Genomic DNA, 71,325 nt, shown 5'->3' on the forward strand with positions numbered 1-71,325 from the left:
CTTGTTGGAAGACAAATCTCCGTCCCAGTCTCAGGTCTTTTGCAGACTCCATCAGGTTTTCTTCCAGAATGGTCCTGTATTTGGCTCCATCCATCTTCCCATCAATTTTAACCACCTTCCCTGTCCCTGCTGAAGAAAAGCAGGCCCAAACCATGATGCTGCCACCACCATGTTTGACAGTGGGGATGGTGTGTTCAGGGTGATGAGCTGTGTTGCTTTTACGCCAAACATAACGTTTTGCATTGTTGCCAAAAGTTCAATTTTGGTTTCATCTGACCAGAGCACCTTCTTCCACATGTTTGGTGTGTCTCCCAGGTGGCTTGTGGCAAACTTTAAACAACACTTTTTATGGATATCTTTAAGAAATGGCTTTCTTCTTGCCACTCTTCCATAAAGGCCAGATTTGTGCAATATACGACTGATTGTTGTCCTATGGACAGAGTCTCCCACCTCAGCTGTAGATCTCTGCAGTTCATCCAGAGTGATCATGGGCCTCTTGGCTGCATCTCTGATCAGTCTTCTCCTTGTATGAGCTGAAAGTTTAGAGGGACGGCCAGGTCTTGGTAGATTTGCAGTGGTCTGATACTCCTTCCATTTCAATATTATCGCTTGCACAGTGCTCCTTGGGATGTTTAAAGCTTGGGAAATCTTTTTGTATCCAAATCCAGCTTTAAACTTCTTCACAACAGTATCTCGGACCTGCCTGGTGTGTTCCTTGTTCTTCATGATGCTCTCTGCGCTTTTAACGGACCTCTGAGACTATCACAGTGCAGGTGCATTTATACGGAGACTTGATTACACACAGGTGGATTGTATTTATCATCATTAGTCATTTAGGTCAACATTGGATCATTCAGAGATCCTCACTGAACTTCTGGAGAGAGTTTGCTGCACTGAAAGTAAAGGGGCTGAATAATTTTGCACGCCCAATTTTTCAGTTTTTGATAAAAAAGTTTGAAATATCCAATAAATGTCGTTCCACTTCATGATTGTGTCCCACTTGTTGTTGATTCTTCACAAAAAAATACAGTTTTATATCTTTATGTTTGAAGCCTGAAATGTGGCAAAAGGTCGCAAAGTTCAAGGGGGCCGAATACTTTCGCAAGGCACTGTAGTTCAGTTGCCAACTTTACATGAGCTTGTAGCCTTTTTTGAGGTGAAGTATAGTGTCCATTTATCAAGTTGTTTAGCTAGCTTCATTCAGCACCAAATTATGTAGACATGCTGAATTGTACAGAGCTTACCCCAGGCTTACCTCCACAACATGTTAAGGCAATGCACATACACAAAATATGAAATTGTCTCAATGCAACGAATGAAGCTAGGCAAAGCAGCAAGGCCTATGTTGACCCTATCCATCAACAGCCAATTTCTGTACTGAATGAAATATTACCACTACCTTTTTAAAACCATGTCTATTTATATTTCCATAATAAAAAGCATGAGCTTGATTTAGTGTAGAGAAAATGATTTAGTGTAGAGGTGCTGACTAACGGCGAACAAACTGTAACCTATAATAATATATACTGTATATATATATAAACTTCTATATATATAAACTTCCAGTAATTTATTGGGTAAAACACCAACTCTTTTATTTATATATATTTTTGTTGTTGTTGTATTTTACCCCCAATGGACTCAGGCGTCCTCTGAAACATGACCCGCCAAACTGCTCTTCTTAACACCCACCCACTTAACCCGGAAGCCAGCCAAAACACCATTCAACTGATGACCAAGGTCAGGCGTCCGGCCGTCCCAAGGAGTCACTAGAGCGCAATGAGCCAAGTAAAACCCCCCCGGCCAAACCCTCCCTTAACACAGATGACGCTGGGCCAATTATGTGCCGCCCTATGGGACTCCCGATCACAGCCGCATGGATCGAACCCAGGTCTGTAGTAGCACCTCTAGCACTGCGATGCAGTGCCTTAGACCGCTACGCCACTCGAGAGGTCCTTATCTTTATTTCCCAAACACATTTCAACCCAATCACAATCACTTTTTGGTATTTGAATAATTTTAGGCACATTTTAACAGGCTCAACACCTAACAAACACTTGCCATTGGCTCAACAATTGGCTCAACTTACCCCAAGGCAAACACTTTGACTGTATTAGCCGACACAGGACACAGCTACAACGATGCCCTTTCATTCTAGGTTTAGGACCTCATATTGATGCTTATAGAGACCCAAACTGATGTATAGAACCATCTTAAAATGATCTACTTTGGTTTAGATACAAGCACCATGAAACCTCTAACACAATAAATTCATTTCATTTGGTAAAAATCTATTTTTTGGACCCAACTTGATTACCACTTTTTCCATGTTGTTTCTTCCTTCACAAACTCCATGAAATGATGACCTCTTTCTAAGTATTTGGTCAAATGGTACATTTTCTGTATGGTTTCCTAGAAACAAGGGTGGCTTAACTTGCCCATTTTTCCACCCCTTACCCCTTACCCCTCTCTCCCCTATATAGTAGTAGTCTTCAGATCTCATTTCTACAGCAGCATACACAGTACAGTTTAAGAGTGCACAGTACATCCTGTACTTGAAAGTGAACAACTAAAATATATGCAACCTCTTAACAGCGCTACTGCACTGTGCCTCTTAATGCAAACCTTTGCTACACTGCCACCAAACAACAGACATATACAGTATATCACAAAAGTGATTGCACCCCTCAAATTTTTGTAAATATTTGAGTATATCTGAGCTGCAGCACGGTGGCCAAGACCATATAGCGGTTTAACTGGACAGGTTCCACTCAGAACAGGCCTCGCCATGGTCGACCAAAGAAGTTGAGTGCACATGCTCAGCGTCATATCCAGAGGTTGTCTTTGGGAAATAGACGTATGAGTGCTGCCATCATTGCTGCAGAGGTTGAAGGGGTGGGTGGTCAGCCTGTCAGTGCTCAGACCATATGCCATACACTGCATCAAATTGGTCTGCATGGCTGTCGTCCCAGAAGGAAGCCTCTTCTAAAGATGATGCACAAGAAAGCCCGCAAACAGTTTGCTGAAGACAAGCAGACTAAAGACATGGATTACTGGAACCATGTCCTGTGGTCTGATGAGACCAAGATAAACTTATTTGGTTCAGATGGTGTCAAGCGTGTGTGGCGGCAACCAGGTGAGGAGTACAAAGACAAGTGTGTCTTGCCTACAGTCAAGCATGGTGGTGGAAGTGGCATGGTCGGGCTGCATGAGTGCTGCCGGCACTGGGGAGCTACAGTTCATTGAGGGAACCATGAATGCCAACATGTACTGTGACATACTGAAGCAGAGCATGATCCCCCTCCCTTCGGAGACTGGGCTGCAGGGAAGTATTCCAACATGATAACAACCCCAAACACACCTCCAAGACGATCAGTGCCTTGCTAAAGAAGCTGAGGGTAAAGGTGATGGACTGGCCAAGCATGTCTCCAGACCTAAACCCTATTGAGCATCAAACGGAAGGTGGAGGAGTGCAAGGTCTCTAACATCCACCAGCTCCGTGATTTCGTCATGGAGGAGTGGAAGAGGACTCCAGTGGCAACCTGTGATGCTCTGGTGAACTCCATGCCCAATAAGTTTAAGGCAGTGCTAGAAAATGATGGTGGCCACACAAAATATTGACACTTTGGGCACAATTTGGACATTTTCACTTAGGGGTGTACTCACTTCTGTTGCCAGCGGTTTAGACATTAATGGCTGTGTATTGAGTTATTTTGAGGGGACAGCAAATTTGAAGTGTTATACAAGCTGTACACTCACTACTTTACATTGTAGCAAAGTGTCATTTCTTCAGTGTTGTCACATGAAAAGATATACTCAAATATTTACAAAAATGTGAGGGGTGTACTCACTTTTGTGATATACTGTACATAACATGCTGACAGATTGATCACATCAAAGGAAGTCTAGCTGCACTGGTTCTTCAAGACATGTCACATTATGTTACTGGGTAACAGGCTTCAGCTCAAGGTGTGCTAATGTGGATCTGGTGGAAATAGATACACAGAGGTTACACAGAGGTTACATAGAGGTGACACGGTTCTGACCTACTGTAATGCCAATCCTGGTGTGTTTGATTGATTGTTGAGGACAGGTTGCTGTTGGTTCCAGGTTGATAGGGTTCTTCTGTCAGATGGCCAGTAGAACGCAGAGGTGTGGCTGTGCTTGTCTTCAATCTGTCACTACAGTCATAGCTTCTCTGGCCTGGTGGTGTTAAAGTACATATGCATGGATTGGAAATAGTTATTATACTTTACTTTACATTTTATTGTAATGAGAAGCTACATGTTTAGGATAAATTAACTTGGGTGTCTACTTAGTATGTAGTTTTGCTGATGTGTTTTAGTTTTGCTGATTTAATTTGTTCCTACTTAATCAACTACATTCAAAATAATTTTTTTAGCACTTACCCTCCATAGCAAAACGATAGATGCAGTCCTCCTCAGAGGGCTTCAGAACCTGCACCGAAACCATCCCACTATGCTGGCTGCTCACATCGTTGCTGGCACTGCAGTAGTACTGGCTGTCTTCTTCCACAATGCCACAGTGTAGGTGCAGGTCTGCTGAGCTCTGAAACTGGATGTCCTGGGGTTGGGTGGATTGGTACCAGGTGTACTGGACACTTGTGCCCTTTGCACTAGCACAGTGCACTGTCACAGGCTGGCCCCAGCAAGTGTCTCCCATTGAACTCAGGGGCCATACCATGGGTTTGGACACTGCCACTGGGAGAGAGAGATGTTATTTGGATAATGCAAAAGAAAAGGGGAAGGGGAAACTGCCAGTAAAAGTAAAGAGCAAAAATAATCTTACCAAATGTCACAATTAGATTGATGGAAGTCATGATATCAGCATGGATTTTATCAATCCCAACCCAGTACACTCCAGTATCCTCTAACTTGAGATCTGTCATGATGATGAACAACCCCCTTCGCTGTGCATCTATGATCTGAGACCTGTGTCTGAGCTCTCTGTTGGTGAGGTGATCCGAGTCCATTAGAATAACACAGGTCGACCTAGACTCCCCACGACACCAGTACTTCTTACTGAAGAGGTACCGGTTTGTTTGGTACTGGCAGAGCAGACTGAATCCACTCCCAACATTGGCCTGGATTACTGTTTTGTCACACTGAAGCTGGACACTTGCTGGGAAAAGAAACACAACAAATAGTTAGATAAATCATCATTGTTGGTCAACAGCCCTTTCAGACCTACAGAATGTCTTTTTAAATATGTTCTGCAGGTTGAAAATAGCATTTCCTGTGTGCTGATGTACCCTGAATAGTATTCTGTATGCAGTAAATGGTCCTCATCAGTGGTGTAAGAAAATATACTGTGCAGGTACATATCTACTTCATATACAGTATATACAGTACCAGTCAAAAGTTTGGACACAACTCCTCATTCAACGGGTTTTCTTTATGTTAGGAATTATATGAATAATGACTAAACAATATCTACATTTGAAACAACTAATGAAACTTACTCTGTTTTAGTATATCTGATTAACAATATTAATTCATGAGGAAGGGATTGTGGAGCATGTAACAGGGGGTAATTAAATAAAATAAATACCATTTCAGCCAGGTTGGAGAAGACTGGAAGTGTGGGTTTTTAAGTAAGCAGAAAGGGTCGTTAACCTATGGTTGAACCGACTCAACTTAGCTCTGGAATGTTTAGATAAGGCAGAGTGTGTTTTCTCAGGTTTTCCATTAGCTGGAACTGTCTGCTGAATGGTGACGTCATATTTTGCATATAAACTGTTGTTCGTGGTTACATGGCAACGCGCTCCGAGAATAAATACTATTATCTAATTTTGATAAGACTGGTCTCTGTCTATTTTATGCAAATAGGAATCATACAAATTCTTATAAAATAGACTGTATAATTAATAGGAATTATGAAATTCCAGTGACACTTTATTTTTACTATTTTTATTTTCAAATATATTTTAGATTTTAGATTTTAGATTCTTCAAAGTAGCCACCATTTGCCTTGATGACAGCTTGGCACACTCTTGGCATTCTCTCAACCAGCTTCACCTGGAATGCTTTTCCAACAGTCTTGAAGGAGTTCCCACATATGCTGAGCACTTGTTGGCTGCTTTTCTTTCACTCTGCAGTCCAACTCATCACAAACCATCTCAATTGGGTTGAGGTCGGGGGGATTGTGGAGGCCAGGTCATCTGATGCAGCACTTCATCACTATCCTTCTTAGCCCTTACACAGTCTGGAGGTGTATTGGGTCATTGTCCTGTTGAAAAACAAATGATAGTCCCACTAAGCGCAAACCAGATGGGATGACGTATCATTGCTGTGGCAGCCATGCTGGTTAAGTGTGCCTTGAATTGTAAATAAATCACTGACAGTGTCACCAGCAAAGCACCCCCACACCATCACACCTCATCCATGCTTCACGGTGGGAACTACACATGCGGAGATCATTTGTCCACCTACTCAGCGTCTCACAAAGACACAGCAGTTGGAACCACAAATCTCAATTTGGACTCATCAGATCAAAGCACAGATTTCCACCGGTCTAATGTCCATTGCTTGTCCTTCTTTGCCCAAGCAAGTCTCCTCTTATTATTGGTGTCCTTTAGTAGTGTTTTTTTTGCAGTAATTCGATCATGAAGGCCTGATTCACGCAGTGTCCTCTGAACAGTTGATGTTGAGATGTCTGTTACTTGAACTATGTGAAGCATTTATTTGGGCTGCAATTTCTGAGGCTGGTAACTCTAATGAACTTATCCTCTGCAGCAGAGGTAACTCTGGGTCTTCCATTCCTGTGGCGGTCCTCATGAGAGCCAGTATCATCATAGCGCTTGATGGTTTTTGCGACTGCACTTGAAGAAACGTTCAAAATTCTTAAAATGTTCCATATTGACTGACCTTCATGTCTTAAAGTAATGATGGACTTGGTCTTTTCTCTTTGCTTATTTGAGCTGTTCTTGCCATAATATGGACTTGGTCTTTTACCATATAGGGCTATCTTCTGTATACCTCCCCTTCCTTGTCACAACACAACTGATGGGCTCAAACGCATTAAGAAGGAAATTAATTCCACAAATTAACTATTAACAAGGCACACCTGTTATTTGAAATGCATTCCAGGCGACTATCTCATGAAACTGGTTGAAAGAATTCCAAGAGTGTGCAAAGCTGTCGTCAAGGCAAAGGGTGGCTACTTTGAAGAATCTCAACTATAAAATATATTTGAATTTTTGTAATACTTTTTTGGTTACTAAATGATTCCATATATGTTATTTCCTAGTTCTGATGTCTTCACTAGTATTCTACAATGTAGAAAATATTACAAATAAAGAAAAACCCTTGAATGAGTAAGTCAAATCAAATCAAATGTATTTATATAGCCCTTCGTACATCAGCTGATATCTCAAAGTGCTGTACAGAAACCCAGCCAAGAACCCAAAACAGCAAGCAATGCAGGTGTTGAAGCAAGTGTGTCCAAACTTTTGACTGGTACTGTATATAATGGCAACCCTGTTGATAATGATAATGTATATGATTGGAAAAAAGGGTGTGAGCGTTAATCAGACCGAGAAAAAAATCAACACAGTTGTGGTTTGATATCATTATGTAGTCACAGACAGGCGTAAGTACGACAAGCTATGCTGAATACAGTTTCAGAGGAATTCTACTGTTACTGTATACATGTTCATCCCTGTAAGGCAGGGGTGTCAAAGTCAAATGGACGGAGGGCCAAATAAAAAAATCAGCTACAAGACGAGGGCCGGACTGTTCGAATGTTCATTGAAAAATTTTTAAATGACGCATATAGTCTAGTGAACCTAATTGAACCTACTGAAAACCTAACAAATATATTACAATATGATCAGATAAATAAAGCAATATTTTCTTATGGCTCTGTCAGTAATCTTTAATTTTCAACAGACACAAAAGACAAATTTCCTTTATATAAATATCCCCATAACATGAACATTAAATGAAAGAAACCGGTATTCAAGGCACCATCAGTAGACTATATTTTCTATTTTAGCAAAAGTGGGCTAAATTTACTTCAAAGAAAAAACAATAATAGCAATTTTCTATCATCCACTCAACTGAAATATTTTTAAAATATAATTGGATTGAAATACAAAAAAATAAAGTGCAAAAATCTATTAATCAAAAACAACACTTTGTTTAAGGAGAAGTAACATGCAGTGAAAACAAATATTAAATTTTAACTTTTAAACTTGAACTGAGTAAAAACTCTAAATATGTGATTGCACAGTAATGTTCACTTGTTTGAGGTTGAGGGTGATACTTGGTGGTGTCCCATCTTTTCCACAAGTTCATCAATGTTCGGGGTAAGGCTCTGAGCTGAAGAAATCCTCAGAATTGAGTGGAGGTGTTCAGCAGTAAGTCGACTTCTGTGTGATGTTTTGTTCAGGTTCATCAAAGAAAACAGTTGTTCACACAGGTATGTGCTGCCAAACATAGACAACGTTTGAGCAGCCTGGATGCGCAGCTGGGGCATTGTGCCGGGGAGGAACTCCGCAGCACCCACTGCCGCATATTTTGCCCTCAGTGCATCATTGCATTGGAGGTCAATCAACTCCATTTGGAGGTTTGGTGGTGAGCTTTCCACGTCAACAGCAAATGGGTTACCGAGCAGTTCCAACCTGCTTTTTTGTGCTTCAAAGTCAGCAAATCGGCGTCGAAAGTCAGCGGCAAGCATACCTATTTTATCAGCCAACTGTGTGCTCGGGAACGCACTGGTAGAGAGCTTCTCTTTCATGGTCTGGCAGCTGGGAAAGTGGCTCAAATTTTCTTTCCGCATCTGCGTCTCCCACAGAGTCAGTTTGGTTTTAAATGCCTTCACTGTACTGTACATATCAGAGATGACACGATCCCGACCCTGCAGCTGCAAGTTTATTGCATTCAGATGACTCGTAATGTCACACAGAAAAGCCATTTCACACAGAAACATTTCGTCTCGGAGTTGTGTTGTGTCTTTCCCTTTGCTGTCCAAGAACAGACAAATCTCCTCACGAAGCTCGAAACATCTTTGAAGCACCTTTCCCTGGCTTAGCCATCGCACCTCTGTGTGATAAGGCAAATCACCATGCTCCGTTTCTAACTCCGTCAGAAATGCCTTGAACTGGCGGTGATTCAAACCTTTGGCTCTGATAAAGTTAACTGTGCGCGTGATGATGCTCATTACATGCTCCATTTTCAAGGCTTTACCGCACAACGCTTCCTGGTGTATGATACAATGATAAGCTGTCAGCTCACCTGTCGCGTTTTCCTCTTGCATCTTTTCCCGTATCTTCGCCACCAGTCCGCTCCTGTGTCCACACATCGCAGGTGCTCCGTCGGTTGTCAAACCCACGAGTTTTTCCCAAGGCAGCTCCATCTCATTTACACATCTTGACACCTCTTCATACAAATCATGCCCCGTAGTTGTGCCATGCATAGGACGTAAAGCCAAAAACTCCTCTGTCACGCTTAGGTTGGAGTCCACTCCGCGGATGAAAATTGACAACTGGGCAATGTCAGAAATGTCGGTGCTCTCATCCACAGCCAAGGAATATGCAATAAAATCTTTTCCCTTTTTCACAAGCTGCTCTTTTAGATTGATGGACAACTGGTCTACTCTCTCGGCAATGGTGTTTCTGCTCAGACTCACATTTAAAAAGAGTTGCCTTTTTTCTGGGCAAACTTCGTCACAAACTTTAATCATGCAGTTTTTGATGAAATCCCCCTCCGTAAATGGCCGGGCTGATTTAGCGATCTCTTCTGCCAAAATAAAACTGGCCTTGACAGTTGCGTCCGCGTGTGTGTCCGCGTGTTTCGTTTCATAATGTCGTCTCAGATTATACTCTTTCAGTACCGCCACACTTTCTCCACACAGAAGACACACAGGTTTTCCAGCTACCTTCGTGAACATATACTCCGACTCCCACCTTGTTTGAAACCCCCGGTTCTCAGTATCCACCTTCCGTTTTGCCATTTTTGATGGGTATCTGAAAGTTAATTTTACTGTGATGCTGACGACTGCTGTGCCAATAAATATTGAAATGAAGCAGCCTACTGCTCGGTGCGTCACCTTTGCATTGTGGGAAATGTAGTATTGGTGCGTGTAAAAGATCTGCGGGCTGCCGGCTTGCTGCGGGCCGGTTCTAATAATAAATCAAGATCATCCCAGGGGCCGTAAAAAACCTTCTTGCGGGCCGGATGTGGCCCGCGGGCCTTGACTCTGACATATGTGCTGTAAGGGTTGTCGTTGGTGGAAGAAGGATCGGACCAAGGTGCAGCGTTGTAAGTGTTCATGATGATTTTTAATTCAAACTCAGAACACTAAACAGAAAATAACAACGTGAATTTACAAAACCGAAACAGTACCGTGTGGCCAAAACACTCACACGGAAACAAACACCCACCAACCAAAAGTATGATTCTCAATCAGATACAACTAACGACACCTGCCTCTGATTGAGAACCACACTAGGCTGAACACAAAAAACAACATAGAAAAACAAACATAGACTGCCCACCCCAACTCACGCCCTGACCATACTAAAACAAAGAATAAAATAAGAGAACTATGGTCAGAACGTGACAATTCCTTTGATATCAAGAAATGTTATGTACAATTGTGAGAGCATGAAAACAGGAAATTTCTTTCAAACAAACTGGTTGAAAAGGAACTATAACCACGTTGTAATTACTACATTTAAAAGTTGATTAAAATATACTTACTTTCACAGAGCAACAGGAGATAAAGGACCCTCATCATGGTAAGACTAATGTCCTCCACCAGCCGTCTCTATCTCTGAACCTATACAATAGCAATTAAACCTGTGAACGAGGTTATTGTAAGATGAAGTGTCGTTTTGATGATGAGACAGGATGTCACTGAAATGGACTGTGGTTAGTGCGGCATCCTCCTCTGTTAAGAGAGCTTCAGAGGTGTGCAGAGGATGTGAATAGACCCTCTATAACGAGATCCAATTGGCATTATTCACCCTGTTCAATTTCACTGATATACAGTATTAGGCTCAGATGAATTTGGTTTTGGTTTAATCATCCATAATACATAATCTTATATAATACAACGTTAAAATGTATAGGCATATGCTGCTTCAAATAGTTATTTGTCGGGGGTGGAGAGTACGACTACTTTGAACCATTCTGCTCCAGGACCATTCAATTATGCAATTTTATAGACCTTCCACTATGTGTCACCCTAGTACATAAAGAAAAGGGGAACCTGTTGATTGGTGATCACTGCCAACATGTGATTCTTTGGTTTTGAATTTTACTTTATTGAGAAAGTAAAATCCAGATGCTGAAAATTAAACCAAATTAATCTGACTTTGGTGATACTTGTGTACTGACTCTCCAGCCTAAATTTCCTCCAAATGACTGTAGTGTAATCATGGCAGCTTCCTCACCGTGTTTCTGTAATGCTGGACAATCAGCTGTCTCAGTAGAGTTGAGATAACTGTACCTGTCAGTAGGTAGTTAAACCTCTTCTGTCAGTTGTATCTCCATCAGGTGGCAACACACACAGAGATTACCCACACATATATTACACACTCAGAGATTTCCCACATAGAGATCACACACCCAGAGATTACACACACAGAGATCACACACATAGAGATGGCATACACAGAGATGACACAAACAGAGATTACACACAGAGACATTGCACACACAGAGATTACACACACAGAGATTACACACAGAGAAATCACACACACACAGCGATTACACAACACAGGTATTACACACACAAGCAACAACACAGGAGTTGGTCTGACAATAGTCACTACAAGCAGAAGAGGGAAAGTGAATGTACCAAGTAAGTACTTGTACTAATATATTGTTTATAGAAGACATGACACTGTCAATATGAGTACAACTGGTACTGGAACTTTGATTCTCTCTCTCTCTCTCTCTCTCTCTCTCTCTCTCTCTCTCTCTCTCTCTCTCTCTCTCTCTCTCTCTCTCTCTCTCTCTCTCGCAGTAGATCCAATAGGAACTGTTTAGACAGCTTTAGCACCATAGCATCTCTGCAATTCTACCAGATAGATTAACATGGATCTTTCCAGCTGGACTGTGGGGGAAGATGCCAGACAGAAAGAGAGAGGGAGTCTGTCTTACAGGATCTAGCCAGCCTTCACCTTGACTCCACACCACCCCTCCCTCCTGGCCTCTCCCTCCTGGCCCCTCCCTCCTGGCCCCTCCCTCCTGGCCTCTCCCTCCTGGCCCCACCCTCCTGGACTCTCCCTCCTGGCCTCTCCCTCCTGGCATCTCCCTTCTCCCTCTGTGTTTGTGTCTGTGCCTCTCTCACTGTATCTTTCTTTCTATCTTTCTCTTTATCTCGCTCCCCCCCTCTCTCTCTTGCTCACACACACACCCCAATGAGGTGCTTTGGAGCTTGGCTGGCTCTAGGACCCAGTGAGAGACACACAAGGGGGTGTGGTGATATTTTTTTTAACTGACCACAGAACCTTTTAGCTTGCTGCTGCTGCCTCCTTGAACTGACAACAGCTCTGACAGTGCCTTGTGCCTCTCACCAGGCCCCTTGGAACAGAGACACCCCCAGCCACCCGAACCCTGTCCCCAGGTCCCGTGGTCCTCTGTGTCCTGACATGCCAGGCAGCAGCAGCACACGCGTAGCCCCAGCAGCCCAGCCATGGAGCAGCAAGCCTGGATACTGAGGGGCTTCCTGGCTCAAGTGGAGAGCAAGGAGGCTGAGGAGGAGGAAGCAGAGAGTGGCTTCACAGGGGAGTTCTCAGTGAGTTCATCTATTTATTTGATTACTTTTCTCACTGTATAAAAAAGTGGATTTAGTCTTATGAGTTGGCCTGTCCTGTGATGCTGAGTGTTTACAGTTTGTCTAAACATCGAGAGCATGTGAGGGAGTGTATTTGTTTTTATGTGAGTGTGTGTGGACAAAGAGAGAGTGCTGTTGTGAAATTTTCCAAGAAGAATTTCACAAAAGAACGCCATGTTCAGAGACATACTATTTATGTTATGCTGTTTCTGTGCGGGTTGTTCCTGTATGGGTTGTTCCTGTATGGATTGTTTCTGTATGGGTTGTTTCTGTATGGGTTGTTTCTGTATGGGTTGTTTCTGTACGGGTTGTTTCTGTATGGGTTGTTCCTGTATGGGTTGTTTCTGTATGGGTTGTTCCTGTATGGGTTGTTTCTGTATGGGTTGTTTCTGTATGGGTTGTTTCTGTATGGGTTGTTTCTGTATGGGTTGTTTCTGTATGGGTTGTTTCTGTGTGGGTTGTTCCTGTATGGGTTGTTCCTGTATGGGTTGTTTCTGTATGGGTTGTTTCTGTATGGGTTGTTTCTGTATGGGTTGTTTCTGTGTGGGTTGTTCCTGTGTGGGTTGTTTCTGTGTGGGTTGTTTCTCTATGGGTTGTTTCTGTGTGAGTTGTTCCTGTGTGGGTTGTTTCTGTGTGGGTTGTTTCTCTGTGGGTTGTTCCTGTAGGGGTGGTTTCTGTGTGGGTTGTTTCTGTATGGGTTGTTTCTGTATGGGTTGTTTCTGTATGGATTGTGTCAGTCAGTCCCCAACTACTGCTTATGAGCTTCCTCTTATTGCACTGCTGCCTGTTTTTGAAGGCCCCCATATAAGTAAGATGGGGGCCAAATTTGATGTTACGGATGCAGAACCCCCCCGCCTCACCACCCTGTACGCACATACACACACATACACACATAAACACAAATACATATATACACACACACATACACACATAAACACACACACATATATATACACACAGATATACACACACACATACACACATACACACACATATACACACACACATACACACATGCACATTGTGTGGCTGAAGGGCGGGTGGGTGCCAGGCGGGTTGAATAAAGAGAAGCAATACCGTAAAAAATCCATAAATGTAATTATTGTGCAGTTTATATAGTCTACATTGAGGTTTTTCTTTCATTATTTTAGGCTATCTGGTATTACTGCATAAGCCTAAACGTTAGGGTTTAACTGTAGCCTACGCGCGCCAAATAGCCTACACAGCCAATCGCCAAACAAAGCTTCTGGGAAGGGCAGAAGAAGTTAACGTCAATCCGCGGAGGCAAAAAGGACATTGTCGATGTTTAATTCAATAAGACACAAGCTGCAAAAGGAGAGTTGAAAATAAAGAGAAGGGAGGACCAGAAAAGTAATGTTTAGTAAAGATTTGGGGAAGTGGTAAAAGAGGAAGATAATAGTGCCGGCTATGTTATGTGTGATGATTGTGAGGCTCTATACAAATTCAACAGTCACATGACGGGACTTCGAATAGGCCTATAATATGTCAGGGGACTTGTAGCCTACTGTTTAGATGTGTTAAATGGAAACTGAAATTTGGACATTGACTAACCAGAATAACATACTGTTTTGGCAAACTCCAAGACCTCTGATAATACTAGTCCCGTGCGAATAGAAATCCCTATGTTTTGAGAGAAATGTCGGAGTTTGACAGGTGTTGCTCGTGGTTTGAGCAAGAAAACAACTAATTACATAAGCTGAAAGATGTGCTGCGCATAGCCTATACAGTGCATTCATAAAGTATTCAGACCCCTTGACTTTTTCCACATTTTGTTACGTTAAAGCCTTATTCTAAAATGTATTAAATAAAATGTTCCCCTCATAAATCTAAACACAATACCCCATAATGACGAAGTGAAAACAGGTTTTTAGACATTTTTGCAAACTTATTAAAAATAAAAACAGAAATACCTTATTTACATAAGTATTTATACCCTTTGCTATGAGACTTGAAATTCAGCTCAGGTGCCTGTGGTAAATTCAATTGATTGTACATGATTTGGAAAGGCACACACCTGTCTATATAAGGTCCCACAGTTGACAGTGCATGTCAGCTCAAAAACCAAGCCATGAGGTTGAAATAATTATCCGTAGAGCTCCGAAACAGGATTGTGCTGATGCACAGATCTGGGGAAGGGTACCAAGAACACAGTGGCCTCCATCATTCTTAAATGGAAGGAGTTTGGAACTACCAAGACTCTTGCTAGTGCTGGCCACCCGGCCAAACTGAGCAATCAGTGTAGAAGGACCTTGGTCAGGGAGGTGAAAAAGAACCTGATGGTCACTCTGACAGAGTCCATCTATCGTTCCTCTGTGGAGATGGGAGAACCTTCCAGAAAGACAACCGTCTCTGCAGCACTCCACCAATCAGGCCTTTACGGTAGAGTGGCTAGACGGAAGCCACTTCTCAGTAAAAGGCACATGACAGCCCGCTTGGAGTTTGCCAAAAGGCACCTAAAGGTGTCAGAATCATGCAGTGTGGATGTTTTCAGTGGCAGGGACAGGGAGACAAGTCAGGATTGATGGAAAGATGAATGGAACAAAGTACAGAGAGATCCTTGATGAAACCTGCTCCAGAGCTCTCAGGACCTCAGCCTGGGATGAAGGTTCACCTTCTAACAGGACAATGACCCTAAGCACACAGCCAAGACAATGCAGGAGTGGCTTCAGGACAAGTCTCTGAATAAGTGGCCCAGCCAGAGCCCGGACTTGAAACCGATCTCTGGAGAGGTGTGAAAATAGCTGTGCAGCGATGCTCCCCATCCAGCTTGAAAGGATCTGCAGAGAAGAATGGGAGAAACTCCCCAAATAAAGGTGTGCCAAGCTTGTAGCGTCGTACCCAAGAAGACTCGAGGATGTAATCGCTGCCAAAGGTGCTTCAACAAAGTACTGAGTGAAGGGTCTGAATACTTATGTAAACGTGATATATATTTTTTTTCACAAGGTTTGTGTGTAGATTGTTGAGGGGAAAAAACAATTGAATACATTTTAGAATAAGGCTGTAACGTCACAAAATGTAAAAAAATGAAAGGGATCTGGATACTTTCCGAATGCACTGTATATGAAGGGCCTATACGTATCGACTTTTACAGTGAATGTTTTTTTAAACTTTTTGTGGGATTGAACTGAACATTGCCAAATGCATCATGAAAAAATATTGCACCTCTGGAATAACGGACATTCTGGGGTAATAAATACATAACCAACGTTCTCTGGTAATACTAGTACTGTGCAAATATGGCTGCAGCCTTAATATTAACTCCTACAGATTTAAGCATTTATTGCAATGAAATTATACACCAAATGTAGGCAAAATTTGGACTTGGGAACAGGAGTGGAGAAAGTTATTTATTTATTTCTGCATCTTCAGAGAATGCTATGCTCAGTTAGATACCATCTATAGAGGTGCTGTCTTTGTCATAAAAGCTGATAGTATTTCAACCACATAAAATATGCATTGAAGCCGAACTGAAATCTTATCAGAAACAGGTTTGGTGGTTTTCACAGCTTTCTTTTTCCTTACAACTGGTCAAACTGATGTCATTTGGACATTTTGCTTCATTGTATTTTCTCCCCAGTCCCTAAACATCTTTGCACCGTGAAAGATGACAGAGAAAACTTCAAAGATGTCAACTAGGTTGAAGTGTTCATTCTATCGATCTATTACAGTATTCTTTCTGTTGAGTGAGGGTTTATTTAGTTTTCTAGGGCAACATGTAATGACAAAAGAGAAGCTACATGTATCTAATTATAGTCAAGTTGACTAACAAATAGCCAACCTAAATTGGGAAATTATAAGCAGAAACATATCTAAATCAGGCAACACCTATTAAGCAATCGTTCTGCAGTCTTTGACTGTAGCCTATAGCCCATTTTATTTATTTGCGGCACTGCATGTTTCCAGTAATCTAATGACTAAGTCTGAGCCATGCCAGAACTGACGTTAAGCTTTGGCAGTGGTGTGGTGTCACAGTGTTACCCACCGAGTGTACAGTACATGGGTGTGATTATAACACTGACTCTAAACTCAGAAACAAAGGTGCTATCTAGAATCTAAAACTGAATCCATAGGAGAACCCTTTGAAGAGTTACTAGACTCAGACATAGGAACTGTGACAACTGCAATCTCATTGGCTGTGTGGCTACTCACTTCCGATTCCCCAGAGGAACAAGGTGTTTAGACACCCTTACATTTAGCCAGACCGGTCTGGGTGATAGACTGAGATAACCCCTTCCCTCCTGCACCTGCAAATATATGCCAAATATTTTGTTTTCTATTTTCCTCACTTCTCACTGTTGCAGAGGCTCAAACGCCAGTCCACCAAGTACCGCACTGACAAAACCTACCCCACCAAAGTAGCGGAGAAGCAGGAGAATGTGAAGAAGAACCGATACAAGGACATTGTTCCCTGTAAGTCACATTTTACAGTTACAGTCTAATGTAGTGGTTTGAAGTGGTATATTTATGCAGTCCTCACTACAATACTGTCATCATCTCACCTCAGTTGACCACAGCAGAGTGAAGCTGTCCCTTACCACCTCTAAGAATGACAATGACTACATCAATGCCAGCTTCATCAAGGTAGGGTGACTTGATCTTGGTATAATAGAAGACACAATAGAAGAGTATCTGCAGTAGAGTCCCAGGGTGTGTGACCATATGCTCTGTAACCCCAGGGAGTGTCAGGGGCCAGGGCCTACATTGCCACTCAGGGCCCTCTGCCCCACACCGTGCTGGACTTCTGGAGGATGCTCTGGGAGTACAACATAGAGGTACCACTCTGTCTGCCTGTCAGTCTCTGTGTGTATGTCTCTTTCACTCACTCTTTCTCTCTCTCTCTCTCTCTGTCTGTCTGTCTGTCTGTCTGTCTGTCTGTCTGTCTGTCTGTCTGTCTGTCTGTCTGTCTGTCTGTCTGTCTGTCTGTCTGTCTGTCTGTCTGTCTCTCTCTCTCTCTCTCTCTCTCTCTCTCTCTCGGGTTGTTCCATGACATTTCAGCAAGCCATAATACCCACCATCTCAGATTGTTATGAAATTGTTTCTGTAATTAAACAAATAGGATAAGCATTCCTGAAACATTATGATGGTGAAATATAAGTTGATATCTGAAAAATTAAGCTAACACATTTTAATTCATATGATTAATATATTATTCAATAATTATAGTATAAAACATCCAATCAAATCGATTTGATTTTTGTTGTTGATGATTAGATATATTATCAGTTCTCTATGCTTGACAAGTAGTATTGAACTGGGGCTCTGAGTATTGTTTGATCATCCAAGATTTCAGAACAATCTGAGATGGTGGGTGTTGAAATCCTATTTTTCATGCTTTTTGAGGTAGAACAACCCCCTGTCATTCTCTCTCTGGTGATGTTGCACTGATGGGGATCTTGTCTTCTATCAGGTCATAGTGATGGCTTGCAGGGAGTATGAGATGGGCAGGGTAAGTCACTCTCTATGCTCATGTTTACTTTATTATTACACTGCATTTTATAGTCATAGACTGTGGTAAATATTAGGTCAGTGTTGTAGCCTGCTGCACATTGAAGACAGATTGTTTGTAATGTGACCCACATACTCTTTTGTAGAAAAAGTGTGAGCGCTACTGGCCGGAGAAACAAGAGGAGCCATTTGTTTGTGACCCGTTTACTATTTACTGCGTGAGTAGTAGGCTACTTCTTCCCTCTCTCTGACCACTTCCTGCTTTGGTTGGTTCTCTTGTCCTCTCGCAAGACAACCGGCCTCCGGAAGTCAGCCCCTCTAGCATTTGTTTTGTCTTGTTCCCTGCACACCTGGTTTTCATTCCCCAATCACACTACATGTATTTATTCCTCTGTTCCCCATCATGTCTTTGTGTGAGATTGTTTCGTGTTACGTGTCTATGTTGACGTGCTTTACTGGTATGCGTTTATTCCGTGTTTTATTTCACGCAGTATGTTATTGTGTTTATACAGTATTATTGTGACTGTTTGCGCGTTGGCACTTTTGCATTGGCTGGAGGTTTTGACGCAGTGGCGTGCATCTGTTGGTTTCTCCTGCCTCAATAAAGTGTGCGCCTGTTCACAACTCTCTGCTCTCCTGCACCTGACTCCGCTCCCAGTACCCACGCCATTGACACCATAACTATGTTATCAACACTACAGTTAGTAGTAGTCACGAATGGTAGTTGAATACAACCTTATTGAAAAGCCAGATACAAAAAGATACAGGCATATACAAAAGTCCCTTGATGTGATTAGTACTTTTTCCTGTTAGGATTCTAATTTATAGGGTTCTGCTCAAATATGCCTGAAATATGCATAAACATGAATAATCCCTCATGTGTGAAGTACATGTAGTAAACTAATGTTATTCCCAAACTAAAAAGAAAAGCGTCTGCAGGTTTTCTGTGTGAAAATAAAGCTAAACTGCCAACTCTGTGTGTTTGTGTACAGGACTCAGAGGAAAGTAAAGGGGACTATGTGAGCAGACACTTGAGGGTGACCTATCGTAATGTAAGAACTGTTTATACCCTTATTATCAACTGAGATGGAGTGATAATTAGAAACAGCCATGTGAAGAATCTGCAAACAAGACATAGAGTGCCTTCGGAAAGTATTCCGAACCCTTGACATTTTCCATATTTTGTTACGTTACAGCCTTATTTACAACCTTATTCTAAATGGATTACATTTTATTTTATTTTAATTATCTCAGCAATCTACACACAATAGCCCATAATGACAAAGTGAAAAAAGGTTGTTAGACATTTTGCAAATGTATTAAAAGTAAAAACCAGAAACACCTAATTTATTCAGTATTCAGACCCTTTGCTATGAGACTTGAAGTTGAGCTCAGGTGCATCCTGTTTCCATTGATCATCCTTGAGATGTTTCTGCGACTTGATTGGAGTCCACCTGTGGTAAATCCAATTGTTTGGACATGATTTGGAAAGCCACACACCTGTCTATATAAGGTCCCACAGTTGACAGTGCATGTCAGAGAAAAAACCAAGCCACGAGGTCTGTGTTTTGAGAAAAATGATTTTGACAGGTTTTTGATTTAGATTTTGACAAAACAATAACTGATTTGATGAATTGAAATGAGTGCTCCGCATAGCCGATACATGAAGGGCCTACATTTGTCAACTTTCACAGTTAATGCTTCTGTTTATATGTGTTCTGTGAATGATCTGAACATCGCCAAATGCATCATAAAAAAATATTGCACCTCTGGAATAACGGACATTCTGGGGTAATAAATACATAACCAACGTTCTCTAGTAATACTAGTCCTGTGCAAATATGGCTACAGCCTTAATATTAAGCATTTATTGCAATAAAATGATACACCAAGTATAGGCAAAATGTTGACTTGGGAACAGGAGTGGAGAAATAGATTTCTTTCTTCCTGAATCTTGAGAGAATGCAATGCTCAGTTAGATACCATCTGTAAAGGTGCTGTCATCATCATGAAATCATGAAATCTTATCAGAAACACGTTGGGTGTATTTCCCAGCTTTCTTTTTCCTGACAACCAGAAAATCCTCCCCGTTGTTTATTGATGTATTGTGTTTTCTCCCCAGTCTCTAAACGTCTGCGAAAGATGACAGAGTAAACTTCACTGGTGTCAACTAGATTGCAGCATCTATCTAATTATTGTCAAGTTGACAAACAAATAGCCTATCAAAATGTCAGAAACTATGAGCAGAAACATATCTAAATCAGTTCTGCCAAAAAATAGCCTGTAGCCTATTGCGCATTTTCTATATTTGCGGGTTAGGGTTGGGTGTGGGCCTCAGATTTTCACTTTATCACATGTAGTTGGGCGGTTGCAGCAGATGGGTTATTAGTGTGGCATCACTTTCTCACACACACACAAACACAAGACACAAGTTCTTCTCTAGGTTTCTTCCTAGGTTTCGGCCTTTCTAGAGAGTTTTTCCTAGCAACCGTGCTTCTACACCTGCATTGCTTGCTGTTTGGGGTTTTAGGCTGGGTTTCTGTACAGCACTTTGAGATATCAGCTGATGTAAGAAGGGCTATATAAATACATTTGATTTGATTTAGTTGTAGAGGGTGCAACAGGTCAGCACCTCAGGAGTAAATGTCAGTTGGCTTTTCATAGCCGATCATTCAGAGTATCTCTACCGCTCCTAATGTCTCTAGATAGTTGAAAACAGCAGGTCTGGGACAGGTAGCACGTACGATGAACAAGTCAGGGTTCCATATCCGCAGGCAGAACAGTTGAAACTGGAGCAGCAGCACGACCAGGTGGACTGGGGACAGCAAGGAGTCATCAGGCCAGATAGTCCTGAGGCATGGTCCTAGGTCTCAGGTCCTCCGAGAGAGAGAAAGAAAGAGAATTAGAGAGAGCATACTTAAATTCACACAGGACAACGAAGACAGGAGAAATACTCCAGATATAACAGACTGACCCTAGCCCCCCGACACATAAACTATTGCAGCATAAATACTGGAGGCTGAGACAGGAGGAATCGTAAAAAAACACTGTGAAAGTGTGTAACCCCACCCACACGAAGATCACCCCCACGTCACATACCCAAGGGGGGGCGCCAACCCGGACAGCAAGATCACGTCAGTGACTCAACCCACTCAAGTGATGCACCCCTCCTAGGGACGGCATGGAAGAGCACCAGTAAGCCAGTGACTCAGCCCCTGTAATAGGGTTAGAGGCAGAGAATCCCAGTGGAGAGAGGAGAACCGGACAGGCAGAGACAGCAAGGGCGGTTCATTGCTCCAGTGCCTTTCCGTTCACCTTCACACTGCTGGGCCAGGCTACACTATCATAGTCGAGACCAAGTGTGCATCTCTGACATGGGTAGGCAGACCATTCCATAAAAATGGAGCTCTGTAGGAGAAAGCCCTGCCTCCAGCTGTTTGCTTAGAAATTCTAGGGACAGTAAGGAGGCCTGCGTCTTGATTTTAAAACAAACTTCCTATTGATTCATTTTTTGACAATCAATGTATTTCCATGGGCTAATAGCAGTATGGCCAAATTCAATGTTTCTTAAAGTAAATGTTTTATTCATTTCTTTTTTAGACCTACAGGGGTCCTAAAATTCAAAATTGAATAGCTAAATGATCCTTGGTATGACCGTCTTAAAACAATTCCATGTCAGCTTATTAGAAACCCAGCCCAGGCCCTTAGACTCTTGATGCTGGACACTTATTTTTATTCTCCCCAATTTTGTGATATCTAATTGTGATCCAATTACGATCTTGTCTCATCGCTGCTACTCCCCAATGGGCTTGGGAGAGGCGAAGGTCGAGTTATGCGTCCTCCGAAACATGACCCGCCAAACCGCGCTTCTTAACACCCACCCGCTTAACCCGGGAAGCCAACTGCACCAACACGTTGGAGGAAACACCATTCAACTGACGACCGACTCGGATGCCTTACATAGCTCATTCTAATATATCTACTACTGTACATTGCATTTTAGTTGCAGTGTTTATTCACACTGCATATTTAGATTCTGAATTCTTGACATAGCTCACTCTAATATATCTACTGCTGCACATATCATTCTTAATATAATATTTTCGGTATATATACGCATAGATTGCACTTGGGTTACTGATACAGTGTTATTTGGGTGGTTAATTGTAATCATTCTGAGATTTATTGATGATTTATTTTTTGATTCATTTGTATACTTGTTTGACATTTTACTGCAATGTTAGGAGCTACTAACACAAGCATTTCGCCACACCCACTATAACCTCTACTAGACTGTGTACGTGACCAATACACTTTGAGTTGATTTCATGGGGTAGGGGTAAACAGGAAGTCAGTGTGAGTACACATGTTTCCTGGTGTGTTCGTCTGTCTGCGGGGTAGGGGTAAACAGGAAGTCAGTGTGAGTACACATGTTTCCTGGTGTGTTCGTCTGTCTGCGGGGTAGGGGTAAACAGGAAGTCAGTGTGAGTACACATGTTTCCTGGTGTGTTCGTCTGTCTGCGGGGTAGGGGTAAACAGGAAGTCAGCGTGAGTACACATGTTTCCTGGTGTGTTCGTCTGTCTGCGGGGTAGGGGTAAACAGGAAGTCAGCGTGAGTACACATGTTTCCTGGTGTGTTCGTCTGTCTGTGGGGTAGGGGTAAGCAGGAAGTCAGCGTGAGTACACATGTTTCCTGGTGTGTTCGTCTGTCTGTGGGGTAGGGGTAAACAGGAAGTCAGCGTGAGTACACATGTTTCCTGGTGTGTTCGTCTGTCTGTGGGGTAGGGGTAAACAGGAAGTCAGCGTGAGTACACATGTTTCCTGATGTGTTTGTCTGTCTGTTTTAATATTGAACTCTGTGGTGTTTCCATAAGTGGTGCCGGACCCTGAGACAGCTGCACTATATCAACTGGCCCGACCATGGGGTCCCTGACACCATCCCTCCCATCCTGGAGCTGCTGCAAGAGATGCGATCCTACCAGGCCCATGGGGATGTGCCCATCTGCATACACTGCAGGTCTCCACAAACACACACACACACACACACACACACACACACACACACACACACACACACACACACACACACACACACACACACACACACACACACACACACACACACACACACACACAGTAGCCACCACAAGTAGCCACCATCTTACAACAGTGAATCAGTCCAAATTACACCAACACAGTACACAGTTAACCTGAAGTTTGAATCATTGTCAGAGAGTCAATAAGAGTCAATAAAGCATGGTAAATAGGAGAGTCAATAAAGCATGGTAAATAGTTCTACAGTTATAGGTCTCCTTTGTGGCTGATGCTAAGCAGTCATATGCTGTGGGGTCCTATCTCATGAAAAAGTTATTGTTCTGTGGATAGAACACATTGTTGTGGGCATCCTGTTGTAGAGCCCTTTAAGCTCAGTCACCTTCCCCTTCTCTTAGACACATAGACAGGAAGAGTGTGGGTGGGTGGCCAACAGACCACTGTGGGTTGTCAAACAAGCACTTGTATATCTCCCCCTCTCTCTTACTGTCTCTTGCCATGGTTACCGCTAACCTGTTGTAAGGCCTTGGGTTATCTGAGAGTTTAGTGATGATGAATGTTCAAAGGGTTGTCTTTTTAAGCTCTGTCCTCCTTTAACTCAGTCGTCTGTCTTTCATGAGTAAGACGAGTGAGAGAACATTGCGTGTTTCCACACTGCAACCACAGTGGTACACATGGAAATGTCAGCGGTGGACACAGGTCTCCTCTTTGAAAGTTACCCAACATGTTTGACATAGGCTTGAGTCGTGTTGCACTACACTCCAGAAAAAGGAGTTTGCCACAACACACAATGTCCCCTCACCCTGCTCTCTATAATAAGGTTATAATAGGACGTCTTTAGCATCCTAATTTAGGCCCAATTGCTACAGATTTTTTCCACTCAAGTAAGCCCCAGTCAGATGGCATAACACTTCAGTAGTCAGTTAATAGTAGTGTCTGTGTAACAGGCTGGCATCCAGGCGTGGTATAGAGAACGCGTCACAACATACCCACACCTCCTAGTAGATAGATGAACCACCAGGAACGGAATGTTTAGTCACAGGCATCAGGCATGCCCATGCCATAGAACCATGCTCTCCTCTCTACTCAGTTAGTAAACCCAGAGTCGGGGGTGAGGATAGGAAGGTTTCATAATATGAAGTGACAGATCTGCTTCCTGGCATGTTTGCCTTGGAATAGTTCACTCTCCATGGGAGACTGGGCTGCCCTCATATCACCTACACTACATGACCAAAAATATATGGACACCTGCTTGTCGAACATCTTATTCCAAAATCATGGGCATTAATATAGAGTTGCTCCCCCCTTTGCTGCTTTAACAGCTTCCACTCTTCTGGGAAGACTTTCCACTAGATGTTGGAACATTGCTGCGGGGACTTGCTTCCATTCAGCCACCAGCATTAGCGAGGTCGGGCACTGATGTTGGGCGATTAGGCCTGGCTCGCTGTCGGAGTTCCAATTCATCCCAAAGGTTTTCGTTGGAGTTGAGGTCAGAGCTCTGTGCAGGCCAATCAAGTTCTTCCACACCGATCTCGACACACCATATCTGTATGGACCGTGCTTTGTGCACAGGGGCATTCTTATGCTGAAACAGGAAAGGGACCTTCCCCAAACAGTTGCCACAAAGTTGGAAGTACAGAATAATCTAGAATGTCATTGTATGCAGTAGCGTTAAGATTTCCCTTCACTGGAACTAAAGGGCCTAGCCATGAAAAACAGCCCCAGACCATTATTCCTTCTCCACCAAACTTTACAGTTGGCACTATGCATTGGGGCGGGTAGTGTTCTCCTGGCATCTTCCATACCCAGATTCTTCTGTCGGACTGCCAGATGGTGAAGCGGGTATTCATCACTCCAGAGAAAGCTTTTCCACTGCGAGTCCAATTGCGGCAAGCTTTACACCACTCCAGCCGACGCTTGGCATTGTGCATGGTGATCAAAGGCTTGCGTGCGGCTACCCGGCCATGGTGACACTGCATCCAGAGGCAGTTTGGAACTTGGGAGTGAGTGTTGCAACCATTCTGTAAGTTGGTATGGCCTACCACTTCGCGGCTGAGCCGTTCTTTCTCCTAGACGTTTCCACTTCACAATAACAGCACTTACAGTTGACCAGGGCAGCTCTAGCTTGGCAGCAATTTGAAGACTTGTTGGAAAGGTGGCATCCTATGACTGTGCCACGTTGAAAGTCACTGAGCTCTTCAGTAACGCCATTCGACTGCCAATGTTTGTCTATTTTCTTTATTTCACCTTTATTTAACCAAGTAGGCCAGTTGAGAACAAGTTTTCATTTACAACTGCTTCCTGGTCAAGATAAAGCAAAGCAGTGTGACAAAAACAACAACACAGAGTTACACATAAACAAACGTACAGTCAATAACACAATATAAAAATCTATGTACATTGTGTGCAAATGTAGAAGATTAGGGAGGTAAGGAAATAAATAGGCCATAGAGGCAAAATAATTACAATTTAGCATTAACACTGGAGTGATCGATGTGTAGATGATGATGTGCAAGTAGAGATACTGGGGTGCAAAAGAGCAAGAAGATAAATAACAATATGGGGATGAGGTAGTTGGGTGTGCTATTTACAGATTGGCTGTGTACAGATACAGTGATCGGTAAGCTGCTCTGACAGCTGATGCTTAAAGTTAGAGAGGGAGATATGTCTCCAGCTTCAGTGATTTTTGCAATTCGTTCCAGTCGTTGGCAGCAGAGAACTGGAAGGAAAGGCGGCCAAAGGAAGAGTTCACTTTGGGGATGACCAGTGAAATATACCTGCTGGGGCACTTGCTACTGGTGGGTGTTGCTATGGTGACTAGTGAGCTGAGATAAGGCGGGGCTTAACCTAGCAAAGACTTATAGATGACCTGGAGTCCAGTGGGTTTGGCGACGAATATGTAGCGAGGGCCAATCAACGAGAGCATACAGGTCGCAGTGGTGGGTAGTATATGGGCCTTTGGTGACAAAACGGATGGCACTGTGATAGACTACATCCAGTTTTCTGAGTAGAGTGTTGGAGGCTATTTTGTAAATGACATCGCCAAAGTCAAGGATCAGTAGGATAGTCAGTTTTACGAGGGTATGTTTGGCAGCATGAGTGAAGGAGGCTTTGTTGCGAAATAGGAAGCCGATTCTAGATTTAATTTTGGATTGGAGATGCTTAATGTGAGTCTGGAAGGAGAGTTTACAGTCTTACCAGACACCTAGGTATTTGTAGTTGTCCACATATTCTAAGTCAGAACCGTCCAGAGTAGTGATGCTAGTCGGGCGGGCAGGTGTGGGCAGCAATCGGTTGAAGAGCATGCATTTAGTGTTACTAGCATTTAAGAGCAGTTGGAGGCCACGGAAGGAGTGTTGTATGGCATTGAATCTCGTTTAGTGGTTTGTTAACACAGTGTCCAAAGAAGGGCCAGATGTATACAGAATGGTGTCGTCTGCATAGAGTTGGATCAGGGAATCACCAGCAGCAAGAGCGACATCATTGATATATACAGATAAAAGAGTTGGCCCGAGAATTGAACCCTGTGGCATCCCCATAGAGACTGCCAGAGGTCCGGACAACACACTGAACTCTGAGAAGTAGTTGGTGAACCAGTCATTTGAGAAACCAAGGCTACTGAGTCTGCCGATAAGAATGCAGTGATTGACAGAGTTGAAGGCCTTGGCCAGGTTGATGAAGATGGCTTCACAGTACTGTCTTTTATCGATGGCGGTTATGATATCTTTTAGGACCTTGAGCGTGGCTGAGGTGCACCCATGACCTGCTCGGAAACCAGATTGATAGTGGAGAAGGTACGGTGGGATTCAAATTGGTCGGTGATCTGTTTGTTCATTTGGCTTCAAAGATTTTAGAAAGGCAGGGCAGGATGGATATAGGTCTATAACAGATTGGGTCTCGAGTGTCTCCCCCTTTGAAGAGGGGGATGACCACGGCAGCTTTCCAATCTTTGGGGATCTCAGATGATACGAAAGGTTGAACATGCTAGTAATAGGAGTTGCAACAATTTCTGTGGATAATTTTAGAAAGAGAGGTTCCAGATTGTCTAGCCTAGCTGATTTGTAGGTGTCCATATTTTGCAGTGGGGGGGGGGGGGGGGGGGGGGGGGGGGGGGCAAGTTGCTGCAGGGGGTGCAGAGCTATTGACCGGGGTAGGGGTAGCCAGGTGGAGAGCATGGCCAGCCGTAGAAAAATGCTTATTGAAATGGATCTCTATGGAGATTGCATGGCTGTATGCTCGATTTTAAACACCTGTTAGCAACAGTGTGGCTGAGATAAATCCAGCAATTTGATATACAGTGCCTTGCGAAAGTATTCGGCCCCCTTGAACTTTGCAACCTTTTGCCACTTTTCAGGCTTCAAACATAAAGATATAAAACTGTATTTTTTTGTGAAGAATCAACAGCAAGTGGGACACAATCATGAAGTGGAACGACATTTATTGGATATTTCAAACTTTTTTAACAAATCAAAAACGTGCGTGCGTGCAAAATTAAAAAACGTGCGTGCAAAATTATTCAGCCCCCTTAAGTTAATACTTTGTAGCGCCACCTTTTGCTGCGATTACAGCTGTAAGTCGCTTGGGGTATGTCTCTATCAGTTTTGCACATCGAGAGACTGAAATTTTTTCCCATTCCTCCTTGCAAAACAGCTCGAGCTCAGTGAGGTTGGATGGAGAGCATTTGTGAACAGCAGTTTTCAGTTCTTTCCACAGATTCTCGATTGGATTCAGGTCTGGACTTTGACTTGGCCATTCTAACACCTGGATATGTTTATTTTTGAACCATTCCATTGTAGATTTTGCTTTATGTTTTGGATCATTGTCTTGTTGGAAGACAAATCTCCATCCCAGTCTCAGGTCTTTTGCAGACTCCATCAGGTTTTCTTCCAGAATGGTCCTGTATTTGGCTCCATCCATCTTCCCATCAATTTTAACCATCTTCCCTGTCCCTGCTGAAGAAAAGCAGGCCCAAACCATGATGCTTCCACCACCATGTTTGGCAGTGGGTATGGTGTGTTCAGGGTGATGAGCTGTGTTGCTTTTACGCCAAACATAACGTTTTGCATTGTTGCCAAAAAGTTCAATTTTGGTTTAATCTGACCAGAGCACCTTCTTCCACATGTTTGGTGTGTCTCCCAGGTGGCTTGTGGCAAACTTTAAACGACACTTTTTATGGATATCTTTAAGAAATGGCTTTCTTCTTGCCACTCTTCCATAAAGGCCAGATTTGTGCAATATACGACTGATTGTTGTCCTATGGACAGAGTCTCCCACCTCAGCTGTAGATCTCTGCAGTTCATCCAGAGTGATCATGGGCCTCTTGGCTGCATCTCTGATCAGTCTTCTCCTTGTATGAGCTGAAAGTTTAGAGTGACGGCCAGGTCTTGGTAGATTTGCAGTGGTCTGATACTCCTTCCATTTTAATATTATCGCTTGCACAGTGCTCCTTGGGATGTTTAAAGCTTGGGAAATCTTTTTGTATCCAAATCCGGCTTTAAACTTCTTCACAACAGTATCTCGGATCTGCCTGGTGTGTTCCTTGTTCTTCATGATGCTCTCTGCGCTTTTAACGGACCTCTGAGACTATCACAGTGCAGGTGCATTTATACGGAGACTTGATTACACACAGGTGGATTGTATTTATCATCATTAGTCATTTAGGTCAACATTGGATCATTCAGAGATCCTCACTGAACTTCTGGAGAGAGTTTGCTGCACTGAAAGTAAAGGGCTGAATAATTTTGCACGCCCAATTTTTCAGTGTTTGATCTGTACGTTTTTTTTGAAATATCTAATAAATGTCGTTCCACTTCATGATTGTGTCCCACTTGTTGTTGATTCTTCACAAAAAAATACAGTTTTATATCTATATGTTTGAAGCCTGAAATGTGGCAAAAGGTCGCAAAGTTCAAGGGGGCCGAATACTTTCGCAAGGCACTGTATATAATTTTGTATATATATATACGTATATATATATATATATAGTGTCTATATATTACAGTCTCTGTCTCTTAGTGTGGGCCAGGAGCATGCTAAGTGAAAGGAGATTTTGTATTTATATAATGTAATTGTTTGTTCTTCTTAATTAGTGTAGTGTATTTTCTGTTGACCCTGTTCTGCCTGTTTGTCCATGCAGTGCTGGCTGTGGAAGAACAGGAGCACTGTGTGCCATCGACTACACCTGGAACCTGGTGAAAACACAGGTGAGAACTGTACCTGCCCTACCCTGTACCGTACCATCTCCTCCGAACCCGAGTGTGAGCAGAGGATCAAAGACTACTGTATCTATGTTGTGCTGTACTAAAAGCTACCGTATCTGTAACTGTATGTGTGTTCAGTCACCTTACTGATCGTCATTGAGTGCCTTTGTGTTTATTTCCAGCTGCTCAAAGAAGACTTCAGCATCTATGACCTGGTTCAGGACATGAGAACACAGAGGCCTTCTGTGGTTCAGACCAAGGTAAAGTGCCTTCAGAAAGTATTCATGCCTCTTGATTTATTTATTCCTTGATTTATTTTGTAGCCTGAATTCAAAATGGATTACATCAAAAATGTTCCCACACATATTCACACAATACACCATAATGACAAAGTGAAAACATGTCTTAAAAATGTTTGGTTAAATCATAAGTATTCACACCACTGAGTCAGTACTTTGTAGAAGCACCTTTTGCGGTGATTACAGCTTTGAGTCATGTTGGGTATGTCTGTATCAGCTTTGAGTCATGTTGGGTATGTCTGTATCAGCTTTGAGTCATGTTGGGAATGTCTGTATCAGCTTTGAGTCATGTTGGGTTTGTCTGTATCAGCTGTGAGTCATGTTGGGAAAGTCTGTATCAGCTTTGAGTCATGTTGGGTATGTCTGTATCAGCTTTGAGTCATGTTGGGTATGTCTGTATCAGCTTTGAGTCATGTTGGGTATGTCTGTATCAGCTTTGAGTCATGTTGGGTATGTCTGTATCAGCTTTGAGTCATGTTGGATATGTCTGTATCAGCTTTGAGTCATGTTGGGTATGTCTGTATCAGCTTTGAGTCATGTTGGGTTTGTCTGTATCAGCTTTGAGTCATGTTTGGTATGTCTGTATCTGCTTTGAGTCATGTTGGGTATGTCTGTATCAGCTTTGAGTCATGTTTGGTATGTCTGTATCAGCTGTGAGTCATGTTGGGTATGTCTGTATCAGCTTTGAGTCATGTTGGGAATGTCTGTATCAGCTTTGAGTCATGTTGGGTATGTCTGTATCAGCTTTGAGTCATGTTTGGTATGTCTGTATCAGCTTTGAGTCATGTTGGGAATGTCTGTATCAGCTTTGAGTCATGTTGGGTATGTCTGTATCAGCTTTGAGTCATGTTGGGTATGTCTGTATCAGCTTTGAGTCATGTTGGGAATGTCTGTATCAGCTTTGAGTCATGTTGGGTATGTCTGTATCAGCTTTGAGTCATGTTGGGTATGTCTGTATCAGCTTTGCACATCTGGATTTTGGGATTTTCTCCCATTATTCCTTGCAAATTTCCTCAAGCTCTGTTAAGTTAGATGGGGAGCAGCGGTGAACAGCAATCTTCAGGTCTTTACACAGATTTTCAATGAGATTCAAGTCTGGGCTTTGGCTGAACCACTCAAGGACTTTCATATTCTTGCTCTGAAGTCATTCCAGTGTTGATTTGGCTGAATGCTGAATGCTTGTCGCTTGCACTCTGAAGCAGGTTCTCATCAAGAATTTTCCTGTATTTGGCTCCATTCATTGTTCCCTCTATCCTTACCAGTCTCCAAGTTCCTGCCACTGAAAAGCATCCCCATAGCATGATGCTACCACCACCAAGCTTCACGGTAGAGATGGTGTTAGATGGGCTATGCATTCAGGCCAAAGAGTTACATTTTTGTCTCATCAGACCGCAGAATCGTATGCCTTATGCTTTCAGAGTCTTTCACATGCCTTTTTGCAAACTTCATGCGTGCTGTCATGAGCCTTTTTCTCTTTAGTGGCTTCCGTCTGGCCACTCTCCCATAAAGCCCAGGTTGGTGAAGTGCTGCAGAGACTTGTCCTTCTGGCAGGTTCTCCCATCTCAGCCAAGGAACTCTATAGTTCTGTCAGAGTAGTCATTGGGTTCTTGATCACCTCCCTGACCAAGGTCCTACTTTCCCGGGTTGCTCCGTTTGGTCGGACAGACAAATAGGCATCTGGGTAGTTCCACATTTTTTCAATTTCCCAATGATGGAGACCACGGTGCTCTTGGAAGCTTTCAACACTCTAGAACTTGTTTTATACCCTTTCCCAGATATATGCCTCATCACAATTCTATCTCTGAGATCCACGGTTCCTTGGACTTCATGGTATAGTTTCTGCTCTGACATGCCCTGTCAACTGTGAGACCTTATATAGACAGGTGGCGATAAAAGGAAATTGGATGCACATTAACGTAATTTAGTGTTGTTATGGTCTAAATTAACCTAGTAAAACTCATGGACGATTAGTAAAGCTTAAACCAAGTTAATTCACGTTTATTCACCCATTGGGTCATACAGCTGCATAAGACATATTTTCCCCAAGGTAGTATGTATACCCCCAATTTGGGCGATGTCCTCCTTCTCTCTAAATGCTACATCTTTATTGCTAGGCAGGAAATTAAGTGATGTGGGCAATAAACTATTCCTTCTCCCTTAAAGTGACCTGACCTGACCTCGGCCCCATTCCTCACTAAACCACATCTATCCACCCTTATCAGTGCCTGCCACATGTGATTGCCTTTACTTTACTCAATACATTCCCCCTACAGATAACTATTAACTTATGGTGTACAAACTAGACTATGGCACTCAATATTTAAATAGGATACCTGATAGTTAACAATATTTAAAGTTTAGAACTCATCAGTGTCATAGCAAAACGGTGTGAATACTTACAGTACCAGTAAAATGTTTGGACACACCTAATCATTCAAGGGTTTTTCTTTATTTTTACTATTTTCTACATTGTAGAATAATAATGAAGTGGTTAAACATATGAAATAACACATATGGAATCATGTAGTAACCAAAAAAGTGTTAAACAAATTAGATTCTTCACCCTTTGCCTTGATGACAGCTTTGTACACTCTTGGCATTCTCTCAACCAGCTGAGGACTTGTTTGCTGCTTTTCCTTGACTCTGCAGTCCAACTCATCCCAAACCCTATCATTTGGGTTGAGGTCGGGTGATTGTGGAGGCCAAGTTATCTGATGCAGCACTCCATCACTATCCTTCCTGGTCAAATAGCCCTTACACAGCCTGGAGGTGTGTTGGGTCATTGTCCTGTTGAAAAACAAATTATAGTCCCACTAAGCGCAAACCAGATGGGATGCCGTATCGCTGCAGAATGCTGTGGTAGACATGCTGGTTAAGTGTGCCTTGAATTCTAAATAAATCACAGACAGTGTCACCAGCAAAGCACCCCCACACCATCATACCACCTCCTCCATGCTTCATGGTGGGAAGCACACATGCAGAGATCATCCGTTCACGTACTCTGTGTCTCACAAAGACACGGCGGTTGGAACCAAAAATCTCAAATTTGACTCATCAGACAGATTTCCACTGGTCTAATGTCCATTGCTCGTGTTTCTTTGCCCAATCAAGTCTCTTATTCTTATTGGTGTCCTTTAGTAGTTTTTTTTGAGACTGTCTCCTCCACTTCATCTACACTGATTGAGTTGACGTTGAGGTGGGATTATAGAGATTATAGCATTCAGCTGGATTCATCTGGTCAGTCTCTCATGGAAAGAGCAGGTGTTCCTAATGTTTTGTACACTCAGTGTACAGTACATACACACTGTGTGACAGGCCTCTGAGACATTTTTATCACAAAGCTGTATCTGACCATCGTCTGGCACCAATCAATTCTGACATTTTAAGGTGGCAATTACAAACTTCAGAAACCTTTATTAAGTCGTTTTACATTTCCTGGATTGCAGGACAGTTCTCTTGCAACAGGCCAGGGCAACTGACATGGCATCTAACACTAAAATAACTGGTTTTGTGTGTGACTACAGGAACAGTACGAGCTGGTGTACAGAACCATCAAGTTCCTGTTTGAGAAGTATCTGCAGTCCATGGCACCAGCACAGCCTTCCTGTACAGAGGAGGTGAGACAGACAGCATGTTTTGACGGGGAACAGTTATATCAAGATGAGGTGCAGAATCACCAATATTGATCACATAATGAGTAGTAAGTTGGGATGCAAGGTGATTTGTAGATCAATGATTCTGCGCAGTGCGACTGTTGTGTAATCTCAAACACACACAGAGACTCTGGCTAGGGGAACCACTGGCTGTTTGGTGATGTGGTAGCAACAGGCACTGGAACAGAGCAACATAGGCACATAAACTAAGGCCAGTGATCTGTGTCGTATGTAGATACTTTCTCAGAGGGTGAATGAGTAAGTGTGTGATTCTGTTGAACTGTTTAGGTGCCAGCGGACCCCTCACCCCCTACAGCCAGTGACAGTGAGCTCTCTGACCTCAGCGAGGCGTCTGAAGCTGAACAGGAACCAGAACCTGAGCCACAGCATCAAATGGAACCACAGACAGAGCGCAGGTACAGTAAAGGCTTTTCCCCATCAACCATAGATCTGACAATGAAAGCTTTTTTCAATGATGGTTGCTTCAAACCTTGATGCATATCTCTGTAGAAAAATATGTCATAATAACCCATACACTTTCTCACACAGAGAGAGAAATGCCTCCACTGGCCTCTTCAATAAAATGACTAAATAACTCATATTGTGTTGCAGGCACCCAGATAGGGAGGAACCTGATGGGATATCCAATCACGTCTTACCAGTGGCCTTCTCTGCCTCAGCAGCGGTGCATGATGGTGACCCACTGTTTGACTCGGCTATGTGCTCCCCCTCAGTCATCCTCAATGCCCTGAGAGCCAGGGACAGGCAGAGCGAACAGCAGAGACCAAACTCCCTACCAACACAGACTATTAACCAGAAACCACAACCCCTACAGACACAGACTAATAGCATGTCCATGAACCAGAGACCACCATACCCACTACCGACAAAGCCCGATACATTGCCCACCAGCCAGGCCCTGAGACAAGAGCCCAGTCTCCGCATCCCCATCATAACCTCTCAGGCACTCATGACTCAGGAATTCTGTCAGAGAGCCATGGAGCAAAAGAAGGTGGAGAGTGATGGAGAGATCACCCAACTGGTACCACCAGTTTCCATCTCCAACCCCCTCTGTCTCACTGTGGAGGACCTCTATGTTTTACCTGACTCTTCAATGACCTCACCCCTGGCTGCTGAGGCTCCCAGAGGTGCTGATAATGAGGAGGAGCTGGCTCCTCTGAGCAAGTTGACAGAGAACCCCTGTTTCAATGGTTCAAGTATAACTCTTAAAGACCAGGCGATGGAACTGCCAGCCCTTGTCATCACAAACGCTGCCGCAGGTGCGCTTGTAGCTTTCTCGGATGAAGACAGTCCACCTCCATTACCTGAGAGAACCCCTGAATCATATGTACTGGCTGCTGGAACAGGTGAATGTTGTGTTGCTGTATGCTTACTCTTTTAGATCAATGAAGAATTTGAGAGTGCATAGTTGGCTTTATAGCGTGATAATCCGGTATATCCCATCTCTCTCTCTCTCTCTCTCTCTCTCTCTCTCTCTCTCATATATATTTATATATACATATACAGTACGAGTCAAAAGTTTGGACACACCTACTCATCCAAGGGTTTTTCTTAATCTTTTACTTTTTTCTACACCTTTTGCCTTGATGACAGCTTTGCACACTCTTGGCATTCTCTCGGCATTCTCTCAAATAGCTTCATTTCATTTTTTATTTTTATTTAACCTTTATTTAACTAGGCAAGTCACTTAAGAACAAAATCTTATTTACAATGACGGCCTACCCCGGCCGACACTGGGCCAATTGTGTGCTGCCCTATGGGACTCCCAATCACAGCCGGATGTGATACAGCTTGTATTCGAACCAGGGACTGTAATGATGCCTCTTCCAGGTGAGGTAGTCACCTGGAATGCATTTCAATTAACAGGTGTGCCTTGTTAAAAGTTAATTTGTGGAATTTCTTTCCTTCTTACTGCGTTTGAGCCAATCAGTTGTTTTGTGACAAGGTAGTGGTGGTATACAGAAGGTTGTCCTATTTGGTAAAATACCAAGTCCATATTATGGCAAGTACAGCTCAAATAAGCAAAGTGAAACAACAGTCCATCATTACTTTAAGACATGAAGGTCAGTCAAGAATTTTGAAAGTTTCTTCAAGTGCAGTCACAAGAACCATCAAGTGCTATGATGATGAAACTGGCTCTCATTAGGACCTCCACAGGAAAAGAAGACCCAGAGTTACCTCTGCTGCAGAGGATAAGTTTATTAGAGTTACCAGCCTCAGAAATTGCAACCCAAAGAAATGCTTCACATAGTTCAAGTAACAGACACATCTCAACATCAATTGTTCAGAGGAGACTGCGTGAATCAGGACTTCATGGTCGAATTACTGCAAAGAAACCACTACTAAAGGACACCAATAATAAGAAGAGACTTGCTTGGGCCAAGAAACACGAGCAAAGGACATTAGACCAGTGGAAATCTGCCCTTTGGTTTGATGAGTCAAATTTGAGTTTTGGTTCCAACCGCCGTTTCTTTGTGAGAAGCAGAGTAGGTGAACGGATGACCTCTACTTGTGTGGTTCCCACCGTGAAGCATGGAGGAGGAGGTGTGATGGTGTGGGGGTGCTTTGCTGGTGACACTGTCTGTGATTTATTTAGAATTCAAGGCACACTTAACCAGCATGACTACCACAACATTCTGCAGCGATACACCCTCCCATCTGTTTTGGGCTTAGTGGGACTATGATTTGTTTTTCAACAGGACAATGACCCAACACAACTCCAGGCTGTGTAAGAGCTATTTGACCAAGAAGGATAGTGATGGAGTGCTGCATCAGATGGCCTGGCCTCCACTATCCCCCGACCTCAAACCAATTGAGATGGATTGTGATGAGTTGGACTGCAGAGTGAAGGAAAAGCAGCTAACAAGTGCTCAACATACAGAATGTGGGAACTCCTTCAAGACTGTTGGAAGAGCATTCCAGGTGAAGCTGGTTGAGACAATGCCAAGAGTGTGCAAAATTGTCATCAAGGAAAACAGTGGCTACTTTGAAGAATCTCAAATATAAAATATAATTTCATTTTGTTTTTTGGTTACTTAATGATTCCATGTGTTATTTCATAGTGTTGATGTCTTCACTATTATGCTACAATGTAGAGGATTGTAAAATAAAGAAAAAGCCTTGAATGACTAGGTGTGTCCAAACGTTTGACTGGTACTCTATATACATATTCAGTGCCTTTGGAAAGTATTCAGACCCCTTAACTTTTTTCCACATATATCTATTCTAAAATAGATAAAATTAGTTGTTTTTCCTCATCAGTCTACACACAATACCCCATAATGACAAAGCAAAAACAGATTTTAGAAATTGTCCAGAAGCCACTCCTGCGTTGTCTTGGCTGTGTGCTTAGGGTCGTTGTCCTGTGGAAAGGTGAACCTTTGCCCCAGTCTGAGCTCCTGAGCGCTCTGGAGCAGGATCTCTTTGTACTTTGCTCCGTTCATCTTTGCCTCAATCCTGGCTAGTCTCCCAGTCCCTGCCGCTGACAAACATCCCCACAGCATGATGCTGCCATCACCATGCTTCACTGCAGGAGTGGTGCCAGGTTTCCTCCCAGACGTGACGCTTGGCATTCAGGCCAATGAGTTCAATCTTGGTTTCATCAGACCAGAGAATCTTGTTTCTCATGGTCGGAGAGTCTTTAGTTGCCTTTTGGCAAACTCCAAGCGGGCTGTCATGTGCCTTATACTGAGGAGTGGCTTCCGTCTGGCCACTCTGCCATAAAGGCCTGATTGGTGGAGTGCTGCAGAGATGGTTGCCCTTCTGGAATGTTTTCCCATCTCCACAGAGGAACTCTGCAGTCCTGTCAGAGTGACCATTAGGTTCATGGTAACCTCCCTGACCAAGGCCCTTCTCCCCCGATTGCTCAGTTTGACCAGGCGGCTAGATCTAGGAAGAGTCTTGGTGGATCCGGACTTCTTCCATTTAAGAAGGATGTGTTCTTGGAGACCTTCAATACTGCAGACATTTTTTGGTACCCTTCCCTAGATCTTTGCCTCGACATAATCCTGTCACGGGGCTCTACGGACAATACCTTCAACCTCATGGCTTGGTTTTTGCTCTGACATGTACTGTCAACTGTGGGACCTTATGTAGACAGGTGTGTGCTTTTCCAAATCATGTCCAATCAATTGAATTTACCACAGGTGGAATCCAATCAAGTTGTAGAAACATCTCAAGGATGATCAACGAAAACAGGATGCACCTGAGCTCAATTTCGAGTCTCATAGCAAAAGGTCTGAATACTTATGTAAATAACGTATTTCTTTGTCATTATGAGGTATTGTGATGTCATTATGGTATTGTGTGTAGATTGCTGAGGATTATTATTTATTTAATCCATGTTAGAATAAGGCTGCAACGTAGCAAAATGTAGAAACAGTGGGGTCTGAGTACTTTCCTAAGGTACTATATATATACTATGTCACTAAATCTCTTTCTGTGCCCTTTAGAGCATCCTGATAACATCTCTAAACCTGAGAGGTTAGAGGTCCTCATCCCTCCTAATGCAGCAGCTGAAGCCCTCAGGGGGAACGGTGAGTGGTGGGCCTTTGAAGGCCCTCATAATACTCTTCATAAGCTCTTCTACAAAAGCATTCAAACACATTTTTTCTCTACCTCATTTTCTCCCAAAGGGAGTGCCCCCTCGCCTATCCCCCCACTGCCAGAGAGAACGCCAGAATCCTTTGTGTTGGCCAACAATGCCGGTAGGAGCACTACTGTCTTCCCTTCCCTCTCAGTCCCTGTGGAGATGGTGGTCCAGAAGTCAGAAGAGAGAGAGTGGTCTGGACGTTCAGTGGACACTCCGGTGGATAAGATGTCTTGGACGAGGAGCAAAAGCTTGAAAGTAAAAATGACAACACTCTCAGGTATTTGTCACACAAAACAATCAGTATGATAAAATGTAGAGAATGTCATGTGCAGATGATGTTTATCCCAGTCTTTTTGGGCTTTTTTGTCTTTACAGTGTCACCCCAGGATACAGTATCACCCCCAGTTACATTGCCTCCCCCGGTTAGATATTCTGTTCCTGCTCCCTGTACATCAGTAAACCTTCCTCCTCCCCCTCCACCTCCCTATCCTCTGGCCCCTTCTCTCTCACCTCCAGGTAAGAGAAAGTAACACCCATTTTATGTTTGCAATGTTATTTTTCTATACACTCTTCTAATTATTTTATTATCTAGAACCTAGCCTCTTTGGCTACCCCCATAGGAAAACCCTTTGAACAACCATTTTTGGTTGCAGGTAGAACCCATTTGGTTCCAGGTAGAACCTCACTGATTTGTCGTGTTTTTTATTGTGAAGGCTCAGATAATCTGACTCCCCCTCTACCTGAGAGAACCCCAGAATCCTTCTTCCTGGTCACTCAAGAAGGTGAGCACATGCCTCTTCATCACCACCGCCTCCACCATCATCCTCACCCTGATAGTGCTCCTAGGACTAGGCTACTGTCAAAATGTTAATCCTCCAGACATAATTTAAAAGTAGGTCAACTGCTCTGTGTGTGTGTCAATCAAGGCAATGTATTTACTCTGTGTAGTACTAAACTGACATTGTAATTTTTGGGTAATTGCAGTTGATCAGAACAGTGCCCCCTGCCTGCAGAGTCAGAGCAACAGCCAGACCACATCCACACAGCAGAGGATTGGTACGTCCTCAGAGTGGGCAGGGAACTCCCAACCCGAAAGATTCCTGGATGGAATCATGAATCGGAGCAAGGTAACAGACATTGACAGACTCTGGGTGCTGTAGCTGTCAAGACTTTAAGGAGGTGTGATAGTCACTCTCATCGAAATGATACTTCTAGAATGTATTATAGTACTATCCCCCAGTAATTCAATTTCTATGGTCAGTAGAGACTCTTACTCTTAGTGTCATGTGTATTTAATGGGTACATCTAGCTAGTACAGGATGCTGCCACCCACCCCTTAGAGTCATGTGTATTTAATGGGTACATCTAGCTAGTACAAGATGCTGCCACACACCCCTTAGAGTCATGTGTATTTAATGGGTACATCTAGCTAGTACAGGATGCTGCCACACACCCCTTAGTGTCATGTGTATTTAATGGGTACATCTAGCTAGTACAGGATGCTGCCACACACCCCTTAGTGTCATGTGTATTTAATGGGTACATCTAGCTAGTACAGGATGCTGCCACACACCCTTAGTGTAATGTGTATTTAATGGGTACATCTAGCTAGTACAGGATGCTGCCACCCACCCCTTAGAGTCATGTGTATTTAATGGGTACATCTAGCTAGTACAGGATGCTGCCACCCACCCCTTAGAGTCATGTGTATTTAATGGGTACATCTAGCTAGTACAGGATGCTGCCACCCACCCCTTAGAGTCATGTGTATTTAATGGGTACATCTAGCTAGTACAGTATGCTGCCACACACCCCTTAGTGTCATGTGTATTTAATGGGTACATCTAGCTAGTACAGGATGCTGCCACCCACCCCTTAGAGTCATGTGTATTTAATGGGTACATCTAGCTAGTACAGGATGCTGCCACACACCCCTTAGTGTCATGTGTATTTAATGGGTACATCTAGCTAGTACAGGATGCTGCCACACACCCCTTAGTGTCATGTGTATTTAATGGGTACATCTAGCTAGTACAGGATGCTGCCACACACCCCTTAGTGTCATGTGTATTTAATGGGTACATCTAGCTAGTACAGGATGCTGCCACCCACCCCTTTGTGTCATGAACTGATCTTTACTAAATGCCCGTTTTTGTTCTCCTCGTGATTCATGCTATGGCTCAAATGTTCCCATTGTTGTTAATACATGAGTACATTAATACAACACTCTAAACTGTTCCCTCAGAGTGTCCACGAAAAGAGTTCACTGACAGGTAAGCCATCTGTGACTGAGAAAAGCCATCTGTGACTGAGAAAAGCCATCTGTGACTGAGAAAAGCCATCTGTGACTGAGAAAAGCCATCTGTTTTTGTCCTTGTTTTTTCTTCTACTACCAGCTTATCCGTCTGTTTGATGTTAACAAGGAAAAAGTCAACATCAAATGGTTGTTCTTGGCTTTGCTCCCTCACACAATAAAAGGCACTAATAGAAATCACTGAAAAACATCACTGTACACACTCAGTGGCCTTGTGGTTAGTGTCTGCCCTAAAATTGGAAGGTTGGGAGTTCGATCACCGAGTCGTACCCAAGACTAAATAATGGAACACGATGTGTCTCCGGAGATAGATTGGGTAAGGCCTTGCGATAGACTAGTGTCCTGTCCAGGGTGGTGTACTTTTATATCAAGCTACCTCATGCGACACAAACAGGATATAGCGAGAAGTAGTAATGTTGCTTTTTGCAGGCACTAATTCCGCCGTGGTTCGTTGTACAAAGCCTATGGAGAAAATGAATGCCGTTTTGGAGGGTTTTTGGATAAACGTTGAATAGAAGTTTTGTGGTAACACAGGCTTAGAAGATCTTATACGTTTTGTTCCATGAGAATCTTCATCAGCTACCATCTGTTTATGTGAATTTGGAAGCATTTATTCAATTTAATGAAACACAAAACACAAAGGCTTCATAATAATAAATAATAAAACACCATTCTTTCGCCATAAATGTTTCACAGAGGGATGGCTGAACGAACCAGAGGTAACTCATTTCTGGGTTATAGGACTACAAGCTGGCTAGCTCTATAGGATCCTTTATCCTATGAGCCATTCTGGCTCGTGCAAGGCTACTTACTTACTCTGATTGTAATTGATGACATGATAATGAGAACTAATGTCAGAAGTAGTCCTTCCTTGATCTATCTGATGTTTGAGAGAACATACAGTACTTTACAATTTGTCTGTCTACATTTTCTCTACAGAGCCCCTGACTACTGTTCCTCTGGTTGCTCAAGCCGTTGTGGCTTTAGGAGGAAGTGGTAGGTTGCAACACACAGAGAGTAGACCAGCAATTACAAGTATCAACTCTCACTAACAAAACACAGGCCCATGTAAATATGACCTCTCCTTATTAAGGGGATTTAAGTCACACTGATCCAACCTATTCCCATTTACTCTTGACTCTTGATGATATTGAATTCAACTTTTACAAAATGTCTCCATCACCGCGACACATACTGTATCTAATGACTGTTTCTTAGCTGAAATGAAGCTTCAGCAGCCTGTGGACAACAGCACCCCAACCAGCACTGGGACTACTGAAGACAAATCAGACAAAAACAGTGGGAAGGCCTTGTCTAGAACAAAGGTAATGACTATGTACATAGAATTACAGTAACTCACAGACTTTATCTATTGTTTTAGAAATAGAGGATCTGGTGTTTCTATAATAATAATATTCTCTGCTATTATCTGGGTATGTCTTGTCACTTAAAGCCAGCTGTCTTTCTTTTTCAGAGCCTGAAGTTATTCAAACTCAGACAGAAACGTAAGTAACAGGTATATCCGTAAATTGATCTGCTGTCTGGAACATACAGTACATTACCCACCTCTAGCAGCTAAAATGGTAACACATTCTTCCCACAGCAAAGTCTGCCCCTCCACCAGTACCAACCCACTCTGGACCATCTCCTCCTTATGGTACCTCCACCTCATCATCAGTGTTCACATTTGGTAAGCCTTCACCAGACACATCAATGCAAATCTAATTTCAACAATGTGATGGGACACATTTTCATAACAGTCTGTGTTCTTTCCAGGATTTGGGACTCGTTTTGGGAAGCCTAAAGGGCCAAGGAGTCATCCTGAGACGTGGGTGTAAGACAGCCAGTCAACAAAGCTGGATATGTCTGGCCACTGTCCTCAGATCACAGGGCTGGAACCCTGCATGTGGCTACTAGCCACTCAACTGGACTAGGGATGGTCCCTAGACAACTTTTGACAGTGTGAAGGAAGAGCATCATTCCAAGAAGACATGGGGAATCATGTAGCTTTCTCCCTGTGTTCTGAGACGACATGAACACGGTCTTGCAAACTGCTGTCACAGCCCAATGATCAACCTCGGATTAGCTTTAAATTGGAGCACCTGCTATTCATGACAAATTGATCGTACTGTAGTTATTTAACTGTGCCTGAAGGGAGAACTTGTGCCTCTGAAATGTGGTGGAAGGATGCAATCAATTGTAGGCAAAGGATGGATGGAAAGAATGGAAGGATGAGTTGAATGTTAGAGGGCTACTTTTGGCTATTTTGCCTGATAAATACAGTAAGGACTTTGAATAGTTGGTAACACGTTACTTAATACATGTTACCAAATATTTTTCTATGCTGATGTTTATTTGTTATTGTTTGTATAGGCTCCTTCTGATCCAGACAAAATCCAGATCTACACCTGGACTGTACAGAGTGATGAACTTTTTTTAAGAGTAATATATTTGTACTGGTATTATTTTTCATGGTGGTGTGAGATAAGCAGACGGGTCTGTATTGTGCAAACATCACATTCATTGTTGTAACTTGGTGGATGTGTTTTCTACATGGGCTATAATTTAAAGAGTAAAGACAATACATACTGCTCTAAATTTACCCATTTGAGGATCACTTTTCTCATCTATAATGCTTACAAAAGTAATGTCACTGATAATTCATACATAATGCACACATACAATTATTTATTTTGAAAAATACAAGAAACGTTTGTCTTCCATTTTGTTTTCTACTCAATTCACATGAATGATCTCACTTTTAATAACAGAATTCTATAAATGTAACTTGTTTTAGCCAAAAACCTTTTATATGAAAAAAATAAAATGGATAATAATTAATTGAAATAGAAACATCAACAACAATTATTCGTATTAAAATTACACATAGCAGGCCTTGGTCATCAGGCAGACGACACAATAGAATTTGACAAAAGTTAGAAGAAACAGGAGGTAGCTGCCAATTCATTTCAGTACCTATGACAACCATCTATTTAACAAATCGCAATAACTAGCCATTCGACTTTTCAGAAAAACTGCATGTTTGAGAAACACTTAAAATACACAAAAGGCATTGTTTTAAATGACCAACGTTCATTCCAAAAGATATCTTCATACTGTTCTTATTACTTATTTAACCAACCTGATTCTAAACCTTCTAGTCTACAGATTCCACATCTGGAAATCAAGAAGCATAAGGAAGCAATTTATAGTCTGTGTTATTATAAGCTTATAGGCCTACAAACAAATCACAGTTTCAAATGGGCAGAATTGTCAAGGAACTAAAATGCTAGCTAAACCCTAATCTGCATCCTAGGAAAATGCATCAGTTGTACTGACAGACTTTTAAGGAACAACCAGTCGAGTGGCCAGCCTTCCAAATCCTGTCTCCTTCACCTGACCTGGGCTTCCGAGGCGAAGGAACAATCAGCTCTCCCTTACATAGACTTCTTTTTCAGCATAGTTACTACTAGACAGACAAGTGCAAAAACAAAGAAACGTACAATAGTGGTCACTACATTGAACTCAGATTTGACCTATTACAGTACTATCCCCCATAGACGGGTGTGACATTTTCATCAAAACACAGAGAAAACATGTATGACAAAGTACACTGACAGCATTCACAGAATTCTAGATAACAATAGATAATATATTGCATTTTAAAATGCGAGGGTGTTTTTTCAGGAAAACTTTTCACAAGTGATTGGTGACAAGAACCATTCTTGCCATGTGCACCATCACTGACCCAAACTGGCCTCACCTCAAACAGGCGCAACTTGTGTAACACCTCACACAGGTTTAACCTCTTAAAACCCATTATAATGGACAGCCTAAAGTAATAGACTTACTTCAGAACATATGGCCATTTGTTTTACATTGTAGTCATTTAGCAGATGCTCTTATCCAGCGCAACTTATAGGAGCAAGTAGGGTTAAGTGTCTTCCTCAAGGGCCCATTGACATAGATTTTTCACATAGTCAGCTCGGGGATTTGATCCAGCAACCTTTCGGCTACTGGCCCAACCGCTAGGCTACCTAGTTTAACTAAATGCTGAATAAATAAATAAAACATCAGAAGCAGTGTAAAAGTGGGACAGTAGAGAAGGAAAGGGACAGTGGTGAAGGAAAGGGACAGTAGTAAAGAGGAAAGGGACAGTAGTAAAGATGAAAGGGACAGTAGTAAAGGAAAGGGACAGTAGTAAAGGAAAGGGACAGTAGTAAAGGAAAGGGACAGTAGTAAAGGAAAGGGACAGCAGTAAAGGAAAGGGACAGTAGTAAAGGAAAGGGACAGTAGTAAAGGAAAGGGACAGTAGTAAAGGAAAGGGACAGTAGTAAAGGAAAGGGACAGTAGTAAAGGAAAGGGACAGCAGTAAAGGAAAGGGACAGTAGTAAAGGAAAGGGACAGTAATAAAGGAAAGGGACAGTAGTGAAGGAAAGGGACAGTAGTAAAGGAAGGGGACAGTAGTAAAGGAAAGGGACAGTAGTAAAGGAAAGGGACAGTAGTAAAGGAAAAGGAACAGTAGAGAAGGAAAGGGACAGTAGTAAAGAAAAGGGGCAGTAGTAAAGAGGAAAGGGACTGTAATAAAGAGGAAAGGGACAGTAGTAAAGGAAAGGGACAGTAGTAAAGGAAGGGGACAGTAGTAAAGGAAAGGGACAGTAGTAAAGGAAAAGGGACAGTAGTGAAGGAAAGGGACAGCAGTAAAGAAAAGGGACAGTAGTAAAGAGGAAAGGGACTGTAATAAAGAGGAAAGGGACAGTAGTAAAGGAAAGGGACAGTAGTAAAGGAAAGGGACAGTAGTAAAGGAAAGGGACAGTAGTAAAGGAAAGGGACAGTAGTAAAGGAAAGGGACAGTAGTAAAGACAAGGGACAGCAGTAAAGAAAAGGGACAGTAGTAAAGAGGAAAGGGACTGTAATAAAGAGGAAAGGGACAGTAGTAAAGAGGAAAGTGACAGTAGTAAAGGAAAGGGACAGTAGTAAAGGAAAGGGACAGCAGTAAAGGAAAGGGACAGCAGTAAAGAGGAAAGGAACAGAAGTAAAGAGGAAAGGGACAGTAGTAAAGAGGAAAGGAACAGAAGTAAAGAGGAAAGGGACAGTAGTAAAGGAAAGGGACAGTAGTAAAGGAAAGGGACAGTAGTAAAGAGGAAAGGAACAGTAGTAAAGAGGCAAGGGACAGTAGTAAAGGAAAGGGACAGTAGAGAAGGAAAGAGACAGTAGAGAAGGAAAAAGACAGTAGTGAAGGAAAGAGACAGTAGTGAAGGAAAGGGACAGCAGTGAAGGAAAGGGACAGCAGTGAAGGAAAGGGACAGCAGTGAAGGAAAGGGACAGCAGTAAAGGAAAGGGACAGCAGTAAAGGAAAGGGACAGCAGTAAAGGAAAGGGACAGCGGTAAAGGAAAGGGACAGCAGTAAAGGAAAGGGACAGCAGTAAAGGAAAGGGACAGCAGTAAAGGAAAGGGACAGCACTAAAGGAAAGGGACAGTACTAAAGGAAAGGGACAGTAGAGAAGGAACAGTAGTAAAGAGGAAAGGAACAGTAGTAAAGAAGAAAGGAAGAGTAGTAAAGAGGAAAGGGGCAGTAGTGAAGGAAAGGGACAGTAGTGAAGGAAAGGGACAGTAGTAAAGAAAAGGGACAGTAGTGAAGGAAAGGGACGGTAGTAAAGGAAATGGACAGTAGAGAAGGAAAGGGACAGCAGTAAAGGAAAGGGACAGCAGTAAAGGAAAGGGACGGTAGTAAAGGAAATGGACAGTAGAGAAGGAAAGGGACAGCAGTAAAGGAAAGGGACAGCAGTAAAGGAAAGGGACAGTAGTAAAGGAAAGGGACAGTAGAGAAGGAAAGGGACAGTAGAGAAGGAAAGGGACAGTAGTAAAGGAAAGGGGACAGTAGTAAAGGAAAGGGACAGTAGAGAAGGAAAGGGACAGTAGTAAAGGAAAGGGACAGTAGTAAAGGAAAGGGGAAAGTAGTTAAGGAAAGGGACAGTAGTGAAGAAAAGGGACAGTAATAAAGGAAAGGGACAGTAGTAAAGGAAAGGGACAGTAGTAAAGGAAAGGGACAGTAGTAAAGGAAAGGGACAGTAGTAAAGGAAAGGGACAGTAGTGAAGGAAGGGACAGTAGTGAAGGAAGGGACAGTAGTGAAGGAAGGGACAATAGTAAAGGAAAGGGACAGAAGTGAAGGAAAGGGACAGTAGTGAAGGAAAGGGGCAGTAGTGAAGGAAAGGGACAGTAGTGAAGGAAAGGGACAGTAGTGAAGGAAAGGGACAGTAGTGAATGAAAGGGACAGTAGAGAAGGAAAGGGACAGTAGAGAAGGAAATGGACAGTAGTAAAGGAAAGGGACAGTAGTGAAGGAAAGGGACAGCGGTAAAGGAAAGGGACAGCAGTAAAGAGGAAAGGGACAGTAGTAAAGGAAAGGGACAGTAGTAAAGGAAAGGGACAGTAGTAAAGGAAAGGGACAGTAGTAAAGAGGAAAGGGACAGCAGTAAAGGAAAGGGACAGCAGTAAAGGAAAGGGACAGCAGTAAAGGAAAGGGACAGCAGTATAGGAAAGGGACAGTAGAGAAGGAAAGGGACAGCAGTAAAGGAAAGGGACAGCAGTAAAGGAAAGGGACAGCAGTAAAGGAAAGGGACAGTAGTAAAGGAAAGGGACAGTAGTGAAGGAAATGGACAGTAGTGAAGGAAAGGGACAGTAGTAAAGGAAAGGGACAGTAGTAAAGAGGAAAGGGACAGTAGTGAAGGAAAGGGACAGTAGTAAAGGAAAGGGACGGTAGTAAAGGAAAGGGACAGCAGTAAAGGAAAGGGACAGTAGTAAAGGAAAGGGACAGCAGTAAAGGAAAGGGACAGTAGAGAAGGAAAGGGACAGTAGTAAAGGAAAGGGACAGCGGTAAAGGAAAGGGACAGTAGAGAAGGAAAGGGACAGCAGTAAAGGAAAGGGACAGCAGTAAAGGAAAGGGACAGTAGTAAAGGAAAGGGACAGTAGTAAAGGAAAGGGACGGTAGTAAAGGAAAGGGACAGCGGTAAAGGAAAGGGACAGCGGTAAAGGAAAGGGACAGTAGAGAAGGAAAGGGACAGTAGTAAAGGAAAGGGACAGCGGTAAAGGAAAGGGACAGCGGTAAAGGAAAGGGACAGTAGAGAAGGAAAGGGACAGCAGTAAAGGAAAGGGACAGTAGTAAAGAGGAAAGGGACAGTAGTGAAGGAAATGGACAGTAGTAAAGGAAAGGGACGGTAGTAAAGGAAAGGGACAGCGGTAAAGGAAAGGGACAGCGGTAAAGGAAAGGGACAGTAGAGAAGGAAAGGGACAGTAGAGAAGGAAAGGGACAGCGGTAAAGGAAAGGGACAGCGGTAAAGGAAAGGGACAGTAGAGAAGGAAAGGGACAGCAGTAAAGGAAAGGGACAGTAGTAAAGAGGAAAGGGACAGTAGTGAAGGAAAGGGACAGTAGTAAAGGAAAGGGACGGTAGTAAAGGAAAGGGACAGCAGTAAAGGAAAGGGACAGTAGTAAAGGAAAGGGACAGCAGTAAAGGAAAGGGACAGTAGTAAAGGAAAGGGACAGTAGTAAAGGAAAGGGACAGCGGTAAAGGAAAGGGACAGTAGAGAAGGAAAGGGACAGCAGTAAAGGAAAGGGACAGCAGTAAAGGAAAGGGACAGTAGAGAAGGAAAGGGACAGTAGTAAAGGAAAGGGACAGTAGTAAAGGAAAGGGACGGTAGTGAAGGAAAGGGACAGTAGTAAAGGAAAGGGACAGTCGTAAAGGAAAGGGACGGTAGTGAAGGAAAGGGACAGTAGTAAAGGAAAGGGACGGTAGTGAAGGAAAGGGACAGTAGAAACGACAGTTTTCAAACGTGGCATAACATTGATAGAAATGGCTGAAAGTTGGACAATATTTTGGACATAAACTACTGTACTTTATCAACGTCAGTGTCAAACACTAGAACATGCATTCATTGTTAACAGTATAATATTTTTTACAGTACACATCTAAAAAATATATTAATCCACAATCCAATATAAAAACGCAGGCCAACTCTGCATTTGTGAAGCACAGACAAAAATATATTAAATATGAATTTCAACAGTAAAAAATAAAAAAATCATTTTACATTCACCATCACAGGAAGTCTCAAGAAGGCTACTCGAAGGAAAAAATATATATATTTATTTGAGACTGATTGCTGTTCTTTGGGTGGCAGGCACTTTTATCTAAAAAACAATTAGGCAATGTACATGATATACTGTACACCTTGGTAGTCTCTCTCGACTGGCAATGCGAGTTGCCTTGGTAACTTGGTAACTCTCGAAGCCAGTTAGGAAACTCCCCAGAGGGACCTCAGTTTCAGGTACTAACAAATAAACACAGACACTTTTTCTGACAAATGTTCCTAAATGAACATTTCACATTTCTGGCTAAGAAAAAAAAGATTTCTAAGCTTGTCTCTGATACTGAATTTACAAATAAAAATAATACTTTATAATCTGAATAATTTAAAAGAGAAGAAGTTCAAGAATAACATTTTCAAAAAGTGTCATAAGCGCACACAGTCACATTCCTTTAAATAAACTGCTCTTCCTTAGAGGGTAGTAAACATAGTTAAAGGAGTAAAGAGGAGGGAAGGTCATTTGAAGAAGTCAGTGGGGCGGTGACGCTGTACATCATGGTGGGGTCGCTGGGAGTTGTAGTCTAGACCAGGGGGAGGCCTCGGCTCTACAGTGGAGGGGTTAGAACCAGAACCAGAGGGAGCATGTGGCAAGGGGCTGATGCCCAGCACGGGAGGGGGCAGGTGTGCAGACTTGGCAGACTGAGGACGGGCTGGCCGGGGTTCTCTAGGTGGAGTAGTAGGCCTCTGAAACACTGGTTCCTCAGTCTTGTCTCTCTGTGCCTGCAGACCGGCACAGTGGGGCACTTTGGCATCTGGCTGGGCCGGGGAGGATGAGATGAATTGACCCGATGTTGTGCTCTGGTTGTTGGGCTTGTGTAGGGCGTGTACTCTGCAGTCCTTCTCGTCATGGTACTGTCTGAGGCGGATGTGCCAGGCCAGGCTGCAGACTGCCGACACAGTCTTGAACTGGTGGATGACGTTACGGGGGATGAAGTAAATGTTGTCGTCACACAGCTGCACCCGCACGTAGTGGATACCCTCCCGCCTCAGCTGGTTCAGCTTGGCATCGTCTACCCACTGGACACACTGCAGAGAGAGACGAGGATTAGAGGAAGGCCCACCTGATCCATTCCCACACAGCAGCACTACGCCTGTCCTGTCACACCTGCCTGGTATCTTCAACACTGAATTGAATTCCAGAAAACTCCAGAGAAGATCATGCAGAATTGGTCATTCTCTGGGACCAGAATAAAGACTCTGCAAATTAAAGCTCTAAACTGACTCACTAAATGGCCTATTATGTCATCCACGCCAAGGCGTTCCCCCTCAAGTCTGATCCTGTTTATGACTAAGCCTATCAGACATCTGATCTGCTATGATCCCATATAGAGGAGGTTCATGCATCAGCCTAACAGATTCAAGGTTCAATAAGAGCTCAGTTCCTACCTGAGACACAGGGGGCTCGTACAGATCCAGCTGCAGCCTCTGGACCACATCGTTAAAGTCTTCTGCGTGGAAACACACCACATCTTTGGTTATCCTCGGACGCGCACTCCTGTAGATCAAAGACCGTTAGTTCACACCTACACAAATGTTGATACAAAGTGGAATCAAGGGTGAAGAGACAAATTAGTTGAACAAATAACAGGAATCCGTGATAACAACAGAAACTCTGGATGAAGCATCCCAAACTGGAATTATTTCACCATCATAGTCATACTGCATTGCTGCTGAGAGCCAAGCAGACCTGAATGAATACCAAACACTTCCCAAACACTCAACATTCCCCAAACTGCCCTACTTTCAGTAAAAACACACCCATCCCCAAACTGCCCTACTTTCAGTAAAAACCCACCCTTCCCCAAACTGCCCTACTTTCAGTAAAAACTCACCCTTCCCCAAACTGCCTTACTTTCAGTAAAAACCCACCCTTCCCCAAACTGCCCTACTTTCAGTAAAAACTCACCCTTCCCCAAACTGCCTTACTTTCAGTAAAAACCCACCCTTCCCCAAACTGCCCTACTTTCAGTAAAAACCCACCATTCCCCAAACTGCCCTACTTTCAGTAAAAACCCACCATTCCCCAAACTGCCCTACTTTCAGTAAAAACCCACCATTCCCCAAACTGCCCTACTTTCAGTAAAAACCCACCATTCCCCAAACTGCCCTACTTTCAGTAAAAACCCACCATTCCCCAAACTGCCCTACTTTCAGTAAAAACCCACCATTCCCCAAACTGCCCTACTTTCAGTAAAAACTCACCCTTCCCCAAACTGCCCTACTTTCAGTAAAAACCCACCATTCCCCAAACTGCCCTACTTTCAGTAAAAACCCACCCTTCCCCAAACTGCCCTACTTTCAGTAAAAACCCACCCTTCCCCAAACTGCCCTACTTTCAGTAAAAACCCACCCTTCCCCAAACTGCCCTACTTTCAGTAAAAACCCACCATTCCCCAAACTGCCTTACTTTCAGTAAAAACCCACCCTTCCCCAAACTGCCCTACTTTCAGTAAAAACCCACCGTTCCCCAAACTGCCCTACTTTCAGTAAAAACCCACCCTTCCCCAAACTGCCCTACTTTCAGTAAAAACCCACCATTCCCCAAACTGCCCTACTTTCAGTAAAAACCCACCCTTCCCCAAACTGCCATACTTTCAGTAAAAACCCACCCTTCCCCAAACTGCCTTATTTTCAGTAAAAACCCACCCTTCCCCAAACTGCCCTACTTTCAGTAAAAACCCACCCTTCCCCAAACTGCCTTACTTTCAGTAAAAACCCACCCTTCCCCAAACTGCCCTACTTTCAGTAAAAACCCACCCTTCCCCAAACTGCCCTACTTTCAGTAAAAACCCACCCTTCCCCAAACTGCCCTACTTTCAGTAAAAACCCACCATTCCCCAAACTGCCCTACTTTCAGTAAAAACCCACCCTTCCCCAAACTGCCCTACTTTCAGTAAAAACCCACCCTTCCCCAAACTGCCCTACTTTCAGTAAAAACCCACCCTTCCCCAAACTGCCTTACTTTCAGTAAAAACCCACCCTTCCCCAAACTGCCCTACTTTCAGTAAAAACCCACCATTCCCCAAACTGCCCTACTTTCAGTAAAAACCCACCCTTCCCCAAACTGCCCTACTTTCAGTAAAAACCCACCATTCCCCAAACTGCCCTACTTTCAGTAAAAACCCACCCTTCCCCAAACTGCCCTACTTTCAGTAAAAACCCACCATTCCCCAAACTGCCTTACTTTCAGTAAAAACCCACCATTCCCCAAACTGCCTTACTTTCAGTAAAAACCCACCCTTCCCCAAACTGCCCTACTTTCAGTAAAAACCCACCCTTCCCCAAACTGCCTTACTTTCAGTAAAAACCCACCCTTCCCCAAACTGCCCTACTTTCAGTAAAAACCCACCCTTCCCCAAACTGCCCTACTTTCAGTAAAAACCCACCCTTCCCCAAACTGCCCTACTTTCAGTAAAAACCCACCATTCCCCAAACTGCCCTACTTTCAGTAAAAACCCACCATTCCCCAAACTGCCCTACTTTCAGTAAAAACCCACCCTTCCCCAAACTGCCCTACTTTCAGTAAAAACCCACCCTTCCCCAAACTGCCTTACTTTCAGTAAAAACCCACCCTTCCCCAAACTGCCCTACTTTCAGTAAAAACCCACCCTTCCCCAAACTGCCCTACTTTCAGTAAAAACCCACCCTTCCCCAAACTGCCCTACTTTCAGTAAAAACCCACCCTTCCCCAAACTGCCCTACTTTCAGTAAAAACCCACCCTTCCCCAAACTGCCTTACTTTCAGTAAAAACCCACCCTTCCCCAAACTGCCCTACTTTCAGTAAAAACCCACCCTTCCCCAAACTGCCCTACTTTCAGTAAAAACCCACCCTTCCCCAAACTGCCCTACTTTCAGTAAAAACCCACCATTCCCCAAACTGCCCTACTTTCAGTAAAAACCCACCATTCCCCAAACTGCCCTACTTTCAGTAAAAACCCACCCTTCCCCAAACTGCCCTACTTTCAGTAAAAACCCACCCTTCCCCAAACTGCCTTACTTTCAGTAAAAACCCACCCTTCCCCAAACTGCCCTACTTTCAGTAAAAACCCACCCTTCCCCAAACTGCCCTACTTTCAGTAAAAACCCACCCTTCCCCAAACTGCCCTACTTTCAGTAAAAACCCACCCTTCCCCAAACTGCCCTACTTTCAGTAAAAACCCACCATTCCCCAAACTCCCCTACTTTCAGTAAAAACCCACCCTTCCCCAAACTCCCCTACTTTCAGTAAAAACCCACCCTTCCCCAAACTGCCCTACTTTCAGTAAAAACCCACCATTCCCCAAACTCCCCTACTTTCAGTAAAAACCCACCCTTCCCCAAACTCCCCTACTTTCAGTAAAAACCCACCATTCCCCAAACTGCACAGCCTTCAGCACGCCCACTGCTGCCGTACTCTGCCAGTCGAAGCTCTGGCCCACGTGGTCAGCATGAGCCCTGGTTCGGTCCTCAAACAGCACCTCTCTGGGCTCACTGGCCCTGGGCAGGTAGTGAAGGTTCTTTATCTCATTCATGGACCTATAGAGGAAAGGGAGAGTCAACCACCAGCAGAGAAGAGGAAGAGAGAAGGAGTGGGAAAGAGATGGGAGGGAGGAGACAGTGAGGACATAGAGGAGGAATGGGAAAGAGATGGGAGGGAGACAGTGATGACAGAGAGGAGGAATGGGAAAGAGATGGGAGGGAGACAGTGAGGACAGAGAGGAGGAATGGGAAAGAGATGGGAGGGAGACAGTGAGGACAGAGAGGAGGAATGGGAAAGAGATGGGAGGAAGGAGACGGTGAGCACAGAGAGGAGGAATGGGAAAGAGATGGGAGGGAGGAGACAGTGAGCACAGAGGAGGAGTGGGAAAGAGATGGGAGGGAGGAGACAGTGAGGACAGAGAGGAGGAATGGGAAAGATATGGGAGGGAGGGAGACAGTGAGGACAGAGGAGGAATGGGAAAGAGATGGGAGGGAGGGAGACAGTGAGGACAGAGGAGGAATGGGAAAGAGATGGGAGACAGGGAGGACAGAGGAGGAATGGGAAAGAGATGGGAGGGAGGAGACAGTGAGGACAGAGGAGGAATAGGAAAGAGATGGGAGGGAGACAGTGAGGACAGAGAGGAGGAATGGGAAAGAGATGGGAGGGAGGAGACAGTGAGGACAGAGAAGAGGAATGGGAAAGAGATGGGAGGGAGACAGTGAGGACAGAGGAGGAATGGGAAAGAGATGGGAGGGAGGGAGACAGTGAGGACAGAGGAGGAATGGGAAAGAGATGGGAGGGAGGGAGACAGTGAGGACAGAGGGGGAATAGGAAAGAGATGGGAGGGAGACATTGAGGACAGAGAGGAGGAGTGGGAAAGAGATGGGAGGGAGACAGTGAGGACAGAGGAGGAGTGGGAAAGAGATGGGAGGGAGACAGTGAGGACAGAGGAGGAATGGGAAAGAGATGGGAGGGAGGGAGACAGTGAGGACAGAGGAGGAATGGGAAAGAGATGGGAGGGAGGGAGACAGTAAGGACAGAGGAGGAGTGGGAAAGAGATGGGAGGGAGGGAGACAGTGAGGACAGAGGAGGAATGGGAAAGAGATGGGAGGGAGGGAGACAGTGAGGACAGAGGAGGAGTGGGAAAGAGATGGGAGGGAGGGAGACATTGAGGACAGAGAAGAGGAATGGGAAAGAGATGGGAGGGAGGAGACAGTGAGGACAGAGAAGAGGAATGGGAAAGAGATGGGAGGGAGACAGTGAGGACAGAGAGGAGGAATGGGAAAGAGATGGGAGGGAGGAGACAGTGAGGACAGAGAAGAGGAATGGGAAAGAGATGGGAGGGAGACAGTGAGGACAGAGAGGAGGAATGGGAAAGAGATGGGAGGGAGACAGTGAGGACAGAGAGGAGGAATGGGAAAGAGATGGGAGGAAGGGAGACAGTGAGGACAGAGGAGGAATGGGAAAGAGATGGGAGGGAGACAGTGAGGACAGAGGAGGAATGGGAAAGAGATGGGAGGGAGGGAGACAGTGAGGACAGAGGAGGAATGGGAAAGAGATGGGAGGGAGGAGACAGTGAGCACAGAGGAGGAGTGGGAAAGAGATGGGAGGGAGGAGACAGTGAGGACAGAGAGGAGGAATGGGAAAGATATGGGAGGGAGGGAGACAGTGAGGACAGAGGAGGAATGGGAAAGAGATGGGAGGGAGGGAGACAGTGAGGACAGAGGAGGAATGGGAAAGAGATGGGAGACAGGGAGGACAGAGGAGGAATGGGAAAGAGATGGGAGGGAGGAGACAGTGAGGACAGAGGAGGAATAGGAAAGAGATGGGAGGGAGACAGTGAGGACAGAGAGGAGGAATGGGAAAGAGATGGGAGGGAGGAGACAGTGAGGACAGAGAAGAGGAATGGGAAAGAGATGGGAGGGAGACAGTGAGGACTGAGGAGGAATGGGAAAGAGATGGGAGGGAGGGAGACAGTGAGGACAGAGGAGGAATGGGAAAGAGATGGGAGGGAGGGAGACAGTGAGGACAGAGGGGGAATAGGAAAGAGATGGGAGGGAGACATTGAGGACAGAGAGGAGGAGTGGGAAAGAGATGGGAGGGAGACAGTGAGGACAGAGGAGGAGTGGGAAAGAGATGGGAGGGAGACAGTGAGGACAGAGGAGGAATGGGAAAGAGATGGGAGGGAGGGAGACAGTGAGGACAGAGGAGGAATGGGAAAGAGATGGGAGGGAGGGAGACAGTGAGGACAGAGGAGGAGTGGGAAAGAGATGGGAGGGAGGGAGACAGTGAGGACAGAGGAGGAATGGGAAAGAGATGGGAGGGAGGGAGACAGTGAGGACAGAGGAGGAGTGGGAAAGAGATGGGAGGGAGGGAGACATTGAGGACAGAGAAGAGGAATGGGAAAGAGATGGGAGGGAGGAGACAGTGAGGACAGAGAAGAGGAATGGGAAAGAGATGGGAGGGAGACAGTGAGGACAGAGAGGAGGAATGGGAAAGAGATGGGAGGGAGGAGACAGTGAGGACAGAGAAGAGGAATGGGAAAGAGATGGGAGGGAGACAGTGAGGACAGAGAGGAGGAATGGGAAAGAGATGGGAGGGAGACAGTGAGGACAGAGAGGAGGAATGGGAAAGAGATGGGAGGAAGGGAGACAGTGAGGACAGAGGAGGAATGGGAAAGAGATGGGAGGGAGACAGTGAGGACAGAGGAGGAATGGGAAAGAGATGGGAGGGAGACAGTGAGGACAGAGGAGGAATGGGAAAGAGATGGGAGGGAGACAGTGAGGACAGAGAGGAGGAATGGGAAAGAGATGGGAGAGAGACAGTGAGGACAGAGAGGATGAATGGGAAAGATATGGGAGGGAGACAGTGAGGACAGAGGAGGAGTGGGAAAGAGATGGGACGGAGGGAGACAGTGACGACAGAGGAGGAATGGGAAAGAGATGGGAGGGAGGGAGACAGTGAGGACAGAGGAGGAATGGGAAAGAGATGGGAGGGAGGGAGACAGTGAGGACAGAGGAGGAGTGGGAAAGAGATGGGGGGGGGGAGACAGTGAGGACAGAGGAGGAATGGGAAAGAGATGGGAGGGAGGGAGACAGTGAGGACAGAGGAGGAGTGGGAAAGAGATGGGAGGGAGGGAGACATAGAGGAAAGAGATGGGAGGGAGGAGACAGTGAGGACAGAGAAGAGGAATGGGAAAGAGATGGGAGGGAGGAGACAGTGAGGACAGAGAAGAGGAATGGGAAAGAGATGGGAGGGAGACAGTGAGGACAGAGAGGAGGAATGGGAAAGAGATGGGAGGGAGGAGACAGTGAGAACAGAGAAGAGGAATGGGAAAGAGATGGGAGGGAGACAGTGAGGACAGAGAGGAGGAATGGGAAAGAGATGGGAGGGAGACAGTGAGGACAGAGAGGAGGAATGGGAAAGAGATGGGATGGAGGGAGACAGTGAGGACAGAGGAGGAATGGGAAAGAGATGGGAGGAAGGGAGACAGTGAGGACAGAGAGGAGGAATGGGAAAGAGATGGGAGAGAGACAGTGAGGACAGAGAGGATGAATGGGAAAGAGATGGGAGGGAGACAGTGAGGACAGAGGAGGAGTGGGAAAGAGATGGGAGGGAGGGAGACAGTGACGACAGAGGTGGAATGGGAAAGATATGAGAGGGAGGGAGACAGTGAGGAGAGAGGATGAATGGGAAAGAGATGGGAGGGAGACAGTGAGGACAGAGAGGAGGAATGGGAAAGAGATGGGAGGGAGACAGTGAGGACAGAGAGGAGGAATGGGAAAGAGATGGGAGGGAGACAGTGAGCACAGAGAGGAGTGATAAATAGATGGGAGGGAGACAGTGAGGACAGAGGAGGAATGGGAAAGAGATGGGAGGGAGGGAGACAGTGAGGACAGAGGAGGAGTGGGAAAGAGATGGGAGGGAGGGAGACAGTGAGGACAGAGGAGGAATGGGAAAGAGATGGGAGGGAGGGAGACAGTGAGGACAGAGGAGGAATGGGAAAGAGATGGGAGGGAGGGAGACAGTGAGGACAGAGAGGAGGAATTGGAAAGAGATGGGAGGGAGGAGACAGTGAGGACAGAGAAGAGGAATGGGAAAGAGATGGGAGGAAGACAGTGAGGACAGAGAGGAGGAATGGGAAAGAGATGGGAGGGAGGAGACAGTGAGGACAGAGAAGAGGAATGGGAAAGAGATGGGAGGGAGACAGTGAGGACAGAGGAGGAATGGGAAAGAGATGGGAGGGAGGGAGACAGTGAGGACAGAGGAGGAGTGGGAAAGAGATGGGAGGAATGGGAAAGAGATGGGAGGGAGGGAGACAGTGAGGACAGAGGAGGAATAGGAAAGAGATGGGAGGGAGACAGTGAGGACAGAGAGGAGGAATGGGAAAGAGATGGGAGGGAGGAGACAGTGAGGACAGAGAAGAGGAATGGGAAAGAGATGGGAGGGAGACAGTGAGGACAGAGGAGGAATGGGAAAGAGATGGGAGGGAGGGAGACAGTGAGGACAGAGGAGGAATGGGAAAGAGATGGGAGGGAGGGAGACAGTGAGGACAGAGGGGGAATAGGAAAGAGATGGGAGGGAGACATTGAGGACAGAGAGGAGGAGTGGGAAAGAGATGGGAGGGAGACAGTGAGGACAGAGGAGGAGTGGGAAAGAGATGGGAGGGAGACAGTGAGGACAGAGGAGGAATGGGAAAGAGATGGGAGGGAGGGAGACAGTGAGGACAGAGGAGGAATGGGAAAGAGATGGGAGGGAGGGAGACAGTGAGGACAGAGGAGGAGTGGGAAAGAGATGGGAGGGAGGGAGACAGTGAGGACAGAGGAGGAATGGGAAAGAGATGGGAGGGAGGGAGACAGTGAGGACAGAGGAGGAGTGGGAAAGAGATGGGAGGGAGGGAGACATTGAGGACAGAGAAGAGGAATGGGAAAGAGATGGGAGGGAGGAGACAGTGAGGACAGAGAAGAGGAATGGGAAAGAGATGGGAGGGAGACAGTGAGGACAGAGAGGAGGAATGGGAAAGAGATGGGAGGGAGGAGACAGTGAGGACAGAGAAGAGGAATGGGAAAGAGATGGGAGGGAGACAGTGAGGACAGAGAGGAGGAATGGGAAAGAGATGGGAGGGAGACAGTGAGGACAGAGAGGAGGAATGGGAAAGAGATGGGAGGAAGGGAGACAGTGAGGACAGAGGAGGAATGGGAAAGAGATGGGAGGGAGACAGTGAGGACAGAGGAGGAATGGGAAAGAGATGGGAGGGAGACAGTGAGGACAGAGGAGGAATGGGAAAGAGATGGGAGGGAGACAGTGAGGACAGAGAGGAGGAATGGGAAAGAGATGGGAGAGAGACAGTGAGGACAGAGAGGATGAATGGGAAAGATATGGGAGGGAGACAGTGAGGACAGAGGAGGAGTGGGAAAGAGATGGGACGGAGGGAGACAGTGACGACAGAGGAGGAATGGGAAAGAGATGGGAGGGAGGGAGACAGTGAGGACAGAGGAGGAATGGGAAAGAGATGGGAGGGAGGGAGACAGTGAGGACAGAGGAGGAGTGGGAAAGAGATGGGGGGGGGAGACAGTGAGGACAGAGGAGGAATGGGAAAGAGATGGGAGGGAGGGAGACAGTGAGGACAGAGGAGGAGTGGGAAAGAGATGGGAGGGAGGGAGACATAGAGGAAAGAGATGGGAGGGAGGAGACAGTGAGGACAGAGAAGAGGAATGGGAAAGAGATGGGAGGGAGGAGACAGTGAGGACAGAGAAGAGGAATGGGAAAGAGATGGGAGGGAGACAGTGAGGACAGAGAGGAGGAATGGGAAAGAGATGGGAGGGAGGAGACAGTGAGAACAGAGAAGAGGAATGGGAAAGAGATGGGAGGGAGACAGTGAGGACAGAGAGGAGGAATGGGAAAGAGATGGGAGGGAGACAGTGAGGACAGAGAGGAGGAATGGGAAAGAGATGGGATGGAGGGAGACAGTGAGGACAGAGGAGGAATGGGAAAGAGATGGGAGGAAGGGAGACAGTGAGGACAGAGAGGAGGAATGGGAAAGAGATGGGAGAGAGACAGTGAGGACAGAGAGGATGAATGGGAAAGAGATGGGAGGGAGACAGTGAGGACAGAGGAGGAGTGGGAAAGAGATGGGAGGGAGGGAGACAGTGACGACAGAGGTGGAATGGGAAAGATATGAGAGGGAGGGAGACAGTGAGGAGAGAGGATGAATGGGAAAGAGATGGGAGGGAGACAGTGAGGACAGAGAGGAGGAATGGGAAAGAGATGGGAGGGAGACAGAGAGGAGGAATGGGAAAGAGATGGGAGGGAGACAGTGAGCACAGAGAGGAGTGATAAATAGATGGGAGGGAGACAGTGAGGACAGAGGAGGAATGGGAAAGAGATGGGAGGGAGGGAGACAGTGAGGACAGAGGAGGAGTGGGAAAGAGATGGGAGGGAGGGAGACAGTGAGGACAGAGGAGGAATGGGAAAGAGATGGGAGGGAGGGAGACAGTGAGGACAGAGGAGGAATGGGAAAGAGATGGGAGGGAGGGAGACAGTGAGGACAGAGAGGAGGAATTGGAAAGAGATGGGAGGGAGGAGACAGTGAGGACAGAGAAGAGGAATGGGAAAGAGATGGGAGGAAGACAGTGAGGACAGAGAGGAGGAATGGGAAAGAGATGGGAGGGAGGAGACAGTGAGGACAGAGAAGAGGAATGGGAAAGAGATGGGAGGGAGACAGTGAGGACAGAGGAGGAATGGGAAAGAGATGGGAGGGAGGGAGACAGTGAGGACAGAGGAGGAGTGGGAAAGAGATGGGAGGAATGGGAAAGAGATGGGAGGGAGGGAGACAGTGAGGACAGAGGAGGAATGGGAAAGAGATGGGAGGGAGGAGACAGTGGGGACAGAGAAGAGGAGTGGGAAAGAGATGGGAGGGAGACAGTGAGGACAGAGGAGGAGTGGGAAAGAGATGGGAGGGAGACAGTGAGGACAGAGGAGGAATGGGAAAGAGATGGGAGGGAGACAGTGAGGACAGAGAGGAGGAATGGGAAAGAGATGGCAGGGAGGAGACAGTAAGGACAGAGGAGGAATGGGAAAGATATGGGAGGGAGGGAGACAGTGAGGACAGAGGAGGAGTGGGAAAGAGATGGGAGGGAGACAGTGAGGACAGAGGAGGAATGGGAAAGAGATGGGAGGGTAGGAGACAGTGAGGACAGAGGAGGAGTGGGAAAGAGATGGGAGGGAGGGAGACAGTGAGGACAGAGGAGGAGTGGGAAAGAGATTGGAGGGAGACAGTGAGGACAGAGGAGGAATGGGAAAGAGATGGGAGGGTAGGAGACAGTGAGGACAGAGGAGAAGTGGGAAAGAGATGGGAGGGAGGGAGACAGTGAGGACAGAGGAGGAATGGGAAAGAGATGGGATGGAGGAGACAGTGAAGACAGAGGAGGAATGGGAAAGAGATGGGAGGGAGACAGTGAGGACAGCGGTGAGGAATGGGAAAGCGATGGGAGGGAGACAGTGAGGACAGAGGTGAGGAATGGGAAAGAGATGGGAGGGAGACAGTGAGGACAGAGAGGAGGAATGGGAAAGAGATGGGAGATAGACAGTGAGCACAGAGAGGAGGAATGGGAAAGCGATGGGAGGGAAGAGACAGTGAGGACAGAGGAGGAATGGGAAAGATATGGGAGGGAGGGAGACAGTGAGGACAGAGGAGGAGTGGGAAAGAGATGGGAGGGAGACAGTGAGGACAGAGGAGGAATGGGAAAGAGATGGGAGGGAGGGAGACAGTGAGGACAGAGGAGGAGTGGGAAAGGGGATGGAGGGAGACAGTGAGGACAGAGGAGGAGTGGAAAGAGATGGAGGAAGACAGTGAGGACAGAGGAGGAGTGGAAAGAGATGGAGGGAGACAGTGAGGACAGAGGAGTGGAAAGAGATGGAGGGAGACAGTGAGGACAGAGGAGGAATGGGAAAGAGATGGGAGGGAGACAGTGAGGACAGAGGAGGAATGGGAAAGAGATGGACGGAGACAGTGAGGAAAGAGGAGGAGTGGGAAAGAGATGGAGGGAGACAGTGAGGACAGAGGAGGAATGGGAAAGAGATGGAGGGAGACAGTGACGACAGAGGAGGAGTGGGAAAGAGATGGGAGGGAGGGAGACAGTGAGGACAGAGGAGGAATGGGAAAGAGATTGGAGGGAGACAGTGAGGACAGAGGAGGAATGGGAAAGAGATGGGAGGGAGACAGTGAGGACAGAGGAGGAATGGGAAAGAGATGGGAGGGAGGAGACAGTGAAGACAGAGGAGGAATGGGAAAGAGATGGGAGGGAGACAGTGAGGACAGAGGGGAGGAATGGGAAAGAGATGGGAGGGAGATAGTGAGCACAGAGAGGAGGAGTGGGAAAGAGATGGGAGGGAGACAGTGAGGACAGAGGAGGAATGGGAAAGAGACGGGAGGGAGGAGACAGTGAGGACAGAGGAGGAATGGGAAAGAGACGGGAGGGAGACAGTGAGGACAGAGGAGGAGTGGGAAAGATATGGGAGGGAGACAGTGAGGACAGAGGAGGAGTGGGAAAGGGGATGGAGGGAGACAGTGAGGACAGAGGAGGAGTGGAAAGAGATGGAGGGAGACAGTGAGGACAGAGGAGGAGTGGAAAGAGTTGGAGGGAGACAGTGAGGACAGAGGAGTGGAAAGAGATGGAGGGAGACAGTGAGGACAGAGGAGGAGTGTGAAAGAGATGGAGGGAGACAGTGAGGACAGAGGAGGAGTGGGAAAGAGATGGAGGGAGACTAAGGACAGAGAGGAGTGGGAAAGGAAAGGAGGAATGGGTAGCGAAGAGAGGGAGTTGAGCTACACTGTCATAAACTAATAAATGATACTCCTATCAGGAGGCGTATTATGCGTTAGGTCACATATAGTAATACTATGTTATTACTATATTAATTACTGTGTTACTATGATAAAAGTCCTGGGATGTTTCGCCTACCTGCGTCGTTTGAAGGGTGACTTGGGCATGTCAGCGGTTGGCACCATCTGCTCACCCGGCCGGACCCACATGATGGGCCCATCATCACTCTGGGAACGACAGTCCAGCTTCAGGCTGGAGAGACTGCCCCAAGGTAGGGTCATCTGGACAGACAGCGTTTCAGTGACAATCATGCTCTGCATATACAATGATTAATTCCCAAAAATTTGAAGGCCTACATTGAGACAGAAATGATCAGCAATAACTAAATTTGTCTGACTTCAGTCAGTTTACCATAGCTATAGGCCTACACATAAACCAACCATAGCTATAGGCCTACACATAAGCAACCATAGCTATAGGCCTACACATAAAGCAACCATAGCTATAGGCCTACACATAAAGCAACCATAGCTATAGGCCTACACATAAAGCAACCATAGCTATAGGCCTACACATAAAGCAACCATTGCTATAGGCCTGCACATAAAGCAACCATAGCTATAGGCCTACACATAAAGCAACCATAGCTATAGGCCTACACATAAACAACCATAGCTATAGGCCTACACATAAACCAACCATAGCTATAGGCCTACACATAAACCAACCATAGCTATAGGGCTACACATAAACCAACCATAGCTATAGGGCTACACATAAACCAACCATAGCTATAGGCTTACACATAAACCAACCATAGCTATAGGCCTACACATAAACCAACTATAGCTATAGGCCTACACATAAACCAACCATAGCTATAGGCCTACACATAAAGCAACCATAGCTATAGGCCTACACATAAACCAACCATAGCTATAGGCCTACACATAAACCAACCATAGGTATAGGCCTACACATAACCAACCATAGCTATAGGCCTACACATAAACCAACCATAGCTATAGGCCTACACATAAACCAACCATAGCTATAGGCCTACACATAAGCAACCATAGCTATAGGCCTACACATAAAGCAACCATAGCTATAGGCCTACACATAAAGCAACCATAGCTATAGGCCTACACATAAAGCAACCATAGCTATAGGCCTACACATAAAGCAACCATAGCTATAGGCCTACACATAAAGCAACCATAGCTATAGGCCTACACATAAAGCAACCATAGCTATAGGCCTACACATAAAGCAACCATAGCTATAGGCCTACACATAAAGCAACCATAGCTATAGGCCTACACATAAAGCAACCATAGCTATAGGCCTACACATAAAGCAACCATAGCTATAGGCCTACACATAAAGCAACCATAGCTATAGGCCTACACATAAACCAACCATAGCTATAGGCCTACACATAACCAACCATAGCTATAGGCCTACACATAAACCATAAACCTACATTTCAGTTGTAAAACTATGGCCAGGAGGCTAGTAAGAATAAATAGAAAGAAGGTTGTTTTATATTAATCATTTGATAAATTCCAAGCACCAACATCCATTCTCTCATCCTCTGACCTTCAGAAAGGGGGACTCCTCCAGCATGTCCAAGAACTCTGGTAAGTAGTCCCCCACCTCCTCCGCCATGGCTCCCACCAGACTGATCTGCCTCATGGGACCGGCCCGGTATGTCCCCGAGCAGTAGGTCCGCCCGACCTACAAGACAGGGAGAGAGGTCAGAGGTCAGACCAGACTGATCTGTCTCATGGGACCGGTCCAGTACGGCCCCGAGCAGTAGGTCCACCCCACCTACAGGACAGGGAGAGAGGTCAGAGGTCAGACCAGACTGATCCGTTTCATGGGGCCAGCCTGGTCCGACCCACCTACAGTCAGCACACAGGTGGAGAGGTAATGTTGATTTAGCTCAATCTGAAATTAATGCAATGCCAATGTGCACTGGCTTCAGGCTTTAATATATCATTATGATATTGGACTAAAACTGACCCAGGTGGATGGTTTGGTGCGCATGGAGCTGTCCAAGGCTTTCCAACATTTAGCTAGCCCTAGTTAGTTAGTTAGTTAGTGCAACATAATCAAGCAGTGCCTTGCATTAATTTTCCTCCCCTCAAACCATTAGTAGCACTTGGATATTGCAGTGGAAATGCTGCATTAAACTAATTGGCTAATTGTCTTTCTAAACTGCACAGAGCACTGTATAAACTGTGTGTGTGGTAGTGTCAGCCCTATGAGAATCCATTGGTCTGGTCAAACACAACCGTAAAACGTCATGGAACAAGTCTAGAGCCACTCTATTAGGTAGGGAGCAGAGCAACAGGGAGAACTTGTCAGGAGTTCAGCTATAGACTTAACATTGGTGTACTTTGGAATGAAATAACTATTGGATGGCTTACAGACTTGCTGTTGAGCTCATTCATAACTTTGTCTAAGATAAGTACTGGTGGGTACACAGCTATAACCCAAACAAAGCTTTATCACCTGATTCACAGTCAATCACATGATCAGGCTGGTTGAGGTCTTGACGATGGGATGGAACAAACCCTGCACAGCCTGTAACTCTCCAGGACCAGGGTTGGTCTGCCAGCATATTTATGTGACGGGGGAAACATTGATACAGTTACATATCGGGATATTATTGACATTATGGCCCTATTATTTTGGTGCTAGTCGGCTGTACTTGCACCAAAACTCCAGATTTTTCCCTCATAGCTTGTTCTTCATCTTCTTTTGATATATGGAAACAATTTATTTTCAGCACTTTTATATCCATGACTGATCAAAACTAATTTCTCATGGCTCTCTTGTCCTTCTGAAGCAGAAATACAGTGCATTTGGAAAGTATTCAGACCCCTTCACCTTTAAGTTACAGCCTTATTCTAAAATGGATTCAATAAATTTTTTCTTCATTAATCTAAACACAACACCCCATAATGTCAAGGCGAAAACTGCTTTTAAAAAACATTTTTGCAAATGTATTAAAAATAAAAAACAAGATGTTTCTACGACTTGACTGGAGTCCACCTGTGGTAAATTCAATTGATTGGACATGATTTGGAAAGGCACACATCTGTCTATATAAGGTCCCACAGTTGACAGTGCATGTCAGAGCAAAAACCAAGCCATGAGGTCGAAAGAATTGTCCTTAGAGCTCCGAGACAGGATTGTGTCGAGGCACAGATCGGGGGAAGGATACCAAAGCAATTCTGCAGCATTGAAGGTCCCCAAGAACACAGGGAAGAAGTTTGGAACCACCAAGACTCTTACTAGAGCTGGCCACCGGCCAATCTGAGCAATCGGTGGAGAAGGGCCTTGTTCAGGAAGGTGACCAAGAACCCGATTGGAGCTCTGTCAGAGCTCTAGAGTTCCTCTGTGGAGATGGGAGAATCTTCCAGAAGGACAACAATCTCTGCAGCACTCCACCAATCAGGCCTTTATGGTAGAGTGGCCAGACGGAAGCCACTCCTAAGTAAAAGGCACATGACAGCCCACTTTGAGTTTGCAAAAGTCACCTAAAGGACTCTCAGACCATGAGAAACAAGACTGAACTCTTTATCCTGGACGCAAAGCATCACGTCTGGAGGAAACCAGACACTGCTCATCACCTGACCAATACCATCCCTATAGTGAAGCATGGTGATGGCAGCATCAAGTTGTGGGAATGTTTTTCAGCGGCAGGGACTGGAAGACTAGTCAGCAGTGAGAAAAAGATGAAAGGAGCAAAGTAAAGAGAGGTCCACGATGAAAAGATGCTCCAGAGCACTCAGGACCTCAGACTTGTTGGAAGGTTCACCTTCCAAAAGGACAACGACCCTAAGCACACTGAGACCAGAAAAAATATGCTCTTCATCAAACCTGACAGAGCTTGAGAGGATCTGCAGAGAAGAATGAGAGAAACTCCCCAAATACAGGTGTGCCAAGCTTGTAGCACCATACCCAAGATGACTCAAAACTGTAATCACTGCCAAAGCTGCTTCATCAAAGTACTGAGTAAAGGGTCTGAATACTTATGTAAATTGTGATATATATATATATATATATATATATATATATATATATATATATGTATGTATTTCTTTTAAATATAACTTTGCAAAGAAATCTAAAAACGTTTATTATTGTGTGTAGACTGATGAGAAAAAAAAACAAATTAATTGTAGAATAAGGCTGCAATGAAACAAAATGTGGAAAAAGTGAAGGGGTCTGAATACTTTCTGAATGCACTGTATGGTGAGCAATATGTTAGGAACATCAAATCGCAATACAATCGCAGTAGCAATTTGCAAAACACATAGAATCGTGAGAATCGCAATACAAATAGTATCAGCACCTACTGTAAGTATCCACTGGCGTAACGCCGTTTCTCTAGACCACAGAATATACAACTGTCCTGTAAAGGCTACCTGAACCTGCATGACATGAGCCGTCCTCACAATCACTCCCAGCTTGGACAGGAAGTTGTGTGTAAAACCAGTCTATTTATGCCAAACAATACAGTTCGTCCAACCTCAAAACACTAGCTTATTAAATAGCCAAACATTAAGGAAAAAAGTAGTCAGTTTGAGAATAAATTCAGCCACTATTTATTGTTGAATAGCCTATACAAATGGGCTGCAATATTCAAGGTAAATTAAATTAAATCCAACTTGAGAGACTCCCCTGAAGTCCTCTTTTTTTTGTCTAAATGTTTTCACCACGGCCTGTAGGTTCTGGTTGCGGGTCCGACTGTTTTCTATGTTGAGTATTCTGCATTATATGTCCATTGAGGTGCACACAATTAAAATGTAGTCTTGAATGATGCATGCCAAGATATACCAGAGATAAGGGACTCTGATATACCAGAGATAAGAGACAACTCAAATGCCGGTTCACCTGTAAAGGACTAAGGTCCATTCAATGCTGGCCTGACCAATCGGAATCCATGCTTCAAGATGATCATGCGGACTGGGATATGTTCCGGGTTGTCTCTGAGAATCACCGTGACTGAATTCATAACGAAGTACATCCAGCGCATTCAGAAAGTACTCAGACCCGTGACTTTTTCCACATTTTGTTAAGTTAGAGCCTTATTCTAAAATTGATTAAATAGTTTCCCCCCACCCTCAATCTACAAACAATACCTCATAATTACAAAGCAAACAGAGATTTTTGGTTATTTTTGCAAATGTATAAAAAATAACTGAAATATATTTACATAAGTATTCAGACCCTTAACTCAGTACTTTGTTGAAGCACCTTTGACAGCAATTACAGCTTCGAGTCTTCTTGGGTATGACGCTACAAGCTCAGCACACCTGTATTTGGGGAGTTTCTCCCATTCTTCACTGCAGAACCTCACAAGCTCTGTCAGGTTGGATGGGGAGCGTCACTGCACAGCTTTTTTCAGGTCTCTCCAGATATGTTCGATCTGGTTCAAGTCCGGGCTCTGGCTGGGCCACTCAAGGACATTCGGAGACTTGTCCCGAAGCCAATCCTGCGTTGTCTTGGCTATGTGCTTAGGGTCATTGTCCTGTTGGAAGGTGAACCTTCGCCCCAATCTGAGGTCCTGAGTGCACTGGAGCAGGTTTTCTTCAAGGATCTCTGGACTTTTCTCCGTTCATCTTTCCCTCAAACCTGACTAGTCTCCCAGTCCCTGCCGCTGAAAAACATCCCCACAGCATGATGCTGCTACCACCATGCTTCACTTTAGGGATGGTGCCAGGTTTCTTCCAGACGTGACATTTGGCATTCAGGCAAAAGAGTTCAATCTTGGTTTCGTCAGAACAGATAATCTTGTTTTCATGGTCAGAGTCCTTTAGGTGCTTTTTAGCAAACTCCAAGCTGGCTGTCATGAGCCTTTTACTGGAGTGGCTTCCGTCTGGCCACTCTACCATAAAGGCCTGATTGGTGGAGTGCTGCAGAGATGGTTGTCCTTGTGGAAGGTTTTCCTATCTCAACAGAGGAACTCTGTAGCTCTGTAAGTGTGACCATCAGGTTTCTTGGTCACCTCCCTGACCAAGGCCCTTCTCCCCTGATTGCTCAGTTTGGCCAACTCTAGGAAGTGTCTTGGTGGTTCCAAACTTCTTCCATTTAAAAATGACGGAGGTCACTGTGATTTTGGGGACCTTCAATGCTGCAGAAATGTTTTGGTACCCTTCCCCCGATCTGTGCCTTGACACAATCCTGTCTCGGAGCTCTACGGACAATTCCTTCGACCTCATGGCTTGGTTTTTGCTCTGACAACTGTGGGACCGTATATAGACAGGTGTGTGCCTTTCCAATCAATTGAATTTACCACAGGTGGACTCCAATCAAGTTGTAGTAACATCTCAGGGTGGATCAATGGAAACAGGATGCACCTGAGCCCAATTACGAGTCTCATAGCAAAGAGTTTGAATACTTACAGTTGAAGTCGGATGTTTACATACGCCTTAGCCAAATACATTTAAACTCAGTTTTTCACAATTCCTGACATTTAATCCTAGTAAAAATTCCCCGTCTTCGGTCAGTTAGGATCACCACTTTATTTTAAGAATGTGAAATGTCAGAATAATAGTAGAGAGAATGATTTATTTCAGCTTTTATTTCATTCACCACATGCCCAGTGGGTCAGAAGTTTACATACACTCAATTAGTATTTGGTAGTGTTGCCTTTAAATTGTTTAACTTGGGTCAAACATTTCGGGTAGCCTTCCACAAGCTTCCCACAATAAATCAAATCAAATTTTATTTGTCACATACACATGGTTAGCAGATGTTAATGCGAGTGTAGCGAAATGCTTGTGCTTCTAGTTCCGACAATGCAGTAATAACAAGTAATCTAACTAACAATTCCAAAACTACTGTCTTGTACACAGTGTAAGGGGATAAAGAATATGTACATAAGGATATATGAATGAGTGATGGTACAGAGCAGCATAGGCAAGATACAGTAGATGGTATCGAGTACAGTATGTACAAATGAGATGAGTATGTAAACAAAGTGGCATAGTTTAAAGTGGCTAGTGATACATGTATTACATAAGGATACAGTCGATGATATAGAGTACAGTATATACGTATGCATATGAGATGAATAATGTAGGGTAAGTAACATTATATAAGGTAGCATTGTTTAAAGTGGCTAGTGATATATTTACATCATTTCCCATCAATTCCCATTATTAAAGTGGCTGGAGTTGAGTCAGTGTCAGTGTGTTGGCAGCAGCCACTCAGTGTTAGTGGTGGCTGTTTAACAGTCTGATGGCCTTGAGATAGAAGCTGTTTTTCAGTCTCTCGGTCCCAGCTTTGATGCACCTGTACTGACCTCGCCTTCTGGATGATAGCGGGGTGAACAGGCAGTGGCTCGGGTGGTTGATGTCCTTGATGATCTTTATGGCCTTCCTGTGACATCGGGTGGTGTAGGTGTCCTGGAGGGCAGGTAGTTTGCCCCCGGTGATGCGTTGTGCAGACCTCACCACCCTCTGGAGAGCCTTACGGTTGAGGGCGGTGCAGTTGCCATACCAGGCGGTGATACAGCCCGACAGGATGCTCTCGATTGTGCATCTGTAGAAGTTTGTGAGTGCTTTTGGTGACAAGCCAAATTTCTTCAGCCTCCTGAGGTTGAAGAGGCGCTGCTGCGCCTTCTTCACGATGCTGTCTGTGTGAGTGGACCAATTCAGTTTGTCTGTGATGTGTATGCCGAGGAACTTAAAACTTGCTACCCTCTCCACTACTGTTCCATCGATGTGGATAGGGGGGTGTTCCCTCTGCTGTTTCCTGAAGTCCACAATCATCTCCTTAGTTTTGTTGACGTTGAGTGTGAGGTTATTTTCCTGACACCACACTCCGATGGCCCTCACCTCCTCCCTGTAGGCCGTCTCGTCGTTGTTGGTAATCAAGCCTACCACTGTTGTGTCGTCCGCAAACTTGATGATTGAGTTGGAGGCGTGCGTGGCCACGCAGTCGTGGGTGAACAGGGAGTACAGGAGAGGGCTCAGAACGCACCCTTGTGGGGCCCCAGTGTTGAGGATCAGCGGGGAGGAGATGTTGTTGCCTACCCTCACCACCTGGGGGCGGCCCGTCAGGAAGTCCAGTACCCAGTTGCACAGGGCGGGGTCGAGACCCAGGGTCTCGAGCTTGATGACGAGCTTGGAGGGTACTATGGTGTTGAATGCCGAGCTGTAGTCGATGAACAGCATTCTCACATAGGTATTCCTCTTGTCCAGATGGGTTAGGGCAGTGTGCAGTGTGGTTGAGATTGCATCGTCTGTGGACCTATTTGGGCGGTAAGCAAATTGGAGTGGGTCTAGGGTGTCAGGTAGGGTGGAGGTGATATGGTCCTTGACTAGACTCTCAAAGCACTTCATGATGATGGATGTGAGTGCTACGGGGCGGTAGTCGTTTAGCTCAGTTACCTTAGCTTTCTTGGGAACAGGAACAATGGTGGCCCTCTTGAAGCATGTGGGAACAGCAGACTGGTATAGGGATTGATTGAATATGTCCGTAAACACACCGGCCAGCTGGTCTGCGCATGCTCTGAGGGCGCGGCTGGGGATGCCGTCTGGGCCTGCAGCCTTGCGAGGGTTAACACGTTTAAATGTCTTACTCACCTCGGCTGCAGTGAAGGAGAGACCGCATGTTTTCGTAGCAGGCCGTGTCAGTGGCACTGTATTGTCCTCAAAGCGGGCAAAAAAGTCATTTAGTCTGCCTGGGAGCAAGACATCCTGGTCCGTGACTGGGCTGGATTTCTTCCTGTAGTCCGTGATTGACTGTAGACCCTGCCACATGCCTCTTGTGTCTGAGCCGTTGAATTGAGATTCTACTTTGTCTCTGTACTGGCGCTTAGCTTGTTTGATAGCCTTGCGGAGGGAATAGCTGCACTGTTTGTATTCGGTCATGTTACCAGACACCTTGCCCTGATTAAAAGCAGTGGTTCGCGCTTTCAGTTTCACACGAATGCTGCCATCAATCCACGGTTTCTGGTTAGGGAATGATTTAATCGTTGCTATGGGAACGACATCTTCAACGCACGTTCTAATGAACTCGCACACCGAATCAGCGTATTCGTCAATGTTATCTGACGCAATACGAAACATCTCCCAGTCCACGTGATGGAAGCAGTCTTGGGGTGTGGAGTCAGCTTGGTCGGACCAGCGTTGGACAGACCTCAGCGTGGGAGCTTCTTGTTTTAGTTTCTGTCTGTAGGCAGGGATCAACAAAATGGAGTCGTGGTCAGCTTTTCCGAAAGGGGGGCGGGGCAGGGCCTTATATGCGTCGTGGCAGAGCTGGTGTAAATGAGTCAGGTTTGTAGGCCTCCTTGCTCGTAAACGCTTTTTCAGTTCTGCCCCAAAATGTTCTATGGGATTGAGGTCCGGGCTTTGTGATGGCCACTCCAATACCTTGACTGTTGTCCTTAAGACTTTTTGCCACAACTTTGAAAGTATGCTTGGGGTCATTGTCCATTTGGAAGACCCATTTGCGACCAAGCTTT

General features: G+C 44.8%; 3 protein-coding genes across 3 annotated transcripts in view; 1 reads left to right on the top strand and 2 right to left on the bottom strand.

Moving 5' to 3' along the window:
* Positions 1-3,942: 3,942 nt before the first annotated feature.
* LOC110533028 (natural cytotoxicity triggering receptor 2-like) lies at positions 3,943-10,816 on the bottom strand. Its single transcript, XM_021617154.2, has 4 exons — positions 10,725-10,816; positions 4,810-5,142; positions 4,410-4,721; positions 3,943-4,203 (listed from the first exon to the last, which is right to left on the bottom strand). Exons 1-4 carry the CDS (start codon positions 10,759-10,761, stop codon positions 4,010-4,012), a joined length of 876 nt encoding a protein of 291 aa, XP_021472829.2. The 5' UTR covers positions 10,762-10,816; the 3' UTR covers positions 3,943-4,009.
* Positions 10,817-12,488: 1,672 nt separating this feature from the next.
* ptpn22 (protein tyrosine phosphatase non-receptor type 22) lies at positions 12,489-43,123 on the top strand. Its single transcript, XM_021616587.2, has 24 exons — positions 12,489-12,771; positions 17,133-17,241; positions 17,336-17,412; positions 17,508-17,603; positions 18,239-18,277; positions 18,423-18,494; positions 19,269-19,328; positions 23,151-23,293; positions 29,465-29,531; positions 29,711-29,788; positions 33,352-33,444; positions 33,769-33,896; positions 34,093-34,847; positions 37,953-38,036; positions 38,136-38,369; positions 38,468-38,608; positions 38,806-38,874; positions 39,077-39,219; positions 40,338-40,365; positions 41,346-41,402; positions 41,625-41,731; positions 41,881-41,911; positions 42,010-42,096; positions 42,183-43,123. Exons 1-24 carry the CDS (start codon positions 12,670-12,672, stop codon positions 42,242-42,244), a joined length of 2,862 nt encoding a protein of 953 aa, XP_021472262.2. The 5' UTR covers positions 12,489-12,669; the 3' UTR covers positions 42,245-43,123.
* Positions 43,124-48,641: 5,518 nt separating this feature from the next.
* LOC110531230 (lysine-specific demethylase 9-like) overlaps positions 48,642-71,325 on the bottom strand; it is a 27,667-nt gene continuing 4,983 nt past the window's right edge. Inside the window, exons 3-7 of the mRNA XM_036988578.1 lie at positions 63,438-63,575; positions 61,974-62,116; positions 52,899-53,066; positions 49,937-50,045; positions 48,642-49,576 (exon numbers count right to left, since the gene is read on the bottom strand). Of these exons, the coding sequence (XP_036844473.1) occupies positions 49,007-49,576; positions 49,937-50,045; positions 52,899-53,066; positions 61,974-62,116; positions 63,438-63,575 (1,128 nt within the window). The 3' untranslated portion in view covers positions 48,642-49,006. The remainder of the gene's footprint in view (positions 49,577-49,936; positions 50,046-52,898; positions 53,067-61,973; positions 62,117-63,437; positions 63,576-71,325) is intronic.

This window comes from Oncorhynchus mykiss, chromosome 9 (genome assembly GCF_013265735.2).
Source record: "Oncorhynchus mykiss isolate Arlee chromosome 9, USDA_OmykA_1.1, whole genome shotgun sequence".
In the NCBI taxonomy this organism is placed as follows: Eukaryota; Metazoa; Chordata; class Actinopteri; order Salmoniformes; family Salmonidae; genus Oncorhynchus; species Oncorhynchus mykiss.

Excerpts from the sequence above, each read along its gene's own strand:
- LOC110533028 (XM_021617154.2), bottom strand. The coding sequence starts at position 10,761 with ATGATGAGGGTCCTTTATCTCCTGTTGCTCTGTGAAA. Across the intron at positions 5,143-10,724 it reads TCTCCTGTTGCTCTGTGAAA|CAAGTGTCCAGCTTCAGTGT; the intron begins GTAAGTATATTT and ends TTCTTTTCCCAG. Across the intron at positions 4,204-4,409 it reads CTATCGTTTTGCTATGGAGG|GCCAGAGAAGCTATGACTGT; the intron begins GTAAGTGCTAAA and ends TAACACCACCAG.
- ptpn22 (XM_021616587.2), top strand. The coding sequence starts at position 12,670 with ATGGAGCAGCAAGCCTGGATACTGAGGGGCTTCCTGGCTCAAGTGGAG. Across the intron at positions 38,609-38,805 it reads CCCTTCTCTCTCACCTCCAG|GCTCAGATAATCTGACTCCC; the intron begins GTAAGAGAAAGT and ends TTTATTGTGAAG. Across the intron at positions 41,732-41,880 it reads AGGCCTTGTCTAGAACAAAG|AGCCTGAAGTTATTCAAACT; the intron begins GTAATGACTATG and ends TTTCTTTTTCAG.